At 39.6% G+C, this 72,089-nt stretch overlaps 3 protein-coding genes across 3 annotated transcripts in view; 1 reads left to right on the top strand and 2 right to left on the bottom strand.

The window, feature by feature from the left end:
- LOC121982978 (UPF0047 protein YjbQ-like) overlaps positions 1–774 on the bottom strand; it is an 851-nt gene extending 77 nt beyond the window's left edge. Inside the window, exons 1-4 of the mRNA XM_042535976.1 lie at positions 664–774; positions 372–432; positions 178–272; positions 1–75 (exon numbers count right to left, since the gene is read on the bottom strand). The exon at positions 1–75 is cut by the window's left edge and continues 77 nt beyond it. Of these exons, the coding sequence (XP_042391910.1) occupies positions 34–75; positions 178–272; positions 372–432; positions 664–738 (273 nt within the window). The 5' untranslated portion in view covers positions 739–774 and the 3' untranslated portion in view covers positions 1–33. The remainder of the gene's footprint in view (positions 76–177; positions 273–371; positions 433–663) is intronic.
- A 35,480-nt stretch (positions 775–36,254) lies between these two features.
- On the top strand, positions 36,255–37,109 carry LOC121982977 (eukaryotic translation initiation factor 3 subunit A-like). The gene is made up of 2 exons (XM_042535975.1): positions 36,255–36,324; positions 36,411–37,109. The coding sequence occupies exons 1-2, from the start codon at positions 36,310–36,312 to the stop codon at positions 37,107–37,109; spliced, it is 714 nt and encodes a 237-aa protein (XP_042391909.1). The 5' UTR covers positions 36,255–36,309.
- A 3,016-nt stretch (positions 37,110–40,125) lies between these two features.
- Positions 40,126–42,049, bottom strand: LOC121979746 (protein FAR1-RELATED SEQUENCE 5-like). The gene is made up of 2 exons (XM_042531734.1): positions 41,118–42,049; positions 40,126–40,450 (listed from the first exon to the last, which is right to left on the bottom strand). Exons 1-2 carry the CDS (start codon positions 42,047–42,049, stop codon positions 40,126–40,128), a joined length of 1,257 nt encoding a protein of 418 aa, XP_042387668.1.
- Between the last annotated feature and the right edge of the window lie 30,040 nt (positions 42,050–72,089).

Below are 72,089 nucleotides of genomic sequence, written 5' to 3'. Positions count from 1 at the left end.
GTTAATGAAATTGGGAGGCTGCAATTTTCACGTTTACTCACCTTCCAATGTGTGCTTCCACGGTGCAGATCGACCCTAACACAATAAGCAAAGGATGAATCATAAGTAAATCGTCAAAAAAAAAAAAATCCAATTCTATATTTTGCAGTAATCACTAAAGGGATCTATGAATATCACCTCTGGCACAATCCGATTCAGAAATGTTTCAGTGTCGCTCTGAACATCAGAGTCATAATTCTCATTTATGGTGAGAGAAGCACTTGTATGCTGCACTGAACAAGTATTTAACCTTCTGATCAGAAGAACAGCAGCAAAATGCAACGGACAATTTGTTTTTAATAAAATTGTAATCGCAGTCAACGAAAACTCACGGAAAAGATGAGCAAGGCCGCATTTGAAGCCCGACAAATCTTGTTGTATCTCTTCAACAATCTGGCACAACACCAGAAGCATACGAGTTATGTTTCATCACATTTTCCTATACATCGAGCGTCCATCAGTAAGAAATATAAGAGATCAAGTACAACCAAACGCATCTATCGATTGACCAGTGGATCATTTTCCAAACACAACAGGAAAAAAATTGCTTTTTACTGATTAATAAGGGAGATAAAATCAAGAAATGATCGGAAGAAAAAGAGACAGATTTGGGGGCGATTGAACCTTGGGGGTGATGAGATGGCATCCGCGCCTCTGAGCAGGGACGACGACGGTCTTCTGTGCCCACTTGGCGGCCATGGCCTCAGAGATAGCACTAGAAATGCCGGCGGCGGCCACGACAAGTGTACGAGGGCCCTTCTGGGATCTCAAACGGGGGATCGCATGGAATTGCTTCTTTAAGTCCAGCAATCTCTTCTTCTGAAAGGCTTTCAGCTATCACTCTTAGAGCCATCTTCTTCAACTTGTCATCAGCACACCTGGGGTTGTAGGCAATCAAGAAATTTTGTATGAAAACTTTCATACATGTAAATCTCGTACTAAATAATATGTCAATGTTATATATACATGTAATTCATACCGTAAGTGTGTTTATATCGTAACTGACAAGTTTTCTTTAGGGCCAACTTCTACTCAAGCTCTTTAAACACTGCATCAAAATAAAAAAATTGGCATTAGTTCTGTGCTAAATGAAAATCATATTTAGAGGAAAAAGCGGGAGTGCTGTAGATGGATATATTAACCAAGCATATTAATGTTTGACCTGTCTTTACAAGTTCTAAGCATATATATTAACCAAGCATATAACCTAAGAGGAATAAGTTACAAAATGCTACTTGATATTTGACCTGTCTTTATTGGATTTTGCGGCCCCGGTCTTCTTGTAGCCAGGCACAATGTAATACTTGATGTTGACTCTACCTTTGCAGTTGTTTCGGCTTGAGGAGTGGCAAAGAATGGTGGAGTAGAGGATGGATTTCAGGTATTCATCCGTGCCATCGAGGAAATGACTCCAGTAGGTGACTAGCATGTTGAGCAGGGCATGCTTGGAGAAGATGACTTGTTTCAGAAGCTTTTTAGATCAAAGATACGAAGTGCATTGTTATAAAACTAGATGCACGAACACTTGCTTATACGGTTCTTGAAATAAAATACATTCGTAACCGTCACTAGCCCAAGCTCAATAAGGAAAATTCACGGTAAATGTGCATAGTATACCTCAGATACTGCAGATGATAGGGAAGGCTAGAAGACAGTTTGACGCAAATATTGAGATTGCCCAAGCCAATCCATAGTACTAATCCTGACAGCTCCTCCAAATCAAGGGATTCACTTCAACTTTCCTAAACCAAAGAAGAAACAGATGGATTACAAAAGAAAACAATTTGCACCATCAAACTGAAACTTATAATAAGCCTTAATAAATTAATGAAAAAAGAATTGTTTAGAAGTTCACTGAGAAACATATGAAAATACAACAAATGCAACTGCAAAAAAAAATAAAAAACTAGTATCCAATTAACTTTTTTTTATACTTTCAGATCAAAAGGTCAAATTTATATACTTTGGTTCATGTTCAAGCAAGAGGATAACAATCTCATCGACAGTTAGTATTTCCTTTTAATATAGAACACTAGAAAGAAGGAATATCAATGATGAAACAAACCTGAAAATGCGAGCTACTGAGGCAGCGAGCAATCTGCTTGAACAAGGTAATCATGCAGCGTTGGAACTCTGTCGTGAGCATCAAAGACCAAATATTACCAAATATTAAGATCACTGAATTGTCTGGACCACCACATAATTGAAGCTAATTGTCTGGAGTTGCAGGAAAGAATAATCAAAAGTAAAGTTGTTCCCAACCTCTCAAGTTCCGATTCATGAATCTTATGCTTTAATTCAAACTAAAACAGCACAAAGAGAATGCTCAAGGAGACAAGGAGCTTTATTTGTCACCAATCAAGTGGGAAAACATAATAGAAGCTTCAGAGCAGTGGTCTGGGGAACAACTTTCTGGCCCTTGGGTTCCTGAAGCTTACAAATTGCTTACTGCCAAGAACGTTTCAAACTCGGTTGATTTATCTGCATCTGTTCTATAGAAACTCTAGCTATCACCTCTAAGTTCTCAATGCATTCACCATTAATTGATTGCAGCAAAAGGAAACCACTGCATGTAATAGACTTTTCGACTTGGTCTCTTCTCCAAGTAAGAACATTTCAAACCTAGATACCTAGTAAATCCACATCTATTCTATATAAACCCGTCACCTCTAAGCTCTCAATGCATTCATTCACCATTTACTTCCTCAATACATGCTCTAGTACTGAGAATTCAAGCTATGCAAGGAATGGCTGTTAAACTCCTCATTGCACTGCTTGCCTTGGCTTCCTCACACAAAGGGTATGCATGCATGCAACTTTACTCTCGAAAACTAGAAGATATATTGAAGTCATTATCAGAAGAACATGAAAATTTACTTACAATCTTGTGTACTGTGTTCACCAAATCTTCACCTTCAAACTCTCCTCCTTTGTTGGCGCGTCCTTTCTTCCACATAATAGCTCTATTGATGTCATTATCATCACATAATTCAGTCCCCTACAACAAAGAAAAATCAAATAACAAATGTGAAATAATTTAATGTGAATCAATTAGAGGTTCTTAAAGGAAATATATTTTAAAAATACTTACAGGAGGAAAGAAGGCACTACAAATTAGCTTAAGGGGATCACACTCTGGTTTAAATTAGCTCCTTATTTTATCATGTTAGAAGCAAGCTTATTAACTGAGCTTGATTAATGAGTATACCTATGCCCCTGACCCTGAATGAGGGGAATATTACAATATAGAGAAAGGATAGGCATGGAGTATGACAGGTTGTGTGGCTAGATTGATGCTTATTGAGCATGTGCATGCTTTAAATGTTTGTGCCACTAGCTAAAAGAGTAAATTTTATTGCTTAAAAGAATAACAAAATGTAAAATTGAATAGTAAAAATTCCTAGTACCAACCAAGAATAAAGGTATATATGAAGCATTAAATATAATCCTAAGTTAGGTTCAAATGCGCAAGAAATCACAAAGATTATGCTGAAAAACAGATCATTTTTAAGCAGGACATAATTTTGGAAGTCTAATTAAATCCGATATGTAATTATACACTAAAGCATTATATTTGCCCATGTAGAAAATCGCATGCAAAAATTGTAATCTGCAAACTAAATTGATAAGATTTTAACAACAAGATAAAACTTCATTATTGGAAAAAAGAAAGAAAGAAAGAAAGTTCGTTCTTTTGTTGTTAATTCCAACAAAGGAAAAATGAAATGAAAGGCAACGATGAGAACAACACTTGTTAGATGTTACCCCCAACCAGAACCAGCTAGCCAACCAGATGAGATCGTTGGAACATTAAAACTCTGGTCAACTCCAAGATCCAGCAGCTCTATTCTCTCTACAATGAAAGCAGGACCCTTTGCCGACCTAATATAACAACGAACAGAGGTAAGTAACTACTGCTTTCTAACATTACTTTCTGTCAAAAATTGACCAACCAGATCAGCAAGAAGGGTGTTGAAGAGAAGGAAATGGTTGAGAGGTTTACCTTGGCTTAGTTTACGAATTGGGATGGAAGTCTCTGCCCTGTGCAAAACCCTAGCAGGAAGGCCTGCACGGTACAAAATTATTTATGATAGATAGGTTACAAAATCGAAAATGGGGCCAGCACAAAAAGGTAGACCACGCTCGTCCCCCCGTGCGATCCCTTTACTACACCATAACTGATCCCATCTCTCTCGACTTGGAGGAGTTGGGTCGGCGTGAGGAGTTTTGCGTGAGGAGTTTGGGTCGAGATTAGGGTTCAGAGGAGATCACGCGGCAAGGAGAGGAGAAGGCGCTCGTGGAGAGGAGAAGGCTCTCGTGGAGAGGAGTGGAGAGGAGAAGGCGCTCGTGGAGAGGAGAACTCGTGGAGAGGAGTGGTGAGGAGAAGGCGCGCGCGCGTTGAGGGTTTAGAGTTTAGCAAAGCGAGGGCTGCGAATTTATTTTAAGTGAGTTTAGGGGAAACATACACAACACTTTAAAAAACGTTTTTTAAAAAAATGTTGTCTTTGACCATAAACAACAACACTAAAGACAACACTTCATTAAAAACCGTTGTCTTTAGTAAAAAGTAAATACCATAGACAACGCTTTTCACTAAAAGCGTTGTAAAACAAAGAACGACAACGTTTTTATTAAAAAGCGTTGTCTATTGGGTGTTGTTGAATGCAAAAATTCTTGTAGTGAAAATCTAACACTCCCACTTTACCTAATATTAATCACCACGGTGTCCTAAATCATAAACATGGATGTGACTCTCAAATTTATTTTGTAGTAGAACCTTTGTCAAAGGATTCGCTTGGTTGCTTTCAGTAGAAATTTTCTCGAGTTGTATTTCTTTCATACTAATTATCTCCCAGATCAGATGATAGTGGTGAAGCACGTGTTTAGATCACTAATGAGACATAGGTTCCTTTGCTTGCACAATGGTTCCAATGTTGTCACAGTAAACAGGTAATGATTCAATAGTGGATGGAACCACACCAAGTTCGATAACAAACTTCTTAATCCAAAATGCATCTTTTGCTACTTTTGAAGCTGCAATATATTCTACCTCACAAGTAGAATCTATAATAGTATCTTTCTTGGAACTCTTCCAACTCACTGTACCTCTATTTAATATGAATATGAATTTAGACTAGGACTTGGAGTTATCCTCGTCCATTTGGAAACTAGCATCCGTGTACCCACATATAATCATATCACTATCTCCATATATCAAGAATATATCCTTAATTCTTCTCAAGTACTTAAGGATTGCCTTGACAGCTATCCAATGATCTATTCCTTGATCTAATTGATATTTGCTCGTAACACTCAGAGCATACGATACATCGGGCCTTGTACATAACATAGCATATATGATAGATTCTATTGTGAACGCATATAGTATCTTATCCATGCAAATCCTCCCATCTTTTATACATAGACTTTGAAAGGTAAATTTTATGCCTCATAGGTATGAAACCTTTCTTGGATTCAGACATGCTAAACTGTTTTAGCACTCTGCCTATATATGTCGATTGTGAAAGACCAAGTAACATTTTTGGTCTATCTCTATAGATCTTCATCCCTAAGATGTAAGTTGCTTCTCCTATGTCTTTTATGGAAATTGTTGTGGACACCAAAACTCTAATTGACTATAGAACTCTCATATCATTTCCTATAAGTAATATGTTATCAACATATAATATTAGGAATATGACTACACTCCCACTAACCTTTTGACACACACAAGGTTCGTCTAGATTTTATGAGAAATCAAACTTTTTGATCGCCTCATCAAAACGAATATTCCAACTCCTAGATGCTTACTTTAGTCCATAAATAGACAGTTGAAGCTTGCATACATTATTCATGTTAACAGATGTGAAATCTTCAAGTTGTATCATATACACGTCCTCGAGCAGGTTTTCATTAAGGAAAGCTGTTTTTACATCCATTTTCCATATCTCATAATCATGATGACCTAATATGGTTAGGAGTATCCGAAAGGATTTAAGCATGTCTACAGGTGAGAATATTTCGTCATAGTCAATGTCTTGCCTTTGCCGATAGCCTTTTGCTACCAATCTTACCTTGTAGGTAATTACATTACTATCCATGTCGGTTTTCTTCGTGAAAACCTACTTGCACCCTATAGGCGTAATTCCTTCAGGCGGGTCCACCAAATTTCAAACTTGCTTTTCATACATAGAATCTATCTCTGACTTCATGGCTGTAAGCCACTTGTCCTTCTCTAAACTATTTAGAGCTTCTTCATAATTATTAGGTTCCTCATCTTCAATGAGTAACATACCATTCGATTTTCTTACAAGAGATCTATATCTCTCAGGAATATTGCATATCATACTTGATTTACAAAGAGGTTGTGTTATAATCAACTACGATTTTTGACTAGGCATCTCATTAGTGGTCTATTGGAGTCTCTTGAACTTCATCAAGTTCAACTATACTCCCACTTGTTTCCTACAAGAGAAACTCTTTCTCTAGGAATGCAGCATGCCTTGAAACAAGCATCTTTTGTTCCAAGGGGTAATAGAATTGATAACCCTTAGTTTCCTTAGTATCCAATAAATAAACATTTATTAGACTTAGCATCCAACTTATTTGATACAGTCCTCTTCACATAAGCAAGACATCCCCATATCTTCAAATAAGATATGAGGGGTTTCTTATTAGTCTGTACCTCATATGAAGTAGTTGAGATTGTCTTCATCGGGATTCTATTTAGCAAGTGAACAGATGTGATGAGTGCATAACCTCAAAAAGTTTTGGGAAGACTTGCATGATCCATCATTGACCTAACCATGTCTAACAGGTTCGATTATGCCTTTCTGATACACTATTATGTTGTGTGTATAAGGCAGAATCCATTGAGACAATATATCATTGGCCCAGGTAATCTTGAAACTCTTTGCTCAAATACTCACCACCTCGATCGGATTGAAGTATCTTAATACTTTTACCAAGTTGTTTCTCTACTTCACTTCTGAATTCTCTAAACTTTTTAAAGACTTTAGACTTATGTTTCATTAGATATACATACTCATAACGAGAGTGATCATCAATAAAAGTAATGAAATAGCTATAACTTTTTAGGGTGTGAGTTGACATTGGTCCACATATATCGGTATGTATGAGTCCAAGTAACTCATCAACTCATTCACCCTTTCCAGAAAAAGGTAACTTTAGTATATTGTCTTTTAAATATGAATCACATGTATCAAATTTATCTAATTCAAATAATTTGATAACTGTAATGTTTTGCAATTTGGATATGTGTTTCTTGCTTATATGGCCAAGATGACAATGCCACGAGTAAGAGGTTAATTGATTATCTATTCGAACGTATTTATTGCTGGTTTTGATATTAAATGCATCACCAAATATATCTAACATGTAGATGTCATTGCATAAAGTTCCATTGTCATAAAGAACGTCATTCAAAGTTATATAAAAACAATTGTTACTAAAAGTCAAATGAAAATCTTTTCTATTTAAGCAAGAAATAGAAATAATATTCTTTATTAATATAAGAATAAAATAATAATTATCCAGTTCTAACACAAGTCCACTAGGAAGTTTAACAAGTATGTTTCGATGGTGACTACAACAACCTTTGCTCCATTCCCAACTCGCAGACTTGATTCTCTTTTGAAGTATATTCTACTATTCCTTAGTCCCTATATTTCATTATATATATGTGAGTCACACCCAATATCCAATATCCAAGTGTCTGAGAAAATAGCATGAAAATCAATTGTTGGTCCCTTTGGAGGTCGGCAAGAAGAGAGGGGTGAATTACCCTACAAAAATAAAACAACCTTTCTCGGATTTTCAACTAAGTTACTAGCACTTGTAACTAAAACAGAAAGAGACCAAAAGAAACAGACACAAAAGAATTACTTAGTTTGCAATCAGAGAATTGCTAATCCAAGGAAAGTGTAGCGCACTATCTGACGATCTCCTTCCGGCGGAGTAGCCTCTTTATAGCGTTGATAGCACAGACAGAAAAGTAAAGCACAGAGAAATGGATTACAAGTGAATTGAATAAACTGTGCAGAACAATGCTATATTTATAGTACTGTTCAGGGTGCCCCGAAGGGTCCGGGCGCCCTGGGGGGATAAAATTTTATCCCTCAATGTTCAGATCGAGTCAAAACTCGATCTGATCAAAAGTTGGGTTTGGGCGCCCAGAAGCATCCCGGGCGCCCCGGACTGGTCGGGGCACCCGAAATGGTTTCGGGCGCCCGGACCAAAAAAGTCAACAAATTGACTTTTCTCACTCCGGGACCTCTGCTCCGGTTCAGCTCGTCTCGGTCTGGGCCTTTCGCTCTAGCTCCACTAGTTTGGGTGATCTCAGCCATCCGGAATAGGGCTCACCCGAACCCAAGTTCCGACCTTCTCTTCGAGCAGCCTTTCTCCCCGGTTTCTCGTCCCTCGAACGTTGCGTACGTTCTTCTCATCCACCAGTGTATTCTTTCGCAGTCACCTCATCCCTCGGACACACCAAGCCCATCGGCTCTCTCCCGTGCCGTCCTTCTCGTTAGCTGCATCTTCCGCTCAACTTCCTGTGCTCCTAAGCTCCTGCACACTTAGACACAATGGTTAAACCAAACAGAACCTAACTTAACTTGTTTGATCACATCAAAACACCTTGGGGTTCCAACAATCTCCCCCTTTTTGATGTGAGCAACCTAATTTAAGCTAGGGTAAAACAAACATAAAGTAAAAACAAAATTTTGCAAATAAGTGCAAAGATTCTTCAATAGAAAAAATTTACACCTCCCCTAGACTTAACATTCTTCTCCCCCTTTGATCACATAAAAAATGGGGTCTTTGACAAGTCTAAGGTTAACTTTTAAAAAATTCTAAGTTAATAGAAAATTTCATTTTCAAAGTTAAAAATGAATTGTGTTCAACGGAATAAGTAACTTTTAAAAAAAATACTAAGTTAAATTTCTAAGTTAGACACATATTTTCAACAGAAGAAATTTTCATAAGTATTGAAGCAAAAAAAAATTCTGATTAAAAAATATTTTCTAAGTAAAAATATTTTCAAAAAAAACTTTTTCTAAGTAAAAATTTTGTGCAAGAAAATTTTTCTGATTAACAAAATTTTTCTGATAAATCTTAATGCTTTATCAGAAAGTTAATTAAACATTTTATTCTAATATTTTGGCTTCCAGGTCGTGGCAAGACACTAGGCCTTCTTGGTTATTGGAGCAACAACATCTTCCTTAGACAAAGCCTCATAAAGAAATTTTAATGTCTGATTTTCTCGCTGACAGCTCTAAATCTAATTAGTTCAAGTTCAAGTCAGACAGGACTTTAGAACCCAATAAAGGTTCCAGCCTACTGGATTAACTAAAAATTTCTTAGGGACATATCTTTTTGAAATGTTCCTAATTTGTCCCTTATGACATTTAAAGTACAAATTTAAATTGTTGTATTTTCTAAAATATATTTTATTTGAACATGCATGATTTTTCAATTTTTCAAATTTTCAATTCCTTCTTTTAATTTTTTATTTCCAAATTTAATTTTATCAAAATCCTCTATCAAACAAGATTTAACTAGAAACACTAATTATGAATCATAAAATAATTTTATGATCATGTCGAAGCACGATCGGACTCTAATACCACTGTTGAGATATGTCCGATGCGGTGTGTGCTAGAAACACGTTTCATAAATATGCATAGCCGAAGACTTAACTATAAATAAACTAATTTATTACATCACACACACCAAATGCATGCAAGGTACAATCAAGCAGATAAGATCATAAAATCAAATAAAATCAAATAACAATTATTCTAGGTATAACTTAAGGATAACCTGTAACGAGAAGGGCATCAACCTTTTGCGACGTTATCGAACCTCACCTCTATTCGTATCCACATCGAGCTCTTCAAGACAACTCCAAGAGAACAAACTTCACTTTTAGATGGTCCTAGACACGTACTAGCAAAGGAAAAGGATCAAGAAGGGTAAGAAGAAGCAAAAGGAAGGCCTTCTTCCTTTGGGTGGTTCACGGTAACAACAGGAGGCCCTCTTGTTGTGGTCGTGGGAAGAGAGAGGGAGAGGGAAAGAGAGGTATTGGGTTTTGGTTTTCAAAACCTAACAAGATAATAATAAATTGTGTATTAATTCTCTTTTAACCATATCAATATATAGCTCTCTTTAATGAGTTGGATTAGAAAATCCAAATCCATCTCATTATATCTTAACCAAAAATTAGCCAATTAACCCCTTAATTTGGTTCACAACTAAATTAAGTTGATTCATGGCTAAACTAAATTGAGCTCAACTCTTTCATAAGAGATGTTGTCGATCTATGCTTCCATTCTGACAAATATTTCCATATTTGTCTTATGTATGATCCAACTAAACATTTATTTCTTGATCTAAGAATTCTATTCTCTAACTTGTTTTACATCTTTTAGAGACTTGTAGTGTGTGTGACCTAATAGGTTCCTGATTTATCTTGGTCATCCATAATTAACTACTTAATTATGGAATGATCATGAGTGTCACCCAGTAGTACATCATGATCTCCAATTAACTAAAAAATCATAGTTGATTTTAGATCTAATTCTGAACCCTTTAGCAGCTATAGTGAGTCATGTCTCATTCCTTTCACTCGTCTTATATCCACTTGGTTCACGACATTATCTATGTGTCTATCCCCACTAGGGTGACTATGTCACACCTATCTTAAGTAATACTTTCTCATTCTACGGATTCAAATTACTTGTACATGTGTAAAAGAGTATCATACTCTTAACATGTGATGTTTTGGCCAAAGACTTTGAGTAATAATCCTAACGAATGATCATAGGGTATATGCCTCCTCGCAAGGAGTGGTGAATCCTCTATGGATTATCCAAACACCTTCGGACACTTGACTTATACCCAATCATCTCAGATCTACACCTCCAAGAGATGTTTACTTAAGATGTCAAAGTATAAGTCTCCATGACCAAGATAACTTGTATACCTCAAGTTGAAGAAAACTTGCACTCGAGCTACAATAAAAACTTCACTGATATATCCATATATATAGAGAATCATATGAAGTCTTACAGCAAGTCACTCCACTAAACTAGTTACCATACCTAGCATCCACGTTTAAAGCTCAATATCCCAATATCTCCAACCAGTGAGAAATAGCTACTTGGCTGAACTAAAGAGTATAACCCGTGCCAGTCTTATAGAATTGATGATGTCCCAATTCACCAATTCAATGACTAGGGAAATTTCAATACGTTCATAATTACATATGTAGAGATAATCACAAGTTGTGATCTAATCACAAATTCTCTCATGCTATGAATTGAATTATGAATATTCAATAAATGAGTTTAAGACTATTCAAATATATAATATGTACTTAAATAGTGAATCTATATTTATCAAATAAATAGTAAAATCATATGGTGATTACCTTAGGACATCCCTCAAAATCTAACATAATGTAGTAGTGAAATATTCTCAAAGTATCACAGATGATATTTTGGGTCTGACGACCCTGTGTATTCGCCTAGTTGTGGATGTAAAAAATGGTGAGGCAATTCCTATTCAAGGACTCCTCTAGATAAGGGTGTTCCTTGAACACTTCCCTCATCGGAGGTTGGCGCCTTTCCTTTACGGTCACGAGGAAGTGTCTCCCCTACTTGTGACTCATGTATACCTTCGCCCGAGAGGGCTACATCCTTGTTGATTGAGACAATAATCGGCGAACCCCCAATGAAAGGTGGTGGTATCTTTCCCAGAAGAGGGGGCATGCCAACTAGGACAAGAGGGCTTCCCACTAGCAGCGATTATAGGAGTGGGTGTTGTCGTAGTAGGTCATATAGCGCTGTGGAGACCAGTCGATTGATGTCTTCTTATGTCATGGCCACTGCTTCATCATGGCTTCTTTCTCAGAAGGAGTCATGATTGTCATTAGTTCTTCTAGTGTTAACCATTATAGCATCTTGTATTAGAGTTCCCACAGATGACATCAATTTTGTTTCGACCAAATACAATGGATGGTCAAGTCACCAGTCAACGAACAATCTAACGTGTGCACTCTTAGGAGATCGTTAATGAAGTAGATGTGGAGGACCTAAAACACACTTTAATAGAGGGTTAGAATGGCGTTGGGAAGAGATCCCGACAGGCCACTCCAATGCTTAAGTTAGGATTTGTTTGAGGTATGAAGCTAGTGCAGAAACAACAAGAAGAAGATGCAAGAGTGTGATGTAGCCGAAGAGAGTGTGTGTGAGAGTTTTTCTTGCAAATACCTACTCTAAGATTAACTCTGCCCATGACAACCAGTCATGGCCAATCCCAAGCTCAGATAAATGAGGGTTGCATTAGGTTGTCAGCCAGCGTTCAAATTATGACAAATATTCAATGAATGAATCCATTAAACTATTATGCTAATGCTGGTTGTTCTTCGAAAGGAACGCATTACAGAGTCTAATTGTAACATTTTGGCAAGGACTGCTACATCTTCAGAACTCGAGTGTAGTGCTAAATATGTAAGAGTTTGTGTTACAGGATTCGCTTGTAGCATATCAGCAAGGACCACTACATCTCCATGAGAACTTGGGTGTAGTGTTAAACAGCAAGAGTTCTCACACCATAAGTTGGATAAGAACAAATATGATAAGAAAACCAATAATCTAAGATTTGAAACATGGAACATGGAACATAGGAACTCTCACTGGTAAATCAATGAAGGTAGTAGATACGATTATTAGGAAAATAATTAGTATTTTGTCTGTACAAGAGATAAAATGGGTAGGCGAGAAGGCAAAGATGATAGAAAAGTAGGGTTTTAAGTTATAGTACATTGAAAAGAGTAAAGCAAGAAATGGAGTGGGTATTATTATAGATAGTTAGTTAAAGGATGAAGTTGTAGGAGTAGTTAGAAAAGGGGATAAAATTATAACTTTTAAGATAATAGTGACAAAAGAAATTATGAATATAATTATTACCGCAAGTAGGATTAGATGAAACTACCAAATCAAGGTTTTGAGACAACTTAGATAAAATATTATAAAATATTCCATCAAATGAAATGATTTAAATAGAAGGTGATCTAAATGAGCATGTTGGAGTGAAAAATAAGGAATATGAGAGGGTACATGGGAGTTCAGGAAGGAAAAACTATATTAGATTTTACGATAGCATATGACCTTGTATTAGCTAATAAGTTTTTTAAGAAAAGAGAAGAACACTTGTGACATCACTACAACAAAATTGTTAAAAGACAACACCATAAAGACAACGATTTTAGAAGGAACTGTTGTTAATTTGGTAAAAGACAACGGTTTTTGACAAAATCGTTGTCTTTGAGCGCCCAAAAAAAATAAAAGACAACGGTTTTGTAAAAATCGTTATCGTTGAGTAACTTTTTGTAAAATCAACAACACCTTTTACAACAGTTTTCTAAAACTGTTGTCTTTAAGTACATTTTTAGGGGTCAAAGACAACAGTTTTAATAAACCGTTGTCTTTGACTTTATTCTTTCGCCGTTTTCCCCCGCTTCGTCATTTTTTTTGTAGCAGTGATTTGCTTCCCTCTCTCTGAAAATTTTTGGGCGCCCTGTTTTCCCCCCTTAACTACCTGAACCCTAAACCTCTCATTATACGATCTTTCTCAGGAGCGTGGGTGGTTGCTGCAGTTGCTTGTGCAGATTGTTGGGTGGAGGCGGAGGCAGAGGTGCTCCTCCTCCTCCTCCTCTCTTCTCTGCCTCCCCCTCTCTTCTCCTCCTCCTCTCTTCTCCACCTCCCCCTCCTCTTCCACCTTCTCTTTACCTAAACTTCTATAGGAGACGAGGCCGAGATGAGCACCTACGATCCCTACCTGGCGCCTCCAATCGCCTTCGCCTCTTCTAGATTGACCTCCTTGATCCGGACTCCATCCTCGCAGCCATTCGCGACGTCTCCGGGGTGTTCCACCTCGCCTTGCCTTGCATCATCACTCGCGTCCAGGATCCCCAGGTCTGTATTGTCCCTTCTAGATCTCCTCCTCCCTATTCTAACCTCGTTTCATTTCTGATCAGAGGGAACTACTAGATCTAGCGGTGACAGGGACTCTCAACGTTCTCCACGCGGCCAAGGAGAGCGGAGTGCGTCGGGTGGTCGTCACATCGTCGATCTCTGCCATCGTCCCCAGTCCTGGATGGCCAACGGATCGGGTCAAGGATGAGAGCTGCTGGACTGACCTTGATTACTGTCGGCAGAAAGAGGTGAGAATTTAAGATCACATCACAAGCCCTAAGTGTTGGATCGACATGCGCTAGAGGGGGGGGGGGTGAATAACGCTCGTGGCTATTTCGTTCGATTATCGGAATTGTAAAAAGCGTAAGAGTTAATGCAGCGGAATAAAAACAAACATACACAGACGCAAGAGATTTTTACTTCGTTCGGAGCCTTGATCGACTCCCACTCGAAGGCCCGTGATCCTTGATCGCTTTGCGTGGGCAACAACTATAAGCTCGATAAAAGGATTACAAGATGAAGTACAAGTAAATGCAAAAACTAATTATACCGATGACAAGAATAGAATCTCGGAGCTTCGGGTCATTGTAAACTTGTAGCAGCACTTTCGGGCGTCTTTCAGAGCAGCACGTTGGAGACAAAAGACTTGGGAATTGTTGATTTGAGCTGCTGGTCGAGACCCCTTATAAAGGGTGTTCAAGGCGCCTTCTACTGTTCACCAAGGCGCCTTGAATGAGCCGAGTCAGCCGCGGAGATAAGTGCTAAACTGGTCGAACCTTATCAAGTTCAAGGCGCCTCCAACCTCTCCAAGGCGCCTTCATCAAGCTGTCCAAGGCGCCTTGGCTTCCTTCAAGGCGCCTCCAAGCTTGCTTCACAGCCAGTTCAGGTTTTGCAGCTGAGGCGCCTCCAAGCTCCATGGAGGCGCCTCAGACACTGTTCATCCGAGGTTAATCTTTGCTCTTTGATTCCTGCAAGATACATTAGTCCCAAATATACCCTGCAACACAAAGTTAGCACATAAAACATAATAGTTGTGATAATGACAGTCTTCGGACTGCCTGAGTCTGACTTCGGATTTCCGTCCGGAAACCCTAGGTCGACCCGACGCCTACTGTTCCCTCTACGGGGAACGCGTCCTCACCTACTCCACTCAAGAGATTTACCTACTGCCAGTGCGATCCTCCAGATCAACTGGACTTTTGCTCAGCACTCGACGCTTCCGGACTTTCTGCTGGACATCCGCTTCTCGGCTAGTCCAGTCTTTCACCTGGTTCGCGACACCAGGACTTTCCACCTAGGGTTACCACCCACTAGGACTTTTGCCTGAAGCCATCGACATGCCAAGACTTTCCGCATAGGGTTACCACCCCCTATGACCTAGGGTTACTGTAACACCCACAAAATTATAAGATAAGTATATGGGTATTATTTGCTTTAGAGCATAAAAGAAGAATCAAAAGAAAAAGAAATAAGAGAAATAAAAAGAAGAGGTGAAGGTTTGAACCTTGAACCTCTCACAAAGGATAGAAATAAAATTATGTATGATAACCACTAGGATAATGAATAACATATGAAGTGAAAATGATGGGAATTGTAGTTAAAAGTGAGGATATGATTAAGTGAGGGAACAAGAGAAAATCAAGTAGGTTTATTCCTCTTGTTTACCTCTTGGTTAAGAAAAGGAGTAAGCAAAAGACAAGTTGTCTTTCTTCCTTTTCCTTCTCTATTTTCGTGGAGTTTAAGAGAATAATGAAGAGAAGAATTAAGGGAAAGGAATGAGGACATATTCTCATTAGAAAAATACATGCATGAATTAAGGAAAAAGGGAAGCAAAGTTCATCTTTGTATCTTCCACCCACCTAGCATAAAAAGGAAAGAAAGGAAAGGATTTCATTTTTCTTCCTTCTCCCTCACCATTGCCGAAACTAGAAGCCCTCCTCCCTCATCTCCACAAGCCAAGTTTAGGTTTCTTCCTAAGAGGAAACTAAATTACAAGAAGGAGCCTTCAAGGTGCACCCTTCCAAGCAAGAGAAATCAAAAGGAGTGCTAGCCTCCTTCCTCTTCACCAAGGGTACCATTTCTTTAAGGATTAACAAGGGAACACTAGGTAAGCTTCCCCTCACCTGTGGTACAATAGTTTATATGGTTTTCCATGAAGATAGATCGCTTAAAAACCTAAGGTTTGCTTTATGAGAATTTCGGCCAAGACAAGAGGAAGTGTTTAAGAAAATTGTAACTAGATATGCTTATTATTTATTTTTTTGACATGTATCTTATATAAGCGGTTAATCTAAGGTTTCCATGCTAGAATGAACAATGAAAACTTAGATCCATGAACCCTAGACTCTCGCCAAGCATGAACAAGAGGACTAGGTAAGCTTAAGACTCAAACTAAGCATGTTTCCTTATTCTTGTGTTATGTACCCTATGATAATGATGTTGTTAACTTTTTCTCTTACTTGTATGTTGTTTGAAACTCCAATTCCATGCTCATGAATGTTCGGCCATGGAAGAACTAAAGGCCTAGGAGAGTTTTAAACCTAAAAAACTAAGCATGCTAAGATTTTTCCTAAGACAAGATATGAAGCTATAATGTTATGCCATGATTGTATGTTGATTATGAATCCTATTACATGCTTATGAAGATTCGGTTATGATGAAATTTGAAGTATAGGAAAGTTTAAACCAAGTCTAGGAGGCTCATGACCTTCTTGATAAAATGATATGAAACTAGTTGATGTTCTTATGGTTGCTTGTTACATAGAAGATTGATTACATGTAACTTTCGGCCACACTAAGTTTTAAAGCTAGGATACTTAGATTTTAAACTAAGTTTACCATGTTGTTCCTTGTAATGTTGCCATGAAAATTGTGTAGGGTTTCCATGCTTTTAGGTCATATGAAAAACCAAACCAAGCTCACATGTTTCGGCCACCCTTGGGTTAAAGGCCTACGAAAACTTAGAACCCAACTTAGATATGCTCATGATGTTCTTGTGATAAATGCTATGAAATGTAGTTGTGGTTTCCATGCTCTTGTGCCCCTAGAAACTTAGTTTCATGCTTGATATGTTTCGGCCACTACTAGTTTAAAGGCCTAGAGAAATTTAGAACCCAACTTGTATATGCTTATGATGTTCTTGTGATGTATGCTATGAAATGTAGTTGTGGTTTTCATGCTCTTATGCCACTAAAAACCTAGTTCCATGATTGATATGTTTCGGCCACCTTGAGTTAATGGGTTTAGGAAGTTTGGAATTTAAAACAAATGTGCTTATGATGTTCCTCATGAAAATGTATAAGATATTGGCTTAAGGTTCAACACTTTCATGCTACTTGTAACCTAGAATGAGACATGCTAGGGTTCGGCCATGATAATGTTAGAAGCTTAAGGAACTTAGAACCCAAACTAAACATGCTTAAGTTGTTCCTTATGAAATATGATATGATATGTGTTTAGGGTTTACATGTTTGCATGTTGCTTAGAACTTGATTGCTCTTCATGAAGGTTTCGGCCATTAAAGAATTAGAAACCTAGGAGGGCTTAAAATTTAGGTTAACATGCTTATGACCTTTCTTATGCTAGTATGTGAAGATATCATGAGATTTTTTATGTTAGTATGTTGTCTAGAGATCATGCCCTACTCATGACTTTCAGCCATATGGGTTTAGTAACCTAGATGTACCTCACATGCTATGTAATGAATCAAGAAATGTTATTTAATGATTCCATGAATGGTTATGTCTTCTTATGATAAGTGATATGCTCTTTTATGTATGCTTATGATCCATGTATGTGCTATGTGCCCAATTATGCATGCTTTATGATATGATAAAATGACATGTTCATTATGCAAGCTTATGATCCATGCATGTGCTGTGTGCCCAAATATGCATGTTTTATGATATGATAAGTGATATGTTCATGATGTACGCTATGATTCATGCATGTGCTGTGTGCCCAAATATGCATATTTTATGATATGTTAAGAAACATGATATGCATGAAAGGATAAGAACTATGATATGTATGACATGCTATTTTACTTTATGTATGGCTTGTACCAAGGGTGGGCTCCATAAGCGCCCCGGGGTCGATGGACTAAGAAACGAGCCTCGTTAGGGATGGGCTCCTAAGTGCCCCTAGGTCGATGGACTAAGAAACGGACCTAGTATGTATGCCTTGTAGGGTTCAAGACTTGCTACCTTGGACCTACATAGGACGCGCGCATTTATGTATGTGGTAAAAGTCGGGGCCCTAATCATGTTGAGATTATGTTTAGGTATGTATATTATAAGTTTTCAAAAGACATGTTGCATATGTTGCATGATGTATGTTTAGGAATTTACCTTGCTATACTCTATGATTATGCCATGATATTTATGATGACGTATGTTTAGGAATTTACCTTGTTATACTCTATGATTATGCCATGATATTTATGATGATGTTATGCTATGTCAGGATACATTTGATGATCACGTTATATTATGCCATGTTACTTTATGTTATGTTATGATATGCCATGATATGTTGCTTGATATGATAAATTTTTCTTTGTGCCTCTTGACTTGTGATTTTAATATGCTTTACGATTTTTGTGAGTAGGAAAGGAACTTACTGAGCCATGAGTGCTCACAGCTTACTTTCTTGTACCACAGATAAAGGCAAGGAATGGATGTACTAGGGGAGCAGCAGGAGGGGCTAGAAGGATGTGTGTGGTAGTGGATTGGCTAAAGGAAAAGACCTGCTTTTGTTTAATAAGAAATATGCCATGTTGATATTTTTTTTACTTTATGACTCCACGACATTAAGTATGTGTTTGGGTATTGAGACTTAAAATTTATGATGGATATGCTATGTTGTTCTTTTATGTCTATGGTAATGTTAAAGTAAGAAAAGTTTTTTAAATTCTCTAAGTAAGACTTCCGCTGTATTAAGCATGTATGTGTCCAATTAACCCCCGTCGCCTTAGCAGGAGGGGCGGGGCGTTACAATTTGGTATCAGAGCCAGGTTAGCCTTTCCACTACACACATGCCAAGCCTCCATCCTGCCGCTCCAAGTAAGATTTTATATGCTTAATTTAATTTTTGTTTGATGCTTAATATTATGCATGTTTACTTATTCTTTGATTTAGTTTAATTTAATTTTTTTTTAGTTAATTTATATTCTTTGTTTTAGTTTAATTTAACTTTTGTTAATGCCCTAATATTCTGCATGTTTACTTATACTTTGAATTAGGATAGGTATGCATGATGGTAGGATAGGAATAGTAATAACCTTATGACAACGAATTGGGATAACGATAATTTGTCATTGTTTAATGAAGATAAGCATGGCTAGGAGACGTACTACCCGAGCAGACGAGGCAATCACTCCACCAGATCTGACTCAGGTAGTCACCGACCTTCAACGTCAGATCACGGAACAACAACAGTTGATCACGACCTTGATGGGTCGACAAGGAACCCCTATCACCCCACTAGTAGTTCAGAACGCAGTGCCAATTGTGCCAATAGTTGCACCAGTACCACCGGTAGCTCCTGCCCCAGTGGTTCAACAGGAGACCTACTTGATATAATGGCTAAGGCTGAAGCCGGAGAACTTCTCGGGTACTTGCGAGCCGTGGGATGCCCAGGCCTAGTTCAAGACAGTGGAAAGCACAGTGGAACTTCTGGACTGGCCTGAATCAGAGAAGATCAAATGCGTATCTTTCTGCTTCTCTGGAGATGCGAGAATGTGGTGGGAAAGAGTTAAAGCTAAGAGGCAAGTTAATCTGATGAATTGGACGGACTTCGAGACAGAGTTCTTCGAAGAGTTCTTCCATACGCAAGTGACGAACCGGCATTACGACGAGTTCACCGAGTTCCGGCAAGGTGATTTATCGGTGAACGAAGCAGTAAAGCGCTTCAACCGATTAGCACGCCTTTGTCCCGAATTAGTGCGTACAGAAAGAGAAAGGGTCCGACTGATGCTGAAGATGCTTCGACCCGAGATAGCACTGAATGTGGCCGGCGGAGTTAATAGACCGCAGACTACAGAGGAATTAGTCAGCAGCGCACTGATTACGGAACATTATCAGAAAGAATGAATGAGAATAAAAGTCAGACCCGAGTTGAAGGACAGAAATCCCAGAGTACCAAACCAGGCTGGAAAGGAACTTTTACCGGAAAAAGAAAGCAGTGGGACAATGCAAAAAGAGGGTCAGTAAATAAGCAACCAAGATACCCCCAGTGTTCTATTTGTGGGAAGCTACATTCTGGATTGTGTCACAAAGGTACAAGAAAGTGCTATAATTGCGGACAGGAAGGACATTTGGCCAGAGACTGTCCTACTCAGTTGTAGGCACCATTCCAACAGAACAACCAGAACAGGGGTGCCCCTTCACAGCTACACCAGATGCAAACCACTATAGAAGGGACTTTGATCAGCCAAGGGAGATTGGAAGCCCCGCCAGCGACGACGAATGCCAGGGTGTTCGCGATTACTAATGAGGATGTGGCGAACGCCTCTACTGTCGTTACAGGTCAGCTGCCTATTTTTAATCAGCATGCTTTAGTATTGTTTGATACTGGGGCGACACACTCGTTCGTCTCAACACCATTTGCAAAGAAATTAGACATACCACCTCAAACACTAAATGGTACGTTCTTAACAACCCTACCATCTGGGGAAGTTATGCCATCGGATCAAATGCTGCGGGTCGTACCTATCCGAATCGCAGACAGAGAACTCTACTGCAATCTGATAGTACTTGACATGCGGGATTTTGACATTATACTGGGCATGGACTTCTTGAGCAAGTACGGCGCCTCAATCGAGTGTCGTAATAAGAAGGTAGTCTTCCGACCTGAAGCTGAACCGATGTTTGAATTTGTTGGGGAATCTGGGAAAGAAATTGAAAGATTCTTATCAGCAGTAAAGGCACGAAGTATGGTAGACAAAGGTTGTAATTGATTTCTAGCGCACGTGGTTGATACAAGACTAACCGGAAGCCAGAAGCTAGAAGAGGTCAGAGTAGTATGCAACTATCCGGAAGTATTTCCTGATGAACTACCGGGATTAGCACCCGATAGAGAAATAGAATTTACGATTGAATTAGTTCCGGGAACTAAACCAATTTCTAAAGCGCCTTACCGAATGACACCGACTGAGTTGAAGGAACTTCAAGAACAGCTACGGGAGTTGCTCGACAAAGGACTTATTCGCCCTAGTCACTCTCCATGGGGAGCTCCGGTACTGTTTGTGAAAAAGAAGGATGGGTCTATGCGAATGTGTATAGATTACCGAGCACTGAACAACGCGACAATCAAGAACAGATACCCCCTTCCGCGGATCGATGACCTGTTTGACCAATTGAAGGGAGCAACTGTCTTCTCAAAGATTGACTTAAGGTCCGGCTATCATCAAGTGAAAGTGAAACAAGAGGATATACCGAAGACAACCTTTCGAAAAAGATATGGGCATTATGAGTTTGTAGTTATGCCCTTCGGAGTGAAAAATGCCCCTGCTGTGTTCATGGATTTGATGAATCGGGTTTTTGCGGCGTATCTTGACAAATTTGTGATTGTCTTCATTGACGATATTCTCATCTACTCGAGAACCCAAGAAGAGCATGTCGAACACCTGAATACGGTATTGCAGATCCTTCGAGAAAAATGACTATATGAAAAAATCTCCAAATGTGAGTTCTGGCTTGATCGAATATCATTCTTGGGTCATATTATCTCCAAGGACAGAGTAATGGTGGATCCGAATAAGATTGAGGCTGTAAGCAACTGGAATAGTCCAAAGAACGCCAGTGAAGTCAGAAGTTTTCTTGGGCTAGAAGGCTACTACAGGAAGTTTGTAGAGGACTTCTCTAAGATAGCAACCCCGATAACCGTTCTCACCAAGAAGAATAAAAAGTATGAATGGACGGACGACTGCGAGAAAAGTTTTACGGAACTGAAACGGAGACTGACCAGTGCTCCGATTCTTACTCTTCCGGAAAGCAACAAGGATTTTGATATGTATAGCGATGCTTCCTTTTTAGGACTCGGAGCTGTACTTATGCAAGATGGCAAAGTCATTGCCTATGCCTCTAGACAACTCAAAGAACATGAAAGGAATTACCCCGTTCATGATTTAGAGCTAGCAGCAGTGGTCTTCGCTCTAAAGACATGGAGGCATTACTTGTATGGGGCTCAGTGTAGGATTTATACGGACCACCAGAGTCTAAAATATTTCTTCACACAGAAAGACCTAAATATGAGACAACGCAGATGGCTCGAGCTAGTCAAGGACTATGATTGCGAGATCTTTTATCACCCGGGTAAAGCAAACAAGGTAGCCGATGCACTCAGCAGAAAGTCCGGCACCACCTGACGAAGCTATTTTAAGTTTGAGGATGATATTTCTATGAGGTATGGGGTACTGTAACACCCACAAAATTATAAGATAAGTATATGGGTATTATTTGCTTTAGAGCATAAAAGAATAATCAAAAGAAAAAGAAATAAGAGAAATAAAAAGAAGAGGTGAAGGTTTGAACCTTGAACCTCTCACAAAGGATAGAAATAAAGTTATGTATGATAACCACTAGGATAATGAATAACATATGAATGGAAAATGATGGGAATTGTAGTTAAAAGTGAGGATATGATTAAGTGAGGGAACAAGAGAAAATCAAGTAGGTTTATTCCTCTTGTTTACCTCTTGGTTAAGAAAAGGAGTAAGCAAAAGACAAGTTGTCTTTCTTCCTTTTCCTTCTCTATTTTCGTGGAGTTTAAGAGAATAATGAAGAGAAGAATTAAGGGAAAGGAATGAGGACATATTCTTATTAGAAAAATACATGCATGAATTAAGGAAAAAGGGAAGCAAAGTTCATCTTTGTATCTTCCACCCACCTAGCATAAAAAGGAAAGAAAGGAAAGGATTTCATTTTTCTTCCTTCTCCCTCACCATTGCCGAAACTAGAAGCCCTCCTCCCTCATCTCCACAAGCCAAGTTTAGGTTTCTTCCTAAGAGGAAACTAAATTACAAGAAGGAGCCTTCAAGGTGCACCCTTCCAAGCAAGAGAAATCAAAAGGAGTGCTAGCCTCCTTCCTCTTCACCAAGGGTACCATTTCTTTAAGGATTAACAAGGGAACACTAGGTAAGCTTCCCTCACCTGTGGTACAATAGTTTATATGGTTTTCCATGAAGATAGATCGCTTAAAAACCTAAGGTTTGCTTTATGAGAATTTCGGCCAAGACAAGAGGAAGTGTTTAAGAAAATTGTAACTAGATATGCTTATTATTTATTTTTGTGACATGTATCTTATATAAGAGGTTAATCTAAGGTTTCCATGCTAGAATGAAAAATGAAAACTTAGATCCATGAACCCTAGACTCTCGGCCAAGCATGAACAAGAGGACTAGGTAAGCTTAAGACTCAAACTAAGCATGTTTCCTTATTCTTGTGTTATGTACCCTATGATAATGATGTTGTTAACTTTTTCTCTTACTTGTATGTTGTTTGAAACTCCAATTCCATGCTCATGAATGTTCGGCCATGGAAGAACTAAAGGCCTAGGAGAGTTTTAAACCTAAAAAACTAAGCATGCTAAGATTTTTCCTACGACAAGATATGAAGCTATAATGTTATGCCATGATTGTATGTTGATTATGAATCCTATTACATGCTTATGAAGATTTGGTTATGATGAAATTTGAAGTATAGGAAAGTTTAAACCAAGTCTAGGAGGCTCATGACTTCTTGATAAAATGATATGAAACTAGTTGATGTTCTTATGGTTGCTTGTTACATAGAAGATTGATTACATGTAACTTTCGGCTACACTAAGTTTTAAAGCTAGGATGCTTAGATTTTAAACTAAGTTTACCATGTTGTTCCTTGTAATGTTGCCATGAAAATTGTGTAGGGTTTCCATGCTTTTAGGCCATATGAAAAACCAAACCAAGCTCACATGTTTCGGCCACCCTTGGGTTAAAGGCCTAGGAAAACTTAGAACCCAACTTAGATATGCTCGTGATTTTCTTGTGATAAATGCTATGAAATGTAGTTGTGGTTTCCATGCTCTTGTGCTCCTAGAAACTTAGTTTCATGCTTGATATGTTTTGGCCACTACTAGTTTAAAGGCCTAGAGAAATTTAGAACCCAACTTGTATATGCTTATGATGTTCTTGTGATGTATGCTATGAAATGTAGTTGTGGTTTTCATGCTCTTATGCCACTAAAAACCTAGTTCCATGATTGATATGTTTCGGCCACCTTGAGTTAATGGGTTTAGGAAGTTTGGAATTTAAAACAAATGTGGTTATGATGTTCCTCATGAAAATGTATAAGATATTGGCTTAAGGTTCAACACTTTCATGCTACTTGTAACCTAGAATGAGACATGCTAGGGTTCGGCCATGATAAGGTTAGAAGCTTAAGGAACTTAGAACCCAAACTAAACATGCTTAAGTTGTTCCTTATGAAATATGATATGATATGTGTTTAGGGTTTACATGTTTGCATGTTGCTTAGAACTTGATTGCTCTTCATGAGGGTTTCGGCCATGAAAGAATTAGAAACCTAGGAGGGCTTAAAATTTAGGTTAACATGCTTATGACCTTTCTTATGCTAGTATGTGAAGATATCATGAGATTTTTATGTTAGTATGTTGTCTAGAGATCATGCCCTACTCATGACTTTCGGCCATATGGGTTTAGTAACCTAGATGTACCTCACATGCTATGTAATGAATCAAGAAATGTTATTTAATGATTCCATGAATGGTTATGTCTTCTTATGAAAAGTGATATGCTCTTTTATGTATGCTTATGATCCATGTATGTGCTATGTGCCCAATTATGCATGCTTTATGATATGATAAAATGACATGTTCATTATGCAAGCTTATGATCCATGCATGTGCTGTGTGCCCAAATATGCATGTTTTAGGATATGATAAGTGATATGTTCATGATGTACACTATGATTCATGCATGTGCTGTATGCCCAAATATGCATGTTTTATGATATGTTAAGAAACATTATATGCATGAAAGGATAAGAACTATGATATGTATGACATGCTATTTTACTTTATGTATGGCTTGTACCAAGGGTGGGCTCCATAAGCGCCCCGGGGTCGATGGACTAAGAAACGGGCCTCCTTAGGGATGGGCTCCTAAGTGCCCCTAGGTCGATGGACTAAGAAACGGGCCTAGTATGTATGCCTTGTAGGGTTCAAGACTTGCTACCTTGGACCTACATAGGACGCGCGCATTTATGTATGTGGTACAAGTCGGGGCCCTAATCATGTTGAGATTATGTTTAAGTATGTATATTATAAGTTTTCAAAAGATATGTTGCATATGTTGCATGATGTATGTTTAGGAATTTACCTTGCTATACTCTATGATTATGCCATGATATTTATGATGATGTATGTTTAGGAATTTACCTTCCTATACTCTATGATTATGCCATGATATTTATGATGATGTTATGCTATGTCAGGATACATTTGATGATCACGTTATATTATGCCATGTTACTTTATGTTATGTTACGATATGCCATGATATGCTGCTTGATATGATAAATTTGTCTTTCTGCCTCTTGACTTGTGATTTTAATATGCTTTACGATTTTTGTGAGTATGAAAGGAACTTACTGAGCCATGAGTGCTCACAGCTTACTTTCTTGTACCACAGATAAAGGAAAGGAATGGATGTACTAGGGGAGCAGCAGGAGGGGCTAGAAGGATGTGTGTGGTAGTGGATTGGCTAAAGGAAAAGACCTGCTTTTGTTTAATAAGAAATATGCCATGTTGATATTTTTTTTACTTTATGACTCCACGACATTAAGTATGTGTTTGGGTATTGAGACTTAAAATTTATGATGTGTATGCTATGTGGTTCTTTTATGTCTATGGTAATGTTAAAGTAAGAAAAGTTTTTTAAATTCTCTAAGTAAGACTTCCGCTGTATTAAGCATGTATGTGTCCAAGTAACCCCCGTCGCCTTAGCAGGAGGGGCGGGGCGTTACAGTTACCACCCCCTAGGGGTTTCCCTTTGCCTAACCGCAGCTAGGACTTTTCTCCACCTAGGGTTACCACCCCCTAGGACCTAGAGTTACCACCCCCTAGGGTTTTCACCTGCCTAACCGCAGTTAGGACTTTCCTGAGACACTCATTTAACATGTTAGATAACAACACACCTTAACTTTGAATCCTTTGCCATTATCAAAACTCAGGTTCGATCGTCGGATGCTTCCCGCACCAACAATCTACCCCTTTTTGATTATGGCAACCCAAATTCAAAGTTAAGTAAAACAAATGCATAAGTATATTAACAAGTTTTAAGTGAGCAAGCTTAAGTATATAAATTCAAATGAACGCCTAACTTAAGCTAACACTTAAACTTTTGTGAAGCTCCCCCTTAATACAGGGTTTCGTTTTTTGAATTTTTACTTTTTACTTTTGAATTTCCTACTCTCCCCCTTTGCCATTTATCAAAAAATAAGTGCTAAGTTTGAAAAAAGTTTGAAAGTTGTTCTATGAATCACTTAGCTAAGCCTTTTGCAAACATTGAATTTTGAAAATATAGCTTAAGTTTAAAGGGACTTAGCTTAATTTTGAAGAAAATAATACTTATTTTTTGAAAGAAAACTTGTTAATTTTGAGGTTGAAGAGAGAGAGTAGCTAATATTTTAATTTAGGTCATTTATTTAGTTGGTCCTTAAGTCTACGCATGAGTCAAGTTAAATAACAATCAAATTATCTAATTGGTGTTGATCAGGTATCAGAGCCCTAAAGTACAAGTAATCTTAATCTTAATATTTCCATTTCCTTTAGTTTGAGAGATACTTTTAGCTAAGATAAGGTTATTTTTGTCTTTAACAAGTAACTAAGCACATTTTTGTGATATCACAACACTTTAAATTCTTAGTTTTTAAAGAGGGAGTTTAGCTAAGATTTTTACTTTTAAAATACTTATGAAGATAATAGTTTTGTTAAATATTTAACCTTAAAAAGACTTAGTTTTTCAAAAAAAAATGTTTTGATGAAATTTTGAGAATGCTTTGGAAAAAAAACTTAGTATTTGAAAACAATTGATTTGAGAGACACTTAGCTAAATTCCTTTTTTTTTTTTTTGAAAACTTTTAAAAAGTATTTAGCTAAATTTGAAAATACTTAGTTAAATATTCAGCTTAAAAATGATTGCCTTGAGAGAACTTCTTGCCAAATAGCTAAGTTTAGATTATAGTCTAACTAAGCTTAGTTAAAGAAGACTTGATTAAGTACTTAGCTTAATGAAGTTTTACATAAAGGCATAGCTTTGAAAATATTCTAGAAGAGTTGTAATTTAAAAACCAGGTCATAAATAATTTTAATTTTAAAGTTAAGTTAAAAATAACCTAAATTTTTGAAGATAAGTAAAAATAGTTTTTAATTTTGAGGTCAAGTCAAAATTTTATTTTAACGAAAAACTAATTTTAAAACCAACTCAAAATCACTCCCCCTTAATTAATGTCTTTTAATAAATTCTTTGAGTTCAGGAGTCCAAGCATGAGAGGAAAAAATTTTCCTATCTTTCCATCTCACTCATTCTAGATTAACAAGAATGTTTAGCATATGAGTGAGCGTGAGATGGAGTCTTTGCAGTTGATATAAAACATAAGTTTTGAATAATTTTGAAATGAAGTTTTAAAAGATTTTAAAATGATTTTTAAAAGTTTTTTTTTTGAAATTAAGTTTTAAGAGTTTTAAAAAGATTTTTCAAATAATTTTGAAATTAAATTTGAAAAGTTTTTGAAATTAATTTTGAAATTGATTTTGAAAAGATTTTTAAATAATTTTGAAATTGATTTTGAAAAGATTTTTAAATAATTTTGAAATTAAATTTTAAAATAACTTTAAAATTAATTTGAATTTGAATTAATTATCAGTTTGATTTTAATTACTTAGTCATCTCACCCGATCTAAATTTTCAATCAGGGAATCCTATAATTTTAGTGAGATGAATTGAGGTTCAATTTAAGGGTTTGGTTTAACTTTGTGTTAGATTTAGATTTAGCTTTGGGTTCAACAAGTAAGCATTCTTTGGATAAACTTCTGGGCTATGGTGAGTCACAAGGAACTCATTAAAGTAACCATGCATTCGAGGTTTTCCAAATAGTCCTACCCATTGAACTTAATACTAAACCTTGGTCTAACTAGTTAGGATCCATTTAAGGGTAGCTTCGGTCAATTCCACTTGGCCAAATGCACCAGGTCGAAGCCATATCTTCCTAGACATGCGATGCCCAAGCTTCCCTAATGTACTATCATCCAAAAATTTCACCAGTACTGTGGATCAAGTTAAACCTAGCCCGTTTTAATCTAACCTTAATTACCCTGTCGGATAATCTACTCTTGTTTTACCCATTTCGGGTAGATTAGTTGGGGGTGCCAGCTATTCTGGATCCTCCATCAATATTTTATTAAGATCGTTTTTCTTTTTGCTCCCCCTGGATCATAGGCTCGATATGGTCTATCGAGGTAGTGTATTTGATCCTTCGGGACCCAGTATTGACCAAGTCCAACTTGATTGACCAATTTGGACTTGGGGACCCATGCTTGGACTGATTTACTATTATTTCTATTTACTAATGATAGGTATGATTTATATTTTGTTTTGTTCTTAAATCCAAGTCCGGCTTTGTTGTAAACGGCTCGCTGTTTTCCAAGAATCAGATCCAAATTCTTGGAACCCATGGTAAACCGTTCCAACGTGTCCTTGAGTTCTTTAATTTGAGTTTTCAAATTGGAATTTTCTTCCTCAAGTTGTTGAACTTCCAATTTGAGCTGGCTCAGTTAAAGAACTTGAGTCAGTCGCTTCCTTAAGGGTTGTTACCTCCTTTTGGAGCGACTTAACTCGGACGTTGGATTTAGCCAACTTTTTTAGCAAGTAAGAGACTATATTTTTTAAATCGTCTAATTGAGTTTCTGCGAGTAAGGCACTTACAGTGGGGTTAGGTCCTTCAAAAACGAATGCGGATTCGTGGCTTCGCTCGGACTCTGTTTCTGATTCGAACTCAGACTCGGTGTCGATAATGTTTGCTAGTACTGGTAGAGCGAGAAGGCTCGCTTGCTCTTCTTCATCCGATTCGGATTCGTCTGATGACTCGGACCAGGTTGCCTTTAATGCTTTCTTTCTTCTCTTCTTGTTTGGACAATATGGCTTGTAGTGCCCCTTCTGATTATAGCCGTAGCACGTGACTCCAGTCTTGTCCTTCGTCTTCGTTTGAGTCACCTTTTTCAGCTTGCATATCTTCCATACAAGCTTTACCAGTTCGGAGATAGCCTCATCATCGTCTTCGTCCTCTGTGTTTGATTCATCTTTGGACTCGGGTTTGGTTTTGTACCTTGACGTTGGTTCGCGCGTCCTGCTAATACCTGCAACCAAAGCAACACCTTTCTCGACCGGGCGTGCATAAGTCTGCTCATGCAATTCTAATTCGGAAAACAATTCATCTAGTTTTATTGACAATAAATCTTTGGAAACTTTGTAGGCATCAATCATGGATGCCCACAAAGTGTTCCTTGGAAAAGCGCTTAGCGCGTACCTTATTACGTCGCGGTTTTCCACCTTTTGGCCGATCGCATGAAGCCCGTTGAGTAGGTCCCGGATGCGTGCGTGAAACTGGTTCGCCGTCTCATCTTCCTGCATTTTAATATTATACAATTTATTTAAAATTAAATCGCTCTTACTTTCCTTAGCATCGGAGGTGCCCTCGTGCAATTCGATCAGTTTTCTCCATAGCTCTTTGGCGCTTGCGAAAGGTCCAACTCGGTTGAGTTCTTCTTTTGTAAGCCCACATTGTAGCATGCAGGTTGCTTTGGCATCGGCTTCAACCTTCTTCCTTATGCTGGTGTCCCAATTTGTGCAGGAAACTAGTTCTCCAGCGCCATCACGTGGTAGCTCGAGACCGGTCTGGATGATGATCCACATCTCGACTTGCGTCTTGAGGTGGAACTCCATCCGGTTCTTCCAATATGCAAAATCATCTCTGGAGAAGAGCGGGGGGGCGAGAAGTGCTAAAACCTTCTTGGAGGGCCATTTAGAAAATATGCAAAAGTAATAAAAAAAAATATGTCCCAAGACTACGTCTTGGATTAGCAGTGCGAGAGTAAAGAATTGAGAAGAGAACTAACTCGAGTGGTGTTGCACCAACCTCGAGCGAAATTGATATGAACGAAAAAAACTGGAATATAGTAATAGTACTAATTTCGGTTGACTCCGAAAAAACTTAAAACACCGCGAAAAAAAAATGCGTGATTGGTGGTTGCACCACATCAACGCGACCCAGCTCTGATACCAATTGTTGGATCGAGATGCGCTAGAGGGGGGGGGGGGGGGGGGAATAGCGCTCGCGGCTATTTCGTTCGATTATTAGAATCGTAAAAAGCGTAAGAGTTAAAGCAGCGGAATAAAAACAAACATACACAGACGCAAGAGATTTTTACTTCGTTCGGAGCCTTGATCGACTCCTACTCGAAGGCCCGCGATCCTTGATCGCTTTGCGTGGGCAACAACTATAAGCTCGATAAAAGGATTACAAGATGAAGTACAAGTAAATGCGAAAACTAATTATACCGACGACAAGAATAGAATCTCGGAGCTTTGGGTCGTCGTAAACTTGTAGCAGCACTTTCGGGCGTCTTTCAGAGCAGCACGTTGGAGACAGAAGACTTGGAAATTGTTGATTTGAGCTGCTGGTCGAGACCCCTTATAAAGGGTGTTCAAGGCACCTTCTACTATTCACCAAGGCGCCTTGAATGAGCCGAGTTAGCCGCGGAGATAAGTGCTAAACTGGTCGAACCTTATCAAGTTCAAGGCGCCTCCAACCTCTCCAAGGCGCCTTCATCAAGCTATCCAAGGCGCCTTGGCTTCCTTCAAGGCGCCTCCAAGCTTGCTTCGCAGCCAGTTTAGGTTTTCCACCCGAGGCGCCTCCAAGCTCCATGGAGGCGCCTCGGACACTGTTCATCCGAGGTTAATCTTTGCTCTTTGGTCCCTGTAAGATACATTAGTCCCAAATATACCCTGCAGCATAAAGTTAGCACATAAAACATAATAGTTGTGATAATGACAGTCTCGGGACTATCCGAGTCTGACTTCGGATTTCCGTCCGAAAACCCTAGGTCGACCCGATGCCTACTGTTCCCTCTATGGGGAACGCGTCCTCACCTACTCCACTCAGGAGATTTACCTGCTGCTAGTGCGATCCTCCAGATCGACTGGACTTTTGCTCAGCACTCGACGCTTCCGGACTTTCTGCTGGACATCCGCTTCCCGGCTAGTCCAGTCTTTCACCTGGTTCGCGACACCAGGACATTCCACCTAGGGTTACCACCCCCTAGGACTTTTGCCTAAAGCCATCGACCTGCCAAGACTTTCCGCATAGGGTTACCACCCCCTATGACCTAGGGTTACCACCCCCTAGGGTTTTCCCTTTGCCTAACCGCAGCTAGGACTTTTCTCCACCTAGGGTTACCACCCCCTAGGACCTAGGGTTACCACCCCCTAGGGTTTTCACCTGCCTAACCGCAGTTAGGACTTTCCTGAGACACTCATTTAACATGTTAGATAACAACATACCTTAACATTGAATCTTTTTCCATTATCAAAACTCAGGTTCGATCGTCGGATGCTTCCCGCACCAACACTAAGATGCCAACTACTTGGCCACAATCAAGTAGTACACAAATCCTAAAGCTTGATTACGGTCGCAGCAGCCATTCTGACAGATCCTAAAGCTTCTCGTCTCACTGATCTTCTTCCCTGGTAACAAATCCTCGCCCTTTTCTTTCTTTAGATCTTCTCCTCTTTTATTTTATTTTTTCACTTTTTCTGTGCTTGTTGTATTTGTGTTTCGTAATCAGCTCCGTTTTCTTCGTGGATGATTTCATTTCTGATTCAGTTAAAAAAAAAAATAAAAATCTTCGATTTAACAGAAAACAATTTTTTACCATTAGATTTTGTGCTTTTCTATCTGAAATAAGGTGCCTAAACTGTCTATTGTTTTGAGCATTCCCTCTTTGGTTTCATTTGTTAAGAAAATAAAAACAAAGAATGATTTAGGGAGAAGGAAAGGAATTCTATGCCCAAATGTTTCATTGTTTATTTTGTGAGATGGAAAAGAGATTAAAATGAATTAGAAGCAATAAATTCCTTGCGCTTTGGATTATTTCTTCCTTCCAGTTCTGCAATTTATGTAATGAGTACACTCAATGTCTCAATCTCTCAGTTCCACAAGCTAAATTCAAATATAATAATAATCTCTAACCTTCTGTTGAATTATTCTGGAGATAAAAGTCATATTAGATGTAATTCTTGTATAACTATAACATTTTGAATGATATTGATGTGGAGAATATTCTTTCTTGATTATGATTCTTTATTATATATTTAAATTGAAATCTGATATATTGGTATTAAATATAATAATTTAAAAGATAACGGTTTAAAACCGTTATTGTTGTCTATCACCCTCAAAGACAACGGTTAAAAACCATTGTCGTAGCTCCAAAAATGATTATAATTAGCAGTGTTACGTTATTAAAAATGCTCTAAATAACAACGGTTTTAAACCGTTGTCTTTTCATTCAAAGACAACGGTTTAAAATCGTTGTAAAACTGTTGTCTTTTCATTCAAAGACAACGGTTTAAAACCGTTGTCGTAGCCCCCCACTTTTAACAACACTGCCAATTACAACGGTTTAAAGGTCTACGACAACGGTTTTTAACCGTTGTCTTTTAATATTTTTGCTGTAGTGCATTCAAAAGTGGGAATAATAAATCATAAATTGAATTTCTTATAGTTAGGAAGAATGATAGAAAGATTTGTAAAGATTAAAAAGTCATCCCTAGAGAAAACTTAACTACCCAACATAGGTTAGTAGTGTTGGATATACACTTCAAATATAGTATTAATAGAAAGAAAATATATACGACTCCTAGAATTAAGTGGTGTAAGTTAAAGAATGGGAAGCAAAATATATTTAAAGAGAAGGTAGAAGTATAAGCATCATGTGAAATATACAATGACTCTAATCCAATATGGGATAAGATGGTATCAAAGTTAAAAAAAATAGTAGCTAAGAGTGTACTTGGTGAGTCAAAGGGGCATGCATCACTAAGTAAGGAATCTTGGTGGTGGAATAAAAAAGTACGAGAGAAAGTGAAGGAAAAATGAATAGTTTATAAGAAATTATATATTTGTGAGAACGAGAAAAACTTTAAAAAATATACAATAGCCCAGAAAGAAGCTAGGAAAGCAGTGAGTGAAGGAAAGAATGAAACTTTTAAACGATTATATCAAAAATTAGATACAAAAGAAGGAGAAAGAAACATTTATAGAATAGCTAAAGTGAGAGAAAAGAAAACAAGGGATCTTATCCAAATAAAATGTATTAAAGATGAATATAATAGGGTATTAGTAAACGATGGAGAAATAAAAGACCAATAGAAGAAGTATTTTCGTCAACTTTTTAATAAAAATTTAGGTGACTAACTTAACTTAGGTAATTTAAGTAGGTCAAATGAGCATAAAAATTTTAATTTTATTATAGAATTTAAACTTCAGAAGTAGAACAAACTTTAAATGGGATACATAATGGAAAAGTTGTTGGATTAGATGATATTCCGATAGAGTTATGGAAGTGCCTAGGGAAACAAGGTATTGAATGACTTACAAAATTATTTAACATGATATTGAAAATGAAAAATGAAAAAAATGTTTGATCAATGGAGGATAAGTACTCTAGTTCCCTTATATAAGAATAAGGGAGACGTACAAAATTATGCAAACTATAGGGGTATTAAACTAATGAGTCGTACCATGAAACTTTAGAGAAAAAGTAATAGAAAAAAGATTAAAGAAAGAAACAATAATGACCGAAAATCAATTTGGGTTCATACTTGAAAGGTCAACAATAGAAACTATACATTTTCTTAGACAATTAATTGAAAAATATCGGGAGTAAAAATAAGATCTATACATGGTATTTATTGACTTAGAAAAAACTTATGATAGAGTCCCAAGAGAAATTTTATAGAAAATTCTATAAAAGAGAGGTGTTAGCGTAACATATATTGAACTAATTAAGGATATGTACGAGGATGTAACAACTAGAGTAAGGACTCCAGGCCGAGTAAATGAAGTATTTCCAATAAAGATAGGGTTATATTAAGGATAAGCTCTATGTCTCTATCTTTTTACATTAATTATGGATGAACTCACTACGCACATTCAAGATACAATATCGTGGTGCAGATTGTTTACAGATGATATTGTTTTGATAGATGAAACATGTGAAGGAGTAAATGCTAAACAAGAATCTTGGCGGGAAACACTAGAAGGGAAAGGTTTTAGGTTTAGTAAATTAAAGACAGAATATATGAAATTTAAGGTTAACAATATTGAAAGTAATGAGACAATTATTAAGATAGGAGAAAACGAGTTGCCCGGAACCAAGAGCTTTAAATATTTAGGATTATTTTTGTAAAATGATAGAGGAATTGAGAGAAATGTCTTACATACAATACAAGCAGGATTGTTGAAATGAAGAAGATGACTTGAGGACATGAGCAAAAGATGAGAGTTGTAGAGATGAGGATGTTAAGGTAGATGTGTATATACAATAATGGATAAAATAAGAAATGAGAACATTAGAGAGAAAGTCGGAGTTGCATCTATTGAGAAAAACTCTGAGAGACATATTTAAGATGGTATAGACATATACTTAGATGACCAATAAATGTTCTAGTTAGGTGATGTGAAACTATGACAATACGCATATCAAACAAGGAAGAGGAAGACAAAAAAAGACTTCATTAGCAACAATAAAATAAGATACAATTTATTTAAGTATAGATGATGATATAGTAGTAGATAGAGCTCAATGGGATAAAAGGATTCATATAACCGACCTCACCTAGTGGCATAAAGCTTGGTTGTTTTTGTTGTACCTACTCTAGGATTTATATAGTTGTCAGAAGAGTATCTCCATGTCATAGCCAACGAAGAGACTAGATCTGATAGCTACCTTTCCATCCACTAAATGCCATGAGTTTGAAGGAAGACATTTTAGAGACTAGATTTGGCAACCACATAACTATTTTTTCATTCATCTAATGTCACATGTTCTGGATATTCACTATCATTGTCTGTAGCTTCTAGGGAAAATGGTCTCATCAATGAGGGTTTAATGTAGGTCTAATCCGAGGACGGATGAAGAAATGATGTCGAGAGGCAGAAATGATGCTAGGATCTAAGACTAAAGCGTGGAGGATGTCGAGGACTGAGGTCGAGAGAGGATACTGAGATTTGAGGTTGAGGTAGAGATGATGTCGAGATTAGAAGAGACAGAGGGGATGTCAACAACTAAGATCGAGACATGGATGATATCGAGATCTAAGGCTAAGACAGGGATGATGCTGGGATCTGAGGTTGAGACTAATAGAATGTCGATATTTGAGGCCGAGACGTAGATGATGTTGACGATTGAGACTAAGGCACAAGGGATGCCAGCGACTGATACAAAGGCATGAAAGGTGTTGAGATCTGAGAGTGAGATATAGAGCATGTCGACGATTGATGTCGAGACACGGATATACCGAGATCTAACACTAAGACATGGATGAAATCAGAGGAAAAATATTGGGATCTGAAATCAAGACATAATAGTTGTCTTGTCTCCAAGTAGATTCTAATTCTGAGAACGAGTGTATTGAGTAAGCTCGATCAAATCTGAATCCCATCTGAGTTAGATTGGTCGATTTTCTTTGGGTCACATTGATCTATTTTAATTTTGACTGACAATTAAGTGTGACTTTTGACTATATTGTTTACACGGAGCCGGTAACATTTTTGCCACATGATCGTGGTTTTGCTGTTCCTCATTTTGGGTCAAATTTTAGACCAGACTAAGGCCACAGGCTAAACATTGGCTCGTATTGGAATTTCTACGGTCATACCTAATTTGGTAAAACGTTCGTTGCATGATTTTGTTGTTTCACTTTTGTATACATACAACTTGCCAAAACTCAGTCAAAAAATACATTTTTGTCTCTGAAAAAACTCCAAAATTAAGAACCTGGTCAACCATCTCACTGAGTCAAACACCAGCGTATACGTACGAGAGCGACTGCCACGCGGTTCAATGTTTTCTTCTTCCCTGCGTGCGCTATAAATAAGTGTAATGGCGTAGTTCATGTCTTCACAACAAGTTTTAGCAGGGAGAAAGATCAAAAATGGGATCAGTTTGGGTAAGATGATTGATTTTAGTTTGTTTATCGCCATTTTTTTTACTTTTTTTTAAAACTAATTTTGAGTTTGCTGTTGGTGTGCGCAGGTTAGTTATGCACCGGCGAAGAAGGACTCGGATGCCGACAGAACTCCGGCCCGACCGGGAGTCGGCGATGGCGATGGCGATGGATCCCATACTCATGCTGTCGACAAACGGCAGCTGCTGCCGGTAAATGAAGATTTGGTACTTCAACGTTCGAGAATCCCGACTCCGCCGTCGATCGGTGACGGCGGCGGAGCTCATCATTATGCAATCGACGAGAGCCAACTGCCAGAGGATGGAGCATCGAGATCCGAGCGCTCAGGAGCTCCGACTAAGCCACCGATCAATGACGAGGGTGGAGCTCATCATAATGCAATCGATGAGAGCCAACCACTGGCGGATGGAGCGTCTAGATCCGATCTCTCAGGAGCTCCGACTAAGCCACCTATCAATGAGAACCAATCGCTGGCGGATGAAGCCTCGAGATCCGAGCTCATAGGAACTCCGACTAAGCCACCGATCAAAGACGGTGGTGGAGCTAGTCATCGTGCCATAAACGAGAGCCAACAGCCCGCCGATGAAGCCTTGATATCCAAACGCTCGAGAACTCCGACTTCACCGCCGCCCAAAGACGGCGGTGGAGCTCGTCATCATGCTATAAACGAGAGGCAACTGCCGACGGAGGGAGCCTCGAGATCCAAACACTCAAGAACTTCGCCTCCGCCGCCAATCAATGATGGCGGTGGAGCTCGTCATAATTGATTAAGAAATATATATATATATATATATATATATATATATATATATATATATATTATGCTGGGCGACGCTTTGTGCGCGGCCGTGGGCGATACTTTGTGCGCGGCCGTGAGCGACGCGCAGACGTGGCACCGTCAGCTCGATTTCACTACAAATAAAATAATCCACAAAAGTTACTCTCTCCCTTTCTCGCCTTTGTTCAAAATTTCGGCTGCGCTTATTATCAAAAATAAAATCTCCCTCGCCACTCTCTCTCTCTCCCTCCCTCTCCCTCGCCGCTCTCTCTCTCTCTCTCTCGCTCCCGGTCCCCTGCGGCGTCCGTCCTCCGGGAGACCTGACGCTTCCCCGGAAAGTTCAATATTTTTTTGTCAGGCTCGCCGCTCGCCCCCCCCCCCCCCCCTTTCCCTCGATCCCTCCGTCGAAACTCGTCCCTCGCGCTCTCGGCCGGAAAGTTGCTCCGGTGTCTTCAATCGCATGTCTACTGTGAGATCCTACCACCTCACTCCAATTTAATTTCTTAATCCACACCGTTATTACCTTGTGAAATCGGTATAAAAATAGTTGTAATAATTGTATAAAGATGCACTGCGGCTTTGCTCCCATTTCTAACCGTTGCATCAACTACTACGACTGATGAAACCGTGCTTGTAGGATATGACTTGGATTGGTCGTGGTAGAAGGTCGGAAGGACTTATGCTACGACCTGGATGGTCGACGGTTCCAACAACCGCCTGCTCTCCGATGGACTTTCATTTTGCTACTACAAGGTGTAGCAGCTTCATGGGGAGGAAGCTGCTACAACGTATAGCAGTTAACTGTGCATGAAGCTGCCACACCTTGTAGCAGCTACCTTGATATTTTCTAGCAGAGATTAATGTACTCGGTACCCATAGTTTTCATATTGTCTTTATCAACCCGATTCAAAAATTATTCTTAAAAAATTTTTTCACTGCTTCAGCGCCTTTCCTGCTACAGATTGATTGGAATTCTCTCTCCTTCGCTCCCTCGTCTTCGTCGAAGGTCGTCCGGCTGACCAATTGGGCCCCTGCCGGGAAAGTGAAAGGTCGGCTGCACCAACCGCCTGCTCTCCGGTGGACTTTCATTTTGTTGCTACAAGGTGTAGTAGTTTCATGGGGAGGAAGCTGCTACAACGTGTAGCAGTTAACTGTGCATGAAGCTACCACACCTTGTAGCAGCTACCTTGATATTTTCTAGCAGAGATTAACGTACTCGGTACCCATAGTTTTCATATTGTCTTTATCAACCCGATTTAAAAATTATTCTTAAAAAAAATTTTCACTGCTTCAGCGCCTTTCCTGCTACAGATTGATTGGAATTCTCTCCTTCGCTCCCTCCGTCTCCCTCGTCTTCGTCGAAGGTCGTCCGGCTGACCACTTGGGCCCCTGCCGGGAAAGTGAAAGGTCGGCTGCACCAACCGCCTGCTCTCCGGTGGACTTTCATTTTGCTGCTACAAGGTGTAGCAGCTTCATGGGGAGGAAGCTGCTACAACGTGTAGCAGTTAACTGTGCATGAAGCTGCCACACCTTGTAGCAGCTGACTTGGTTAGTCGGATTTCTAGCCCCTCTATTTTCTAGCATAGATTAACACTACACTTTAGCCATAGTTTTCATATTGTGCATATCAACTTGATTGAAAAATTATTTTTGATGCATAACTTTTCTCTCTTTCAGCGCCTTTCCTGCTACAGGATGATGGGAACATGTATATACATTAGATTTAAAATTTTTTAAAATTTTTTATGCTTCTGCAGGGCCATGTGTTTAGGTTTGCTGCTACACGGTGTAGCAGCTTCCTAGACTAATAACTTGCTACACCTGTTTGTAGTTGTATATCATATTGCTTAAAGGCGCTGAAAAAAGTGATATGTGATGCTGCATCGGAATCCCTTTGATTTGCAAAGCGTTGTAGCAGCTACTATGACTAATAACTGCCACACATTGTAGCATTTACATATACATGTAGCTTCCACAACTTGTTGCATTTACCCAAATTTGTATTTCTTTGTTATTGTTTTATTTACCTTTAAAAAGTTTGTAAGTAATTCCATGTTTCAGTAAATTATAATCTATTGGATGTATGTGTGTAGTGCTTACCGCTAGTAAAACTGTCAGACGTTGTAGCAGCATGCTACCTCGTGTAGCAGCTCTTAATGAGTATAAATATATTTGGTATTAATACGTGTGACCGGTGTGGCCTTAGCAGATCATGTCACGTCACCGAATTAGATTCTACATCGTATATCAGCTAATCCTCACTAATTGCCATATAGTGTAGCAGCTAATATGCGCTCCATGTGGAAATGATGGATCAGTGATATGTGCAACAATAACTTAATCCGGTGTTTACAAATAGAGTAATATATGGTAGTTGCAGCTACAAAATGTAGTAGTTATAGCACCCATACATTTCACTAATATAATTACCTGAGAAAGTAATGTCAAAACATTTACATTTCGAGGGCATGTTCAGATATATTTTGCACAATGTTCAATACCTCTAGGATCGCTTGTATTACTCTCTTCAACTTAGAGACTAGAGAGTGGTAGAACCTATCCTCAGAACGGAAAGGGCAAGGTGTTAGATCCTACAAGATTAGTGCAAAAATTATAAGATAAATATGCATCCAGATTGAGTCATATAGGTACACAAAAGCATAATTGTACCAGCTATAGATGCCAAATCTTCTTCATACGATTCGTCGTCGTTGGTATTATCCTTCTCTGTAGAATTTGATCTGGAAATTGTATAATTATTTACTATATTATTTTTGGATGATATAAATTGATATGCGCAGCTAAATATGTATGATCTAAGGCGATAACTAATGGACGCATACCTCTGCTGCAGCAAAGGACAATTGCGCTTGTCGTGTGAGACACCTCGGTGACCGCATCCACGACATAGCCTCGCTTTTGAGGTTGTTATCTCTTTTGATGATTTCAATCGTTTTCCACACCCCTTTGCCCTGACCAAAGAAGGGTCAACAATAGAGGGCCCCTCATCGATGCTTTTGGTTTCTTTGACTTTGGTTGTCATTTTTACTGCTAATGTTAAGATCTTGAAGTTTACTGTATATACAATCGAATTGATCGTCCAACATGTTTGTCCCCTCATCAGTTAAAGATGCAACATCAAAAACTACTGAAGCTTTATAGGATAGCCTAGAGTGTCTTGCCATCAACTTCGCATCTGGAGTGTCGATGGAAGTTTGCGCACCAAAGTCATAGATTGCCCCCACCTTGGCATTTCTTGTCCATTGGTTGAGTATGTACTTATAAGGCAGTAGAAACACTTGGTTGATATGGAAAAATGCTAACATATGCCTACATGGAATACCCTCAAATTCAAATTTACTACAACTACACGATATGTAGTCTGCAAGTTTTTCATGTGTGAGGACCCTTGGCTTTGCAGATGAACCACTTTGAAAATTCATGACATGGTAACCCACTAAATCACCAACCATAGATGCTTGTTGCACATAATAACCATGACTCACAGTCATTTCACTTTGAAAGTCCAACAATTTTTTTTTTGGTGTACACCCTGACCATTTGATATTCCATAGGCCAGTTTGTCTTAATCTTAGGTTGCTCGACCATATCAATATGGTCGGCAACTAACTCATTGTGTCGTTGGTGTCGCAATGCTCTATTAAAACGTGTGATAAAATCCATCAATGAGTTCTTATGTGATACATACTTCTTGAAAAATGAATGTGAGCTTTCAGATTGCTGACTGCTTAACATTCCAGCAGAAAAAACATGGTTAAAAAATAATGGGACCCACCTTTGTCTTATTTCATACATCAATGTTAACCAATCATTGTTCTCCAATCCAGAACACCTGATAACTTCTTCCCATGTCTTCTCAAATTCGGCTGGGGATGAGGAGTTAACAATTACATCCTTTATCGTTTGATAGTAGTTGTGAAAAGTCAAGGGGGGTAATTTATCTTGAAATTTATTGAGTATGTGCCACAAACAATACCGATGCACTGTTTGAGGTAAAACCTGGCCAATGGCCTTCGTCAACACTGGATCTTGATCGGTGATAATCACAGTTGGTGGACCTTTAGGCATTGCTTCAATGAACTTTGTAAGCAACCAAACAAACAACTCAGTTTTCTCATCATTTAAAAAGGCACAACCGAATACGATGCTCTGATGATGATGATTAACTCCTATGAAGGGTGCGAAAATCAACCCATATTTGTTGGTATTATAGGTTCTATCAAATACAACAGCATCACCAAAGACGCTGTATGCCCTCCTTGATACATGATCCGCCCAGAAACACCTAGTGAATCTTCCTGTTGAATCAATCTCATAAGCATACAAAAAGGCGGAATTCTTCTCTTTCTCAGTCGCAAAAAACTCAATCAGTGTTTCTGCGTCAATTCCCTTTTGTTTATCCCTTAACTCTCTCTCAAAGTTTCTAATATCCCGTTCCGTGCAACCTAGAAACTCAGGGCCTCCGGAATCTATCTCCAATAATCGGACTTGTTGACAAGTTGGGATATTAGCTTCTGCAAACTGCTGCGTCAAAACTTTCTTGGCTTCAGAAACATGGCGATGTGAGCGGAGTAAATGCACCTTCGAAGGTGTTGAGAGTGGATGATTATGACTTTCCAAGAATTTAGTGACAATCCAATTTGCCCCGGTTTGTTCTTTAACAAGTGATAGTTTTGCCCTACATCCAGTCCTTACTTCCCCACGTGCTCTTTCCTTTACACTGTCAACTTGAGCAACTTTTTTCCGTTTTTCATCTGTATGTCCTTCTTTAAAGCATACAAATTGTTTCCATCCAACTTCATTTGTCCGCTTATTCTTCTTACTGTTGCCTAATCTTGCACTAAAGCCGGATTCACGTGCATATTGATTATAGAACTCGAAGACCTCCTCCAATGATGGAAATTCCATCCCAATCTATGGTTTTCGATCTTCCCCCACTTGGGGATTGTATAGGTGAGGACCCTCAGAGGTGTCTGCCATTGCTAGAGGATGACATATTTAGGACCGATTGTAGGTATGAATTACAATAAATGATGATGACTAATTATGTTAAAATATTAGATTACGGAAATGGTTATATGATCGAAGATATAAGTACGATAATCTAAAAAGAGAAAATATTCCATCTGAACCCTTACCGTCGTAACCCTATTCCCAAAGTGAAGAGTCAAAATAACTTACAAAAGTCGAAGAATCAAAGGCGGAAACAAGATGTCGCAGTGAGGTTGGGGGGAGCTGCGACGGTCCCGACGGTCGAACTTAAGATGGGAGAAGCAGTTTCTATAGATTAGCTGATACACTCAGTAGCAGTTTCTATAGATTAGCTGCTACATATTTTTGGAGAAGGCACCGACCGTGAGCTGTTGATTTCTTTAGCATTTAATTCGAATTAGTTTCTAGACATTGTAGCAGCTACCCCCTATATGGAGATGCAACTCGTGTATTTGTTACTGTCGATTCAGATTCTCTTTGTAGCATCTACTCTCCTACATAATATATACAAGGAAACAATTAGTATGCTTTTCGCCTTTTCCAGATACCTCATAGAAATCAGAGTAATGACATCAGATAGTTAGCAGTACTTGTAACTTGTTACAACCGTAACTGCTACGACAATAAGTTATAAGTTTTTTGTCAGCCGTAACTGCTATATCATCACCTTAAGTAGATTTACATTTCTCCGACCCCATCCGTTGCTACATTGGTGTAGCAGCTATAATGTTGTAGCTGCTACAACGTGGACCTAATAGCTGCTACACTTTCTGCCTTCTGGTATCTTGTTAAGAGATGATGCGACACTCTGTCGCAGTTCCGGCCGAATAGCTGCTACACTTTGAAGTAGCCAACGCCCAACGGTCGAACAAACTATTTCGTACAATTAACATCTTAGAAATATAGTTTGAAAATAAATTTTTACAAACCTTGACACCTCCAATAAATATACAGACGGACGTGGTCTGTGTTGGTTTAGTTACAGAGCAGTAACTGCTACACCTTAACGTAAGTTAAAATTATTATCACCGACTTCTCTCGGAGGTGTTAATATTGGAAGGGTAATTAAGTTCCTACAATGGTGTTTCTGTCTACCACAACGTAGCTGCTCCAGCGTGGACGTCAGTTCATGAGGTTGTGTGCTTGTTCAAGTATGCATTAGTCCACTTGAATATATCAGTTCATGCTTCTACGCACTACAAGAAAAACCCTCATAGACATCGGTGGAACAACAACAGTTTTAAGCAAAAACCGATGTCTTTGAGTATTTTACACCGGTTTTTTCAAAAACCGGTGTCTATGAGCGCAGATTTCTGCTCATAGACATCGGTTTTTTAGCCGATGTCTATGAGCGCATTTTTTTTGTTAATAGACACCGGTTTTAACAGCGATTTTTAAAACCCGATGTTAATGAACCAAAAAAAATAATTTAATTTTTCCACCAGCCAAAATTTACAACACTTTACAAAGTTCCCTCCAAACCTAAACCAATATCGCGCCCCTTCTCTCACCCTAAACCTAAACCTAAACCTAAACCTCCGCGTTCCAGGCAGAGATCAACCAGTTGCTGAATCTCATCATCAACACCTTCTACTCCAACAAGGAGATCTTCTTGCACGAGCTGATTAGCAACGCCTCGGATGTGAGACATCGCTGCTTTCCATGTTGCTGCTCCCGTTTTTTTCCCGTGTTGTCGTTGCTGAAGCAAATCGTGTGACTGCAGGCACTCGATAAGATCCGGTTAGAGGGTCTCACCGACAAGAGCAAGCTGGACGCCCAGCCGCAGCTCTTCATCCGCCTCGTGCCTGAAAAGGCGAACAAGACGCTTTCCATCATCGACAGCGACATCGGCATGACCAAAGCTGGTAATTTCTCTTCTCCGCACCTTGTCGGGATGACGCCGCCGTCCCGACGAACGCTCAAGGTAATGTAGTCCGAGAAATGCCCTAATTTTTGGCTCCTCACGCTTACGATCACTTTTCCTGGCAGCCCGTAGGCGGCATTAGCCCCGTGATGTTCGGAGCACAGTTGTCAGGCAGAAGAGGCGGAGAGCTTGAGCAAGAGGTAGGGAATGGCTTATATAGTGACGTCTGTTCTTTCTTCTTCTTATTTTCTTGTTAAGGTTTATTTCTGATCTTGTTTACGCCTCTCACTCGGTTTGATTCGAGTTCCATGGTGAGAAAATTGTCGTTTTTGTTTTCCTCCCATTATCGACTTCCTTGATATGACGAGAAGAAACAAACTTACAAATCGCCCCGTTATCGTTTTGATCTGCGTTTCACTCACTCGGTTTCATCGTGTTGATCTGCGTTTGATCTTCGATTTCTCTGCGATTTTTCTGGTAAGAACCCTAATCTGCTCGTGGTTTGTTTGATCTGTGATTTCTCTAGTAAGAATCCTATAATCTGTTAGTGGTTGATCTGCGATTTCTCTGGTAAGAAGCCTATAATCTGTTAGTGGTTGATCTGCATTTCTTTGCGTAATCTGTTCGTGGTTGATCTGCGATTTTTCCGGTAAGAACCCTAATCTGGTTTCATCGTGTTGATCTGTTATTTCTCCTCTTGATTTGTGATTCGTGAGCTCACCGTGGTTGATCTGCGATTTCTCAGCGATTTTTTGGGTAAGAACCCTAATCTTTTCATGGTTTCATCGTGTTAATCTGTGTTTCATCTGCGATTTCTGTGATTTCTATGGTAAGAACCCTCATCTGTTCGTGGTTGATCTACTATTTCTCTTCGTGATCTGTGACTTCTCTGGTAAGATCTGCGTTTTCTCTGTGTGATTTGTGATTTCTCTGTAAGAATCTAATCTGTTCGTGGTTGATCTTCGATTTCTCTGCGTGATCTTCAATTTATCTGCACGATCTGTGATTTCTCTGGTAAGATCCCTAATCTGTTCAGGTTTCATTGTGTGCAATTTCTCTGCATGATCTGCGATTTCTCTGGTAAGAACCCTAATATATTTGTGGTTGATCTGCGTTTGATCTGTGATTGCTCTGGTAATAACCCTAATCTGTTCGTGGTTTCATCGTGTTGATCTGTGTTTGATCTGCGATTTCTCTGCGTGATCTTCGATTTCTCTGGTAAGAACCCTAATCTGTTCGTGGTTTATCTGTGTTTGATCTGCGATTTCTCACTGTGATATGCGATTTCTCTGGTAAGAACCCTAATCTGTTCGTGGTTGATCTGCGATTTCTCTGCGCGATCTGTGATTCTCTGGTAAGAACCCTAATCTCTTCGTGATTTTATTGTGTTGATCTACCATTTCTCTGCGTCATCTGCTATTTCTCTGTTCGTGCACCTTTTGTTATTTGTAAAATAATGGATTCAGAGATCTTGTTTATTTTATTATAGAAACAAGCAATGGGTTGGTGCACACATTGTAATGAGGAATGCGCCGCTATATATCGGGATCCTGACGACAATCATTTGTAAGTTTGTTTTGTATATATTCGTTTGTTTTGATCTTGATATGACTCGAGTTCTGCACATATCTTCAAGATTGTTACTCTGCCTTGTGTGTATCATCATTATCATATGTTCTGCACATGTTGTGTTTGTCAAAATTCCACACTCGTCGGTAACTTTGATTTGCTCTTCAGTTAAATCGGATGGATTGTTCATTTAGTCGATGGATTCTTCCCCTTTTTGCCTCATTGGATTGCTAAGGCTCGTAATGTTGTTTTGCAGCATGGGCATTTAGGATTTATGCTCTCATGTTATGATGCTGAAGTTAGCTACGATGGCCGCACTGACACTTTTCTGGCAAGGTATGTGGACAATTGCTCTCATTTGAATTCAAAATATGTTCTCCTTTTGATGAAAAGTTAAGTTGTGTCTGTCAAAGTTATCACACTGGCTTCATATAACATGGCGTGCGTTATTCATTCTTCTCGACTTGTAGATATCCGCCACATGGAAGAAGAACTGTGGTCATAGAAGAAGTTTACCAAAATATATATATACTCTATGATCGTATGTATAAGAGACTTTCTTTAATGTATATGAAAATGCATATTATAAATGTTACAGTCTTTGTTCAAATTAGTGCCTCTTTTACATTCTCAAAAAGACTCTTTCATGCACAAGGAAGAAGAAGAGCTTCTGAATCTTTGTTTCTTCCAGGTTCAGACAGCTATGGAATCAGCTTTGGTAACTGTTATGGCTCGCATCATGGGCGAGAAGGTGGTAATTCTCATCCAACGCAACAAGAACGTCAAGGAAATAACTGATATTGAAGAGAAGATGGAGAAGCTCAAGGAGTTGTTGCTGATTGTTAACATGGTGATCCAAGATGTCGAGTCCCGCCCTTTCACTTATGATGTGAAGATCTTGTCAAGGAAGCTCAGGTACTTGGTCTACGATCTCGAGGATGTTGTGGATTGCTATGACACTGAAGTCTTGCGCAAGCAAAGATCAAGAGCTTCTTTTAGGTCGGTGAATGATTTCTTCTCTTCTAATAACTAAATTTTGTTTAAGAGTAGGCTAGGCAGCATGATAAAAGCTGTAACAGATAGTCTGGATTCAATTTTACTGCAAAAGTCAAAGCTTTTGAATTTGTCACAATGCAATTTTGTGATGGAAATCGACATTTAGATCAGTATAGGTTGATAAAACTTGATCAGTATAGGTTGATAAAACTTGAAAATATGGATATTAGTAGTAATTTATAAGCTTTATGTGTTTTTTTAGAAATGCCTTAAGGTACTTCTTAATGAATTTTCCCATGTTGTCCAGGTACTTCTATAGATTCTTCCTCATGATATTTTTGTTTATCATGGCAACGTCCAGAAGTCTATGGCAGCCGCTTCTGCTGAGGGTGGCCTCGATCCCATACTTGCCTACACTGCCGGAGTAGAGATCGAGCAGCTGCAGTGGTCTTCCTCCCAGCCCGACTGGGTTGCCATTGCCTACACTAAGCTTCAGATTCTGAGAGTTTAATGGAAAGCAAATGGATATTAGAGCAGTAAACAATGAACAATAAGATTTTATTCAGAATTCAAGTCTATGAACCCAAATTATTCAGAATTCAAATTTCCATGCATGAAAGGTCACCCTTGGCATAAGGTAGCTGAACCTGTAATATAATGATGATCCTCCTAGTAATCCAAACAATAACGCACCATGTCTACAACATGCAATTTTTTGCAAATTTTGTACCCCCCGAGGCAATTGATCTTGTGTCAACACTATTTCAATACTCACCTAATTTGCGTCTTACAGCGGTAAGTATATGATACATCCAAATAAAAATAAAGTTTTTCTGTTTCACTTTCATAATGTCTTCTTCTCTACATCTTGCTAGTTTCTATTTTGATCATTAATGGTTTGCTATTGGTATGTATTCCAAGTGACATAAACATGTTTGTCATTATTGATACAGTTGAAGGCCTGCTCTCATCCATTCTTTGATGAATTGAGAGATCCTAACACATGTTTGCTTAGTGGCAAACCTCTTCCTCCTTTATTCAACTTCACATCTAAAGGTAATGCCTTGTTCACCTTCCTGTCTAATCGTCGTCCGTCCGTCGATGGTCCTTTAAATGAGATTTAAACATGTTTGCAGAGCTTGAAAGTGCTTCTCCTGAACTAGTTCGACGCCTCCTACCCGAGCATTGAACTAAACTCGGGGTCAAGAAGTTTAGGCTGAGTTTGGTAGAGAGCTTCTTTTTCCAGTTTTCCTGATGTGGTCAATGGTTGGAATTCAAGACGATAAACAAGAACCATTTCAGTTTTAAGGCAGCAGTGTGTGCTTGAAGTGCAAGATTTTGTGGAGACTTGAAGAGACACGGAAAGAGAAAGGATTCCTTCTGCAGCAGACAATCTTGAATTATATCTAACACTATTGATGGCCATCTTATAATTGATCGGAGACATGAAGGGGCAGAGCAAGAGAAAGGTTCCTTCTTCAGCAGTCAGTTTTCTGTTGCATTACCATTGACCATTTCTTGAACGTACGTAGCCTCGTTGTACAACCCCAACAAAATCTTATTATTCATTGTATTGTTGTAAGAAGAATATTTATGTAATTTATGAATATTTGTGTATTTTATGGATATTGTTGAATGAAGAATATTTGTGTAATTTGTGAATATTTGTGTATTTTTTTTGTTACTGTTTCGAAAATCAAATTTGTACTGTTAAAAAATACTGATATTACATCGGTTTTCCACCGTTGCAAAACCGGTGTTATTAACTAATATTACATCGATCGTATACCGCTGCCAAAACTGGTGTTGTTAACATATAATATTACATCAGTTTTACACAGTTGATGAAACTGTGTCGTTAAGTGATACTACACCGGTTAATAACCGATTCGAACACCGGTGTCATTAAGTGATACTACATCGGTTTTAAACCGATGTCTAAAATGACAGACTTTTTACATTGCCTTCATAGACATCGGTCGAAAATGTAATAGACACCGGTGGAAAACCGATGTCTATGAGGGTTTTTGTTGTAGTGACGATACACTTACGACACAAAATGAGAATAATAAAATTAAAAAAAAAATCATGTGGTTAACAATATATTGTAGTAACTACTACATAATGTAGTAGATACTTAGTACTTGGATACCAATGTATAGCACCCGTACATTGAATTATTACAAAGACAAGAGCTAATAATGTTAATACATTTACATACCCATTGCATCAGTGGTCATATATTGACCAGTGTTTAAAACCTCCAACAACACCTACTGCTCTCATACCAACAACATCATATTCATATAGGCCAAATATCATCCACATTCATCTCCATTCGGAAACACCCTTCATCAATCGTACAGAGTGTTGTGACCAGTAAAGTGATTGTATTATTTTCCACATGCCTCGCATCCTTTGTGATTGGCTGGGAAAACTTATTCGAGACCATCATCCTCTCCCTAATGTGCTCCAGCAGCCAAACCTCATCAACATACACGCATCAGGGCTTGACGATGGTGTTTGGAATGAGGAACTAATTTTACGAGTATGGAACCATAATCTATACCGTGGAAGGATACATGACCGCTTTGTCTTGGGCAAAATGGGAGCTTGATACACCTCACGTCACTTGGTCGAGGATGGTCCAAGTTCGAGGAGGAGAGAATCACAAAGAATGTGCTCCATGACGATTCCTCAGGGCGATGAAGAAGCACTTTGTTGCGCACACATGATTTAAGACAGAAGTGAGAAATTTGCATGACCATCCGCCTATCATCCACGTATGTTGATGAGAGCTAGACGATGATGATTGTATTAAGGAAATAGGATTTAACATATGGAACTGTACTCTAGAGTGTAGAAGTCTAGTTGACCGCTTTGCCTTTTGTGATTTGGGAGCTTCATGCACCTCCAACTTTATATAGGAAGGCATGGATGGATTGACAAAGGTGGTGCCGATAAAATGTGGGCAACCGATGAAACTGCTACTCATTACCCTTTGCCACATTCATGAACATTGCGACCCTCAATTATAAAGAGAAATCAAGTGCAGGCACGAGCCCAAACAAATCTGACTGAGAAAGCTACTTAGAAGAAAACGAGGTAGGGGTCATTAATTATGCCAGCTATGTATAGTCATATGGGTTATGGGTCTTCTCTGAGTGGTCATTCTAGGGTCGATGCCTGCTCTGAGTGGTCATTCAATAGACCCTCAAAGATTTATGCTACGATTACAAATTTTTAGAGCATCTGCAACGGGTGTTAATGCCTAAGCATTGACGCCGACGTGGCGCCTTTTTTTTACTTCTGCAGAGATACGTGGTATTTTTTTATTTACTGTAGCATTAACGCGTTCAAACTTATGAACGCGTTAATGCTGCAGATGGCAAAAAAAAAATAATTAAAAAATACACAATAACGCTTCACGCGGTAAGCTAATTAAGCAGCTAGGACCCTAACATCCTACAATGTGGAGTAGAGGCGAGTTATGCGTGGATATTTTGCTGCTACAACGTGTAGCAGCTAATTGAAAGGTATACTGGTACAATGTAGAGCATTTACTTGATAGGTCATAATGTCATATCATTTTACCTTTTGTCTCCAATCTTATGCTACCATATTCGTTGTGGGCATGAATATTAAGGGTAGTTGGTTCTGTTGGCGCTATACTTTAATCCTCACAAAGGACACTTCATATAATAAGACATTTTAGACCATTCAATGAAGAAAATCCAGCTACTACATCACTGGTACTAAGCTGAAAATCCTCAGTCTTTAAATTACCTATATAAATTTATATAATCTTGGTTGTGTTAGGTTATTATATTTCTTTGGATAAACATAATCATTTAAACATAAAACTAATAAAAATGTAAATAAAATTACTAATATATATATAAATTTTGATGAAAAAATTATATAATAAATTAAATAAAAAATAATAAGTAAATTAAAAATCTTCAAAATTACAAAAAAATTTAAAAAATATACATTAAATAAAATCGAACAAAAAGGAAAAATAAGGATACAACTGTCATTTGACAGTGAGAAAGACGGCGAAAGAGGGGTGCGCTGTGAAAGCGGGAGGGGGCAAAATCAATCCACTTCACGCATCCAACTGGCGGTCTGAAAAAGTAAGATTCGGATTTCCTTTCACTAACCGTGGTGTATGACAGGTATTGCTTGTCACACCTCCCATAACTGACAGGTATGAGTGGTCATTTATGGATGTGACGGATGAATGGAAAGATGTCATAGGTCACCTATACTCTATTTGATAAGTCTGCATACAAATGTATTTATTAGTTACTTCAGCATTAACAACGGCTACATCTTCTTGGATCTCACAAAATAGGATTAGTTCCTACACGTTGTAGCAGCTAATTCAAATTAACTGCCACACGATGTGGCATCCAATTCAAAGTAACTGCTACACAAGGTAGCATCCAATCCGTACAAACTGCTACAAAGTGTAGGAGAGGCTTTTAATCTCGGCTTGGCCGAGTATTGCACCCCAGACGTCATGCTGGTAACAACTCATGTGCTGGCCACTAGACCATCCTACGGGGACAAGGAGCACCTCCTTATAAGCTGATGATATTGCAACATTGTACCGTTGAAGCTGCTACAACATGTAGCAGCTTGTGGCTAACTATAAACAAATACATAAAACGTAAAGATTGCCAAAAATGAGATCCAAAGTCAACATTTAGATTGAGGGACTACAAATATTGTTCAGCGTAGACGAGAAAGGCTTGGAGTCTATAGTTAGGTTTCATAATAACATAAGACAAACAATATCTTAACAAAGAGTTTATTCAAACATTAGTGCGTAATTCATTCCCTTTATAGCAGTAACTAATGATACATTACAAAGACATAGGTATCGTCCTCCTTGGACACATACAGTTGTACTCTTTTTCTCCCGCCGAAAGGCAGCATCCCTATGGAGATGTGAGGCAGAGCTTCACAAAGAGTGATATTTTACTCATTATTTTGAATTGCAGCCTCTTGTAATGCCTCATTGACTTGGGACAGTTTACGTCGTAGCTACACAATTTCTGTTTGGTTCTTTTTCTCTCGAAAAAGGGCAGCTTCTAACTCCTTCCTTGCCTGGTCCCGTTGTTCTGTGAGATTCTTAAGATAGCCACAAACTACATGATGTTCCATGGATAAACTGAGATACTTGTCATGAATATGTTGGAAAAATCGAGATTCAAAATAAATAAAGATATTTATAAAGAACAACATGATGAAATAATACAAACCTGGAAGCATACGGATCTAGTGATACAGATGATCTTTCTGGTGAAGAAGAGGCACAGCTTGAATCCTCTTTCAAAGGGGGGTGTTTAACCCGACCCATAGTAGCTTTCGTCTTTCTGCTAAATATAGACATGATCATGAAAGAGATGTAAATGGAGACCAAATGCAAGGCAAGTTGGATGAGTCTGTCCAGTGAATCGCGTAATTATAGGAAAAAGCCCCTACCAAACCCTACCGCTTCCTATACAGAAGTCAAACGGACACGTCTTTTGAAGTAAATAGGCCATTGAAACTCTCACTACACCCCATTACGAGCTGGAAAAAGATAGGACTATCTTACATATAGTAAATACAAGGATTAATGAACCCTCGGGTATGAATTCCTTCCGTGCATGTATTGTCTAACGGCTCCTGCAACAGGTCGCATCTAAAAATATTTAAATCATACAATTAATTAGACATACGTTCCGTACCCACTATCTAGCTGCGCCAACGTTCAGAATTTTATGCTACAAGGACAGATAACACAACAAAAGGATAGCAATTTAACATGTAGCAGTTAATGGCGATAAGCTGCTACACGGGGTTGCAGATTATTTGGATTAACTGCCACACCGTTTAGCATTGACACTATTTTTATACTTTATGATCTAGCTAGTACAACATCTAGCAACTACTGCAATAACTAGGACCACAAATGTACTAGCTAGGGGTGATTAAAATTTTTTCACATTTTTTTTCCATTTAACCTAGTATTAATATTTTTATCAGCTGTAGATGTGGTGCTACAAGTTGGACTAGCCAGCTTCACAAGACATTTAAAACTTAAATTGTTACACCCCATTTAATTTAACTACAATTATAGAGACACAGCGAATCAAAGACGCTGCTTTTGTGAAAGTAATAAATTTATAGAGACACACCAAATAAATAATTGTAACATACCACATCAAGGTCCATTCATCCGTCGCGTCCATGGAATGACCACTCATAGATGTTTTTATGAAAGCTATGACAACTCATAACTGTCATAAATCTTGACTAATGAAGACTCACAAAATGGGGCTTGTCAGAAGCACAGCTGTGGCCGCGTCATGGCAAGGCAACTATTCCCGTACCGAATAGAAAGTGACTCTGATTTTCTATATAACACCGGCAGGGAGGCAGCTTACATGACCATCTGATTCCAAGATGAGTAGTTCAACTTGGATTTACGCCATTTTCACGACACCACCATCCTCTTTTCTTTCATTGCAACTAGGCAACATATTCAAGCGTTTCTTTCATGCAGTAACTAGGCTCCATATGATTCTTGTGACGACGAACTTCTCCCAACCTTGACCAAATAACGTGGATAAGCTATGGCGGTCTATCATCGCCCAACACTCTTGTCTTCGCAATGAAGACCCTTAGAGTTCACTGAGGAAATCATAATGGAGTAACCCTACGAATTGTGCTTCCACGACCTTCTCCCACTTCTCCCACCGGCAAGGAATTTTAGTTTTGCGAACACCACTATCAAAGGATCACCGTTCGTTCCTACGTTATGGCCTGTAAGGGAGTGGTCTGACTTTTGTACAATCTTCCGTTTGTGCACCACAGCCCCTCAGTCATTCCCTCAGGAATTCTATTTGATTTACATATACATTATGGCATCGGCGAGTTTACAGTTACTATGGAATATATGTAGCAGCTACTAATTAATGTATTAGTCCAATTATATTTCATTGGCATGTGGGGATATGTTTAATCGGTAAAATAAAATGGATTCATTATTCTATATCATTGTCAATAACTAGGAACATGGTATTGGTAAATCTGGTGCACGTCGTAGCAGCTACAATATTATAGTTGGTACACCAAAGTAGCAACGGGCGGGGTCTGTGATATGGTAATATTCACAAAGAGTTGATATTGTTCATGTAATAAATTTAATATTGTAAATAAAGCTAATAACGTAACACAAACAAGATTCTCTTGTAATTTGATGCTACATATAGTAGCAGCTTACCGACAGTCAACTGCCACACTTTGTAGCAGCTAGTATTTGTTTACTTCTATCTGGCTTAGCATCATCCCCTTTTCCTAGGTGTAATAAAATATAAGTTATAAACAATTTAAGCTGCGACATGGTGTAGCAGCTTTTGTACATTAATTGCAGGCAGGAATTCAATACATGGTGTAGCAGCTTTAGTACATTAATTGCAGGTAGGAATTCAATACATGGTGTAGCAGCTTTTGTGCAACAAGTCCTCGAAAAGAGTCGACCTTTTGACTTGCCAATAACATGCGCTGGGTTTGTCTATAATTACTCACGTAAGCTAATTTATAGGTTTAACGTAGTCACGTATCGTATTGGTGCTATATCTTGTTATCCTAGTACTGAGTAGAAACTACATTATGTAGCATCTACTGCAATATGATTATAGACACCGGATAACCATAGTGTTGCACTTGTAGTTGAACCTTCGTTTCCATATTACACATTAATTGCAGCCGAAGGGGTCGGTCATATAAAATAATACTTTTGTCAATAAACAGGTGTAAAGTGATAAAAATTTCAGTAGCTTATCAAGATTAACTGCTACACTAAGTAGCATTTAGTGCGGATCAGCTGCTACAGCTTATAGCAATATATCTTAATTGCATCTGCTGCACTTTGTAGCAGCTACCTAGGATTATCTGCTACAACGTATAGCAGTTATGCTAGTGTTATACTTTATGATGTATCTACTACCACGCGCGGCCACTAGTGCATTGCATGCCCAAAACGTTGTCGTAGCAACTACTGAGTAGAAGCATTTCACATTTTTTTTTCAACTTATTATACATACCAACATTGTAGCAGTTTTTTCTCCTCCATTCCATAAATCGCATTAATGGCAACATGATGGGGTGGTAAAAATTTAGTATAATTTATCACGCTACATTTGTAAAGTTATCTCCTACAAATTACAGCAGCATCTCATTAGTAGATGCAACAATCTGTAGCAGTTATTGCGGGTAAGCATCTTCAAAAATTTTAAGCTGCTCATGATTAGCATCAACAAGTTGTAGTATCTACTTCCTATCAAAAAAATATACAATTGTCTTTTGCCACATTTAATATACATATCTTTAGCTGCTATACAATGTATTATCTTCGCAAGGCATTGACAGCAGTATTACAAATAAATTACCACCACAAAGCCTAAATTTTTGACTCTAATCAGTTTCACAATGCGTTTACAATCAGATTATCAATACCTTTACACCCCCACCTTGTCATTAATCCAATGTTTGCTATTAAAAATTTTATGACCAACATGAAAACTAAATTCTCTCATTCCATCTTGTCCAAAATTTGTTGGCCTTCGATACATTAAACTCTCAGCGTATCGCATCACAAAAATTGCACAATCTAGCCTGCAAGATAGAGTTAATATCACACTGTCAATAACATAATTAGTAGCAGAGGATTGGACATGTATCAAATTTATGATTAAGCATATCTACTTATGATTTAACTTGTGTTGGCCCTGGGATCGTAGAAACCTCAAATTTTCTTGACATTAAGGAATGTAGCCCTGGATACCACATTTCGTAGTAAGGTGGGTCAATATTTTTAAAAATATCAACCTGCACGAGTTTGAAGTTTGTAACCAATGCACACATACATCCATTACAATATGATTTACTCAACATGGAAGTTACTTACAAACTTTCGAAACTTAGATGTGTATAGTTGTGAGGATCCAAGTGAGTTATAATGCAAATATTGAGCTTCTTGGAGGTCTATGATCAGTAGGTGCCAGTGATCATCTGCATTATTAAATGGACAGAATATATACCTGAGTGGTTTGTCGGTGTCAGTGCTTGCTGCTAGGCCAAATGCCTCATATGATATCATTGCAAACAAATCCTGTGTATGAAGACAAACATTGTTGGAGGTATATATTGAAAATAAAAACTACATAGGAGTAGTTGTTGTAACGACCCACCTTCTGGGTACTGGCTGTAAGGCCGATCGCTACAATTATGCTAAACTATATTGTGCGGAAAGCTGGGCTAATTAAAATTTTACTCTACTAATGATGGATACAACTGCTAAGAAAGGTCTAAAGACCTTCTTTGCTGGTGTACATATGCTAAGGAGGGGAAACTGAACATCCCAACTCGGCTAGGGACTAGAAACTACACTTCCCAACTAACTACAGACCTGCCGATCGATCCGCAGATCGATCGAAGCTATGGGGCATTCGGTTCCCAACTGGATCGGTCGGGCAGACAGATCCATGTGTGGCTGGATCGGTCGGCAGATCCGATCCAGGTGTGGCTGGATCGGTCGGCAGATCCGATCCAGGTGTGGCTGGATCGGTCGGCTGACCGATCCAGGTACCCGAAACCTCTGGAACGCTACTGTATCGTGCTGGATCGGTCGGATGACCGATCCAAGAGGATACAGTAGCATACTGTATCTGTCTGGATCAGTCGACAGACCGATCCACCTCCTGAAATTCCTGGAATGCTACTGTATCGTGCTGGATCGGTCGGCTGACTGATCCAGGAGGATACAGTAGCATGCTGTATCTGTCTGGATCGGTCAACGGACCGATCCAGAAGCCTGGTACACTACTGGATCGGTCGGCAGACCGATCCAGCGTCTGATTTCCTAATACGAAATCAGAGATGGTGATTTCGACACTTTGTCGTGCCAAAACCACCTGCAACCACTCTAAATCAATACAAATTACACTACTATAAAACTACTAATATTCTAAACCTGGCATACTACATAGTGCATGGTTTACTATTTCATAACACTTAACAAATCAAAAACTGAATAGTGACAACTGAAACCACTAAGTACTAATACTGAAGTAAAACTGTTTATATCCCAAAGATCTTTATTCCAACTCCTGCCCACACACATCCTGATAGCATTGCCCTCCAGCCTCCGCTACTGGTCCACTTTTCTTTTACCTGTATCTGCAGTATAAGAAAAGTAGTATCTGTAAGCTAAAAAGCTTAGTAAGAAACCAACTACCTCACAAAAACATGTATACGATGCAGATATGTTTTAAAAACATGTTGTTGGAAAGTAGATGCTGTACATGGCATGGCATGACATTTATTCATATGAACAGAAACTGAGCATGGCATTTATTTAAAACTAAGTACGGGTGCTAGACTGAACATAGCAATCATACTTGCAAAAATAGAGCTGCGCATGAAAACTGAAACTGAATACAAATCATGGAACTGAACTAAGCTGATCATGATCTGCACTAAACTAACTGAGCTGGTACTGAAACTAAGCTGAACTCACATAACTGATTGTGAATTTGAAGAAAACTATACATATAATAAGTGAAAATACTAAACATGCTGCTGATGGGCCCCGACAACTGCACTTGCTATGCGCGCATCCCTATCCAAACCTGGGATTGCAAGTTCCGAATCTAGTAGGGTTTACTAGGTTAGCTAAACCTAGGGACGACTATGGGAGTCCAGCCCAGTGGATATCTAATCCAGTACAGTGCAACTGCTGAAAGTAAAATACTGAATGCTATATACTTATTTTGCTGAATCTAGGTTATCTGAACCTAGAACTCGGTTGTCTGAACCTAGAGGCGACTGTGGGAGCCTACCCATTGGACTGTAGTCCTACATAAGTTGAAATAAACTAACTTGCTGTTTTAAATGCTTCTAGTGCATTTAATAAATTCTTTAAACTGTCTATTACTGAGCTAGACATTTAATCGAGCCCCTAGGATGCTCTAACTCTTCTCCCCCGTTAGGGAGACCACCTCTAGGCACCCGACAACGTCTAACCTCCTATCTGAAGAGGGAAGACGTGCCCGGCCCATCTAGAGGTGCTCAATTAAATCCCTAATCTGCGAAGAGAGTTAAATACACCCTAGATATCGATAAAAATCCGCATACATCCTAACTAAAGCATAAAAACTCAAACGTAAGCTATTATACTGCAGGTGAGGGGTTTCTTACATTGTGTGCTAGATTTCTTACAAATCTAATCGCTAGAAATTCTGGTGGAGACGACTTCTCGACGATTCGTTCGCGTCCACGTGCTCTACTCGTGGAGGGGAACGTCCTTGTGCTGAAATCGTCGCCGAAAAGTGACCTTGGAACCCTAGGGAGAGAACCCTAGGTCTCCTTGTGGTTTGCGCCGAGAGAGGGAGGAGAGGGAGAGGTGGCGTCGGTGAGGTTAGGGTGCGGGAGAAGTTGCCGAACCAACACAAAATAAACCAAACCAACTTATGTTTTCCTATTTATATTAAGTGGGTATTTTGGCCCAACTCAATTATAAATATATTTGATTCTCCTTTCTCTCAGCACGGCCCTACTGGGTTCACCGGTTACTAAGGCTAACTAAAGGTTTAACGGACCCGAGAGGTCCCGGGTTCGATTCACGCTTAAGCTTTTTTTAATCTTCTAATTATTTTTGCTACTTCCGCTACTCGGAAAATTCCGGAAAAATATCTAAAAATTCCATAAAAATCATAGAATATTTATGAAAGTGTTTTGAGAATTTTCGGGCGTTACAATCCCCCATACCTTATAAAAAGTTCGTCCTCAAACTTAGAATAATTCTGGGTACTTCTGTCTCATGTTGGCTTCTGTCTCCCAAGTTGCTTCTTCTGCTGTGTGACTGTGCCAAATGACTTTGACTAATGGTACTTCCTTGTTCTGTAATTTCTTAATTGCTCGGTCTATTATCTGAATAGGCCGACTATCATAGCTGAGGTCTTCGCGGATCTGTACCGACTGGGGCTCAATCACCTGGGTGGCATCTGGGGTATGCTTCTTCAGCATAGAGACATGAAATACGTTGTGGACAGCTGACATTTCCTGGGGTAGCTCTAGCTCATATGCTACCTTGCCCACTCTTCTGCTGATAAGGTATGGTCCCACATATCTGGGACTAAGCTTGTCCTTCTTCCCAAAACGCATCACTCCCTTCATGGGAGCTACTCGGAGGAACAATCTCCCCAATCGAAAACTCTAAGGGTCTCATGCTGTATCAAGATAGCTTTTCCGGAGGCTCGAATGCCTCTATCCTCTGGCCGATCTGTCAGATAGTTTGTGGTATCTGCTACTAGATCATGTCTCAAGCTCTAGTTCCTTCTGCTCACCACTCTCATACCAGCAATTGGAGATCTACACATCCGCCCATAGAGAGCCTCATAAGGTGCCATGCCGATAGTGGCACGATAGTTGTTGTTGTAAATTCTGCTAAGCTCGGATATTTGCACCAACTTCCTTGAAGTCTAGGGCACACTCGGAGCATATCTTTGAGTACCTAATTTACTCGCTCCGTCCATCTGTCTGCGGATGGAATCTGTGTTGAACTTTAACTCGTGCCCAATGTTGTTGTACACACTCCCGAAGTGTGATGTACTGTCTCTGTCTGAAATAATGGTGCGTGGGACTCCATGAAGTCGACAATCTCACGGAGATACAATCGAGCTAGCTTCTCCATGGAGTAGGATATCTTGATAGCTAAAACTGGGCTGATTTAGTCAACCCGTCGACTATTACCCAGATGGCATCCAAACCATTCGTGGTTCCGGTAGTCCCACTATGAAGTCCATAGAGATATCCTCCCACTTCCATTCTGGAATCTGAATAGGCTGCTCCTCCTGGTGTCTGATGTTCGCCTTGACCCTCTGACCGGTGAGGCAGATGCTAACATATCTGGCGATATCTCGCTTCATCCCGGCCACCAAAAGCGTTTCTTGTGTCTTGATACATTTTGGTGGAACACGGATGCATCGCATAGAGTCCGGTGAGCCTCATCTAAAATCATCTCCGTAGCTCCTCCCGATCCGGAACACAGAGTCTGTCGCCACCAAAATGCAACATATCGGCTTTCTCTACTTCGATTACGCTAGCCCTTGCTTGATTTTCTCAATTTCAGGGTCCTGCCCTGAGCTGACCGAATATCACCAAGCAAGGTAGACTCTAAGGTCATAGTAGAAAGCTGTCCAACGATGAGTTCGAGACCGAAATCTACGATCTCCTTCGTAGGGGCGGTGACATGGTCAGTAAGAGATAATAAGGTAGCTGGATTTTCCGCTAAGTGCGTCGGCTACCTTATTGGCTCTCCCCGGATGATAAAGGATGTCTATATCGTAGTCTTTGACCAGCTCAAGCCATCTGCTTGTCGCGTGTTCAAATCCTTCCGAGTGAAGAAGTACTTGAGACTCGATGATCGTAAACACTCTGCACCGAGCTCCATATAAGTAATGTCTCCAAATTTTGAGAGCGAACACTCTCGCTGCAAGCTCAAGGTCATGAGTAGGATAATTCTTCTCATAATCCTTGAGTTGTCTCGGAGGCATAGGCGATCACCTTGCCGCTTTGCATCAGCACTGCTCCCACCTTAGAGGCATCACTATAGATGTCAAAGTTCTGGTGTTGTTCGGTAGAGCCAAAATGGGAGCACCGGTCAATCTCCTTTTCACCATAAACTGTCTCACATCCTCCGTCCATCGATACTTTCTCTTTTCGGTAAGAGCATGGAGAGGCTATCTGAGAAGTCCTCTACAAACTTTAGTAATATCCTCGCTAATCCCGAAAACTCCGATTTACCGGGCGTTCTTAGGTCTCTTCCGCTACTCACCGCTTCTATCTTGCCGGGATCTACCATGATACCATCCTTTGAGATGATGTGACCCGGAAGGACACTGATCTAACCAAAATTCACATTTCGTGAACTTGGCGTGTAGTCTGAAGGGTCTGCAATACTAGTTTCGGTGTGCTGAATGTTCTTCCTGAGTTCTCGAATAGATAAGAATGTCATCGATAAACACAATAACAAACTTATCTAAATACTCTCAATACTCTGCTCATGAGATCCATGAATGTAGTGGAGCATTGGTCACGCCAAAGGGCATGACTACGAACTCGTAGTGTCCGTGTCTGGTTCCGAACGCGGTCTTGGGTATATCCTTCTTTAACCTTCACCGATGATAACCTGATCCGAGATCTATCTTAGAGAACACCGCTTTGCTCCTTCACGTTTGGTCGAATGGTCATCGATTCGGAAGGGATACTGTTTGATCGTGACTTGGTTCGGTGATCCGTAGTCTATGCCACATGCTTCCATCCTTCTTCTTCACGAACAAAACAGGCGCTCCCCATGGCGTGACTCGGGCGTATGAAACCCTTGTCGAGCAGCTCCTGAATTCCTTCAGTTCTGCTTGAGCCATGCGATAAGGCGCTTTGGAGATAGGTTCCAGGAATGAGCTCTATCTCAAAGTCAATCTCCGTGGTGCTAAGCCCGGTAACTCTTCAGGGAAGACTGCTGGTAGTCACATACGACTCGAACCTCTCCTAGCTGTTGGTTCTTGTCCTGACCGGCGTTGACTACGTGTGCTAGGAATCCTGCACATCCCGAATCCAGTAGCTTCGTGCTAGCAGAGAGAAACTTCTTGGCCTTTCTCTTTGGTTCTCCGTTGTATTCAAATTGCACTGCCGTCAGGTTGGAAGATGACTTTCTGTTTACGGCACTCTATGGTAGCACCGTATCGATCGAAAGTTCATTCCAAAGATAACGTCATAGTCGGTCATTTCTAGCACTATCGGATCACAAAAGAGCTCTCTGCGGCTATGATGACTGCTCGCAGCCAGTGTGTGGATGCCATGATCTCTCCGAAGGTAGTGTCAAACTGACCACTAAGTACCTCCGAGGGTATTTCTAATTTTTCGCGAACATCCTCAAGATATGAATGGGTTGTCGATCAAAAGAACAGAGCACTATCCGTAAAATGCTAATCGACTGTGACAACTGCCGAGGCATTGCTCGTCCTCCCCGGTGAGTGAGTAGATCCTCGCATTCGCCGTAGCCGGAGGGGCTTCTAATCGCCCGGCCGATAAGTGACCTTCTAGAGCGGCCTGCATCTCGATATAACCGAGCCGGGCTGGCCCGCATACCGAATCTGTGGTTGAGGAAGACCGGTCTTGTTCGGCATTGCTTGGCCATGTGCCCTTCTTGTCCACATTCAAGCATCCTCGTGTGCCCTTGTGACAAACCCCGGTGGAATTTCCCACAAGTAACACACTTTGGATAACTGGGTCGCTTGCTAGAGGGTCCTCCTTGGGTCACTTCCCGACTGCGCTTCTTGGAGTTCCCTTTCCAGAGTGGCCTTGCTGCTTTTTAGGTGAGGGTTTCTTGGCCTTGACTCGAGGAGACTTGCTTCGCCGCTTTATGCCGCTCGTAATGCTCGTGGTCAAGGCACCGCTCACTAACTCCTCCGTGGTTTGTGACCTATGTATGCCACCAGCCACGTTCACTGCTATCTCTGGTCTCAGCATCTTGAGCATCAACCGGATTCGTTCCTTTTCTGTGACTAGCTCGGGCATAGACGAGCCAACTGTTGAATTTCTTCACGCATCCTCAATTGATAGGTTACACGAAACTCAGTGAACTCGTCGTAGTGGCGGTTTGTAACCGTATGTGAAAGAACCTCAAGAATTCTTTCTCAAGTCACCCATGACATCCGTTCACCGGGCGCCCATTCCGATTCTTTCCCACCACATGCGTGCTCTGTCATAAGGAGGCACACTTCACCTTCTCGTGTTATGGCGGTCCAGAAGCTCCATCGTGCTCTCCAGTGTTTTGAACCAGCTTGTGCATCCCATGATTCACTAGTGCCCGAGAAGTTCTCTGGCTTGACTCTCGCCACTGGATCGGATAGGCTTCCTTTCTTGGCTCACCTGCTGGGGCTGGTGCTGTAGGCTGGTGGTGGAACCTCTAAGACTACCGGAGTCGTCAAATTCGGTTCCGGGGTGACTGGGTATTCTGCTGGTTAGCCTTTAAGGTGGCTATTTCTGTTCAGCCAGAATCGAGCCACTAATGTCAGAGGGTCCGGAGGAGGCACCGCATCGCCCGCCTCTTCCGGGGCTCGAGCTAGTTCCTTCTAGTGGGCGTCCTCATGCCATTTCTAAAGACATAGAGAACATAACATAACTAAGGTAATTATAGTTTATATAACTATCGATATCATGTTTAAAACCATCACATACTAACAAGCGGTAGGGCATATAAACATGAACTGTAACTAGAAAGCAAGAACAATAAAGAGAGTAGAGGTATTCTTACTTGGAAGCTGCAGTACAATGATGTGTGTGTAGGAAGTATGGAACACCGCTCTGATACTCACTGTAACGACCCACCTTCGGTACTGGCTATAAGGCCGGTCGCTACAATTATGCTAAACTATACCGTGCGGCTGGGCTAATTAAAATTTTACTCTACTAATGACCGATACAATCGCTAAGAAAGGTCTAAAGACCTTCTTTCTTGGTGTACATATGCTAAGGAGGGAAGCTGAACATCCCAACTCGGCTAGGGACTAGCAACTACACTTCCCAACTAACTACAGACCTGCCGATCGATCCGCAGATCGATCGAAGCTATGGGGCATTCGGTTCCCAAGCCGGATCGGTCGGGCGATCGATCCATGTGTGGTCGGATCGGCGATCCGATCCGGTGGCCGGATCGGTCACCGACCGATCCGTGCACCAAACCTCCGAACGCTACTATATCGTCCGGATCGGTCTCCGATCGATCCAAGAGGATACAAGAGCATATCAGATCGTCTCGATCGGTCGCGCACGATCCACCTCCGGGAACGCTATCGATTGCGTCTTGGATCGGTCGGTGACCGATCCAGTGATAACAGTAGCATACTGTATATGTCTAGATCGGTCGATGGACCGATCCAGAAGCCTGGTACACTACTGGATCGGTCGGCAGACCGATCCAGCGTCTGATTTCCTGATACGAAATCAGAGATGGTGATTTCGACACTTTGTCGTGCCAAAACCACCTGCAACCACTCTAAATCAATACAAATCACACTACTATAAAACTACTAATATTCTAAACCTGGCATACTACATAGTGCATGGTTTACTATTTCATAACACTTAACAAATCAAAAACTGAATAGTGACAACTGAAACCACTAAGTACTAATACTAAAGTAAAACTGTTTAGATCCCAAAGATCCTTATTCCAACTCCTGCCCACACACATCCTGATAGCATTGCCCTCCAGCCTCCGCTACTGGTCCACTTTTCTTTTATCTGTATCTGCAGTATAAGAAAAGTAGTATCTGTAAGCTAAAAAGCTTAGTAAGAAACCATCTACCTCACAAAAACATGTATACGATGCAGATATGTTTTAAAAACATGTTGTTGGAAAGTAGATGCTGTACATGGCATGGCATGGCATTTATTCATATGAACAGAAACTGAGCATGGCATTTATTTAAAACTAAGTACGGGTGCTAGACTGAACATAGCAATCATACTTGCAAAAATAGAGCTGCGCATGAAAACTGAAACTGAATACAAATCATGGAACTGAACTAAGCTGATCATGATCTGCACTAAACTAACTGAGTTGGTACTGAAACTAAGCTGAACTCACATAACTGATTGTGAATTTGAAGAAAACTATACATATAATAAGTGAAAATACTAAACATGCTGCTGATGGGCCCCGACAACTGTACTTGCTATGCGCGCATCCCTATCCAAACCCGGGATTGCAAGTTCCGAATCTAGTAGGGTTTACTAGGTTAACTAAACCTAGGGACGACTATGGGAGTCCAGCCCAGTGGATATCTAATCCAAGACAAAGGCCACTACCGAAAGTAAAATCAATGCTATATACTTATTTTGTCAATCTAGGTTATCGAACCTAGAACTCGGTTGTCGAACCTAGAGGCGATCGTGGGAGCCTACCCATTGACCTAGTCCTACATAAGTTGAAATAAACTAACTTGCTGTTTTAAATGCTTCTAGTGCATTTAATAAGTTCTTTAAACTGTCTATTACTGAGCTAGACATTTAATCGAGCCCCTAGAATGCTCTAACTCTTCTCCCCCGTTAGGGAGACCACCTCTAGGCACCCGACAACGTCTAACCTCCTATCTGAAGAGGAAAGACATGCCCGGCCCATCTAGAGGTGCTCAATTAAATCCCTAATCTGCGAAGAGAGTTAAATACACCCTAGATATCGATAAAAATCTGCATACATCCTAACTAAAGCATAAAAACTCAAGCGTAAGCTATTATACTGCAGGTGAGGGGTTTCTTACATTGTGTGCTAGATTTCTTACAAATCTAATCGCTATAAATTCTGGTGGAGACGACTTCTCGACGATTCGTTCGCGTCCACGTGCTCTACTCGCGGAGGGGAACGTCCTTGTGCTGAAATCGTCGCCGAAAAGTGACCTTGGAACCCTAGGGAGAGAACCCTAGGTCTCCTTGTGGTTTGCGCCGAGAGAGGGAGGAGAGGGAGAGGTGGCGTCGGTGAGGTTAGGGTGCGGGAGAAGTTGCCGAACCAACACTAAATAAACCAAACCAACTTATGTTTTCCTATTTATATTAAGTGGGTATTTTGGCCCAACTCAATTATAAATATATTTGATTCTCCTTTCTCTCAGCACGGCTCTGCTGGGTTCACCGGTTACTAAGGCTAACTAAAGGTTTAACGGACCCGAGAGGTCCCGGGTTCGATTCCCGCTTAAGCTTTTTTTATTCTTCTAATTATTTTTGCTACTTCCGCTACTCGAAAAATTCCGGAAAAATATCTAAAAATTCCAGAAAAATCATAGAATATTTATGAAAGTGTTTTGAGAATTTTCAGGCGTTACAGTTGTTGTCATCCTTACATCAAAACCAACAGGACAAAATATAGATGGCCAATAAGGGATGTCGGAAGTTTTGGCTTCCTCTGCAATTACTGCAAAATATGCATTTATGCAATCACCATCTCTGTAACCAGTCCAATCAAAGATACCCATGAAAGATGCCAAACCCAATGATATAGTTCCATTGGACCATATTGGTTTTATCGTAACCCTACAAAAAAAATTTAAAAAAACCTTTACATTAATTTTGTTTACGTCACCCCTCCCAATAGCTACTACACTTAAAGCAGTTGCCTAAATTATATGTGTTATATAAACTTTAATATTAGGTGCAGCAGTAGATTTGCTTAAACACAATGAAATGTTTGATTCACTATTAATTAAGCAAAACCACTTCCAAGATAAATAACCTTGTGTTCACAATCAAATGGTATATAACTCAAGAAACTTCCAACTCATATTAGCTGCCTCAGTTTCAACAACGTCTCTGCCACAACAGCATCTTTATTTTTCTTAAAATATGACTTCGATTGCTGAAACACAATATATAGGCAAGGTTTCAACGTGAGTATTCAAATGTGAATTAAGAGTAATAGAAGACACATTTAACCAACCTAACCTGTACCTTAAGTATTTTGGATTTAAGTTGGGTAAGGGTAGACAAATTTTCATTCGATGAAGATGTGGCAGCTACATCAGTAGATGGTACATGGCCTTCTTGTACTTTAACAGGAGCCTCCCCAACTGCCTCTCCTTTGCCCTTGGCCTTCTCTACCTCATGCTCATCTTCAAAAATTACTCTTTTACTCCTTATGGCCAAGTGCAATCCCTTAATCTCTTTGCCAGTTGGGGGTTTCCTTCTCTTTGTAGCACAAGTCTTTGTCCTGGGTACTGGCCGCGTGGCAGGTAATGGGTCAATAACCTTGGCAAGCAACTAACTTTCAAGCTCTTTGATTTTCCTCTCTTGTTCTGCTATATTTTGCTCTTTTAACTTTATACTTCTGTCCTTCTCATCTATTATTTTATCCTTGAAAGATAATGATTTTTCTACATCACTGGCAAAAAAAATTTTCTCCTGATTTAGCTCACTTATTATGTGCTCCATCTGGGCAATGACCTGGTCCTTGCCCTCAACCACAGACTCCAGTCGAGATTTTTCTGCCTCCCAGGCTTGACATTTTGTACAAGCCTCTTTTTCCTCAACATATTCTACAGAAAATGGCTTTGGACCTCGATACAGCTTTTCCATACATTTTGCTGCCTGTACAGGAACTTGGTGGGGAATACCTTGAGCATCGACTGCCTCTTCATTAGATTGCTCAGGAATTTGATCAGCATTGCCCTCCTAAGCTAATTGTAAAAACCCCTCTGTAATTTGTTGATCTATATGCTCTACAATATCTTCTAGGGGATCGTTTGAGAGCAGGTGTGTCTCTAGGTCCGAAGGTTGCAAATCAATAATTATTTGTGCAGGAGGTAATTCAGCGATCCTCGACTTTATTGTCTCCACGCGGGAGCCTGACCACTTCCATCTACATATTCTTGGAAGGGGATGCTGTCTATAAGGATCCATTATTCTGACATGTTCACACATCCAGACCTGTAATACAATAAAAACTGTCAAAATTTGATACATTCTGGATTTATCTTATGAGACTATCATTATATTTAGAGACTTACAGCAAGGAGATGTACGAACCCTCTGAGCATGGGAGCTTGCATTCCCGCAAGGCCCTCAGGTTTCACCCTTAGTGAAAGCATCGAACCAATGGCCCCCAGCTGCGGGCTGATATAGTCCTATACAGCCTTACACCAATTATACCTACCTAAATTGGCAAAATCATCTACGCAGTCTATTAGTGATTGTACTGGTAATCTAGATATGCTGCTAGTAGTAGTAAATAAAACACTAACAAAGAAATACAATATTAATAATTGACAAAACAGAGTATGGAAGTGTTGTAGAAATAGTGGGGTGATAGCTGCATGCTGTTGCAAAATAACTTCAGCGCCGTGGTCTGGAAGTCCAAGTATCAAAGAGACGTCTTTCCTGGTGAAGCTAATCTCCTTGTTATGAAAGATGAAGCATCTGGCTTGCACGTCCCAATTGTCAAACATATTTTGAATAAGACTACGAATATTTGCAATTTCAGGCATGGCTAATGCCCAAGCAAATGGGCTTCCATTGATCATCTCCAGCTGCTGGTCGGTTATGTGGAGTGATGATATAAACCCCTTGAAGTGAGGGTAGTTACTTTTCCAGTGCACTTTCTTGCGATATGCACGGGAAGCTGCAGTTCTCTGGCTCGCCATTTAGTTCTGTCAAACACAAACATAAGCTCATAATGCTACTCATTTCCCTTATGTGTAATCTCTATATTATAAACCATAATATAAACCCCGATACTGTTATTAGTAAGTAGTAACCAGACCTTAATACATTACCATGTCTATAATCTCTATATTATCAACCATAATGTAACGACCCAATTTCCCCTATTTCAAGTTCTAAAAGTCCATAAAAATATTTGGAAATACTTTTAAAATATTCTAGAGATTTTAAAAAAAAATTAAAGTATTTTTATGTAATTTTTGGAGGTCGTTTGGTATTTTTACTAAACGAACGAAGTTTGCAAAAAGAAATGTTCAAGCCGAGATTCGAACCGTGGACCTCGGGTTAAGCCAAGCCTTAAGTGAATTCGGGCTAGCCAAGTGATCAGCAGTTGTTTTGTTAATAAAACCCGAATCAATTGTATTTAAGTAGTTCTTTAGGAGCAGAAATAAGCGAGATAAAAGGTTTCAGAAAAAGGGCCGAGCCGAATTTCGAACCCGCGACCTCGGACTCGACCCAAGATGTAACCGGATCAGGACAACCAAGTGAGCCGCGGGAGTTTTGTTAATCAAATATGGAACAAAATATATTTAAGCTATAGTTGGCATGTTTAAAATAAATTGGAATAAAAGTGCGCGGCGAAGGAATCGAAGCCCAAACCTTTGATTTGGTTAAAAGTTGACTGACCAACTGGGCTAGCGATCGGTGCTAACTAAATAGGCAACGACAAATATATAAGCTATAGTTGATAATAAAAAAAACCCTAGTTTTAAAGGAAAACTTAGTCTTTGACGAACCCGAAATCCTCTCTTCTCCTCCTTCACGCGACGACGCTTCTCTCGGGCGGAAACGCAGCAGCGGCTAGGGATTTGTTTTTCGGCGGCCAGCGAGCTCCCTCCTCCGCGGATTCTTCACAAGTCCGAGTTTCTCTCGACAAGGAGAGCGCGCGGGCACAAAGAAGAGCCGAAACCTTCACCTATCTGAAACCCTAGCAGTCGGTACGCTCTGATACCAACTGTAACGACCCACCTTCTACACTACTACTACTCTCTAAAGGTGGACGCTACTTAACTACTAACTCTACTCAACCGGTACGCTACTTAACTACGAGAAATCCCTACTGAAAAATTTCGACAGAGCGGCTGGAACATATAATTACACAACCACGCAGTATAATAACTCAATAAGAAGAAGGAAACTACTCTAGCAATAGTAAACAGATAGTACTCAACGATAAAACATAACAAGCTACACTCAATTACAATCTCAACTTCATCATAGCATTAAGGAGAAAGAAACGAAACGTTCGCCATCATGGTGCTAATGACTCTGTTCACCACCTTCATCACCACGCCCCCTTTCATACTTTCAGCTTTTCGCAGCAGGAAACGCATAAGCATGAGCGCTATTCACAAAAATCGATATGCATGTAAAACATGCCGAATGCTAACATAAACCACTACGCTCATAACAAGGAATCATACTAATGAAATACTAAACATCATCATGCTCATAAACCAATAAAGGAAAACATACAAACTAATACCTCACTGGAAATAAGAAGAACTAAACTTACGATTCTAAACATATGTGAAGCTTGTTTCACTTGTTTAATACTTATACTTTTATATTCTTAATAAGAGTCGAGGTAGCTAATCCCGAAACTACTAAGGTACTTCTAGGCGATCTTGTGCCTAGGGGAGATCTAGGAGCCCACCCAATGGACCTTGTGTCCGGTACATGCCATTTAAAAAGAAAATAAGTATTTTACTTTTAAATGGCATGTACCGAACACAAGGTCCATTGGGTGGGCTCCTAGATCGCCCCTAGGCACAAGATCGCCTAGAAGTACCTTAGTAGTTTCGGGATTAGCTACCTCGACTCTTATTAAGGATACGCGCAAATTGGTACAATGTCGGGCCCAAGAGAAGTTGATTATTATTTTGAAGTATAAAAGTATTAAAGTATAAGTATTAAACAAGTGAAATAAGCTTCACATATGTTTAAAATCAGTAAGTTTAGTTCTTCTTATTTCCAGCATGCGGTATTAGTTTGTATGTTTTCCTTTATTGGTTTATGAGCATGATTAGCTATAAATGTTTAGTATTTCAGTTAGTATGATTTCTTTGCTATTTATGAGCATGAGTAGTTTTATATGTTAGCATTCAGTTTTAGCATGTTTTTATTTATATACATGCATATCGAGTTTTTGTGAGTTAGATAGCGCTCACTAAGCTTTATGCTTATAGACTGCATTTCCTCCTACTGCAGATAAAGGAAAAGCTAAAATATGAAAGGAATGCGACAAGGTGGTGGTGATGAAGGTGTGTGATGGCTGGACTATGGAGAGATCAAGAGTTTGCTAAGGAGTTGTTAAAACTTACCTGTTTAGAGTTTCCTTTTCTTTTCTCCTTAATGCTATGATGAAGTTGAGATTGTAATTGAGTCTATTCCGCACTTGTAGCTTGTTATGTTTTATCATTGGAGTACTATCTGTTTACTATTGCTAGAGTAGTTTCCTTCTTCTTATTGAGTTATTATACTGCGTGGTTGTGTAATTATATGTTCCAGCCGCCTGTGGCTGAGTATACACTGTTTGTATTATTGAATTGGTCACCGGTACAGGGGAAACTCTGTCGAAATTTTTCGGTAGGGATTTCTCGTAGTTAAGTAGCGTACCGGTTGAGTAGAGTTAGTAGTTAAGTAGCGTCCACCTTTAGAGAGTAGTAGTAGTGTAGAAGGTGGGTCATTACAGTTGGTATCAGAGCAGTTCCTATTCTCCAGCATCACACACACATCAACATCATCCTTGCCGTCTTCAAGTAAGAAAGTATTTAAGTTTTCTTTCTTATGCTTCCTTTATTATTTGCAGTATAGAGTATTTGCTTGTATGCACTTTAGTAAGATAGAAGTTTGTTTCTCTTTATTCATACATATGTATGTTTAGAAAGGATTATGTATAGAAAGGATAGAGAATATATCAAGTCTTTCTTTTTCTTGCATAACTAGATGTCAAGAAGAGGACGTCCCCGTACCGCTCGTACTGAGGGCCGAGCTCAGGAGAACGAGGAGCCCAGAGCAGCTGAACCAAATCTCTCTGAAGTTGTTGCTCAACTCCAGAGACAAGTAGCAGAGCAGCAACAAGTGATCGTCAATCTGATGGCGAATCAGCAACCAGTCCCTCCCACTCCTCCAACCATTAATGTGGAGACTCCAGTGGTGACTGAGGTTCCACTAGCTGTCATGGAAGTCCCCACAGCACCTAGAAGACAAGAAGCATATCTGATACAGTGGCTGAAACTGAAGCCAGAGACTTTCTCAGGCACGACTGAGCCCTGGGATGCTCAGGCTTGGTTTAAGACACTGGAGAGCACCATGGAGCTTCTTGACTGGCCAGAAGTCGAGAAGGTCAAGTGTGCTTCATTTTGCCTATCTGGAGATGCTCGTATGTGGTGGGAGAGAGTTAAAAGCAAGAGAGCAGTCAATCAGATGAGCTGGGCTGACTTCGAGACAGAGTTTTATGAAGAATTTTTCCGCCAGCGGATCACCAATAAGCATTATGAGGAGTTCATAGAATTTAGACAAGGTGACCTGTCAGTGGAAGAAGCAGTAAAGAAATTCAATAGGCTAGCTCGTCTCTGCCCAAAGCTAGTAAGCACGGAGAAGGAACGAGTCAGACTGATACTCAGGATGTTGAGGCCAGTGATAGCACTTAATGTGAGTAGTGGAGCTCATCAGCCTCAGACTGGCGAAGAGCTAGTCAGCAGAGCATTAGTTGTTGAGCACTATCTGGACAGCATCAGAGCACAACGAGCGCAGCATAAGTCAGTCAAGATCGAAGATAAGACAGCTGGGAGTCAGAAACCTCAGGCAAACAAGCAGAACTGGAAAGGCAAGGGTAACAAAAGAAAGCAGTGGAACTCAGGAGGTAACCAGAAAGGAGGACCAGGAAATAAGCAGATCAAGTTCCCTCTCTGTCCTAAATGTGGGAGAACCCATCCAGGAGCCTGTCTTTTGGGTAAGACGGGATGTTATTCCTGTGGTCAGGAAGGACACATGGCAAAATATTGTCCTAACAAGTTCAAAGCACCTCAGCCACAACCAATACAATATGGAGACAAACCTCAGCTACATTATATGCCTGCAACTCTGGAAGGACCTCAGCCAAGGAAGGTTGGAAGCCCCACAGTTCCAGCCAGTGCGAGTAATCTCCCCACTAAAGAAGAAGCTGTCCACAATCGTAACAGTCAAGTAGTT

Source organism: Zingiber officinale, chromosome 5A (assembly GCF_018446385.1).
Source record: "Zingiber officinale cultivar Zhangliang chromosome 5A, Zo_v1.1, whole genome shotgun sequence".
Taxonomy (NCBI): domain Eukaryota; kingdom Viridiplantae; phylum Streptophyta; class Magnoliopsida; order Zingiberales; family Zingiberaceae; genus Zingiber; species Zingiber officinale.
This window is presented reverse-complemented; position numbering and strand designations above follow the sequence as displayed.

Excerpts from the sequence above, each read along its gene's own strand:
- LOC121979746 (XM_042531734.1), bottom strand. The coding sequence starts at position 42,049 with ATGGAATTTCCATCATTGGAGGAGGTCTTCGAGTTCTATAATCAATAT. Across the intron at positions 40,451-41,117 it reads TTACCTCAAACAGTGCATCG|GCATATGTTAGCATTTTTCC; the intron begins GTATTGTTTGTG and ends TATTCCATGTAG.